At 35.8% G+C, this 72089-nt stretch overlaps 1 protein-coding gene and 1 long non-coding RNA gene across 4 annotated transcripts; both read right to left on the reverse strand.

Moving 5' to 3' along the window:
• Positions 1 to 426: 426 nt before the first annotated feature.
• Positions 427 to 25256, reverse strand: LOC138691578 (zinc finger protein OZF-like). Of its 3 annotated transcripts, none has more exons than XM_069813682.1 (5): positions 25125 to 25256; positions 19225 to 19325; positions 13561 to 13683; positions 11049 to 11119; positions 427 to 3651 (listed from the first exon to the last, which is right to left on the reverse strand). In XM_069813682.1, the coding sequence occupies exons 2-5, from the start codon at positions 19318 to 19320 to the stop codon at positions 2730 to 2732; spliced, it is 1212 nt and encodes a 403-aa protein (XP_069669783.1). In that variant the 5' UTR covers positions 19321 to 19325; positions 25125 to 25256; the 3' UTR covers positions 427 to 2729. The 3 variants fall into 3 exon arrangements, with proteins under 3 accessions (XP_069669783.1, XP_069669782.1, XP_069669784.1); XM_069813681.1 differs by lacking the exon at positions 25125 to 25256 and adding an exon at positions 24622 to 25047; XM_069813683.1 differs by lacking the exon at positions 25125 to 25256 and adding an exon at positions 24618 to 25047.
• A 3792-nt stretch (positions 25257 to 29048) lies between these two features.
• Positions 29049 to 31263, reverse strand: LOC138716513 (uncharacterized). Its single transcript, XR_011336677.1, has 3 exons — positions 31224 to 31263; positions 29633 to 29754; positions 29049 to 29482 (listed from the first exon to the last, which is right to left on the reverse strand). It is a non-coding gene; the product is annotated as an uncharacterized lncRNA (long non-coding RNA).
• Positions 31264 to 72089: the final 40826 nt, after the last annotated feature.

Consider the following 72089-nt stretch of genomic DNA (forward strand, 5'->3'; position numbering starts at 1 on the left):
ACATCAGCTTTCAATGAAGGAAATGTTTCAAATGAAAAAACTAATATTAACTTCAATGTTTACATCATGCTCTTCACTTTCTCATCAAGTCTATTCCGGTAATGCTTGGTAAGTAAAACAAACCATAAAACTTACTTACATTTCATCTGAGAAGCGGACAAAGCAATGTCGCCACTTTCAAAACAGCTTTGCTTGTAATATGAGAGTTTTGACATTTACATTTCGTTATACCAAACGGCCGCCATGATTGCAAGTTGATTTTACTGAATTCAGAGTTGCCAACCTTGATAACTATGTTGAAATATTACAAACTGCTCTAGAGTTGTAATGAAAACTAATGCCTTCTATGTATGCTATAATGTATGTAAAACTCATATCCAAAAGACTGTATTAATTAATATACATTATACAAAACAAATCATTGCATTTGAAATGTACTGAACTTTATTTAAACACGTCAAACTTCACTGAACAAAAAGAAATGGAAATTATTCCAACTGAACACGAAATTTTACAAGTAACTGAATGATTTTTACTCCTTCATATTCCTAGATTGTGAACTAAATCACTTTCAGCATTTAGCGTATTTACGTTGGCCAGACTGCTAACATCTATCAGTAGTTTATAGTGCAATGTACGTACTGTATATTAAGATTTGAAAACATTTTCAAAATATACTATTACGCAAAAAGTACTGTACAATACACATTTCGATCGTCCAGTTCAAAAGTGCAACAACTCAAAAATTGCCATTTTTTAGTTATTTATACCGAATCAATATTGAGATAAGCCATATTTACAACCAAAAAGAAAAAAAAATTAATAAACTGCTTCAGAAGTAATTATAACTATGGACTTAATTAATTATTACTACATTTCGAAATGTATTAATAATGAACTCGAAGATTGTGATAAACTCGTCGTGAATACTGACTCATTTCTAATTGTCGTGGGTATGAACCAAAACTCTGTTCCTTTCTAGGTGATTTATTTGAAACCTTCAACTGAAGATATCTCAAAACTTGTTTTTTTGAGTTGTCGCACTTTTGAACCAGACGATCGATTTGTGAAGCGCATTACAAAATCTCCGAAACTGAAAAATTCGCTATGCTCGTTTTTCAAACTTTATCTCGATTTTGTAAAAAGCAGTTCCCAACCTTGGATTGTAATATAGGCCTACTATTGTAGCATTAAACTTAAAACTAGGGCAGTAGAGTGACGTAAAACTCTCTTATATTCAGTTTAACAAATTCACAGAATGACTTTTCTTTTCTGACTGCAAAAATTATATATTTATATATTTAAATGTCTGTAAGGATAAAAAATGCAAATAATAATAACCCTACAGAGCAAGGGTCGATTTCACAAAATTGAGTTAAATCACACTTAGCTAGTTCTTCATGAAATATAGGTCATCTTTTAAATAGTTACGCGTTTCACCATGCCGAATTAAGTGTCATTTTGGTAATGACGACTTATTATTACACTATAGTCAGTAGAACACATTTTGAGGAAGAATCAAGCAGTTTTCACGTTCACAAAAACGTACTACCATTGTTACTGATTAAAATATGAGTGCAAAAAAGGAAAGAGGATATGGGGATCAATTTCTTTTGAGGTCGATAAAATACTGCTTAAATTAGTGATAAAAAAAAGACAGTACAAAATAAGAAAACGGATGTGAGAAACGGCCTAATTTCTAGAAAAGAGATAAAATGTACTAATTGATGTGATTTACAACCAGTAGACAGCATTTTAGTGAATAACTTAATAGCATATCAAGTTTGAATTGTTTAGAATTACTTCGCTGAATATATCTAAGACAAAGCGTATTAGCCCGTAACAAAGCAGCAGACTAGTTTCCATTGAGATAAGATTTTACTATACAAAAGTTAGATTAATGAACGTACCGAAAACTTTACATTCTACAGCATTATATACGGCAATTAACTTTGCGCATTGTAATCAGTGTCAAATTGTATATAAATAATTCATACACCTAAATGTTAAAATATATACCAAAACATGGAAAATTTATTCATTTTTACTCTCGGTCTGCAGTCTATGTCGAATATTCCTCAGAATTTCACGATCTCAAGTTCTACCAAGGCGAAAACGGAGAATAAATTATTTGTCGTGAAGTTCTGTATAGAAGCAATTTCGTTTTATTTATAATACATTTTTGTTTTTATTTTGCACGGGGAAGTCATAACTATCCAGTCCTTGCCATAAAATACATGATTCATTTACTAGTTTCACCACCATTTTCAGAGACTTAAATTAGCTAAGCGGTCAAAATCGGGTTCTTAAATCTAAGCCTTGCTTACAGCGCTAAACTGTCCTTAAATGTGTGATGAAATGCAACTTCGGCTGAACGAAGATTCTACGAAAACTTAAATTTAAGTATGGATGATGAAATCGGCCCTAAGTCTAAAGTTGAACGTGACAAAAATGGGGGGAAAAAAAATATATATATATATATTCTTCCTATTTTTGTCACGTGAAGTGAAATGTGGCAACATGTAATATCCAAAAGCAATCAGATTATGAAAGTGTTATGATAAAAATTTCAAGAATTAAGTAGTTCTCAGCAGTGGGTATATTAAAAAAAAATTAATACCATTCTGAGGAACATAACCAATAACTACTCAGATTCCAATTCTTGCTCGGCTGTAGGTCTTAAACGTGTGAAGAAAATTCCTAGAACTCGCACTGAATAGCTTTTAGCATTATGTGTGCAAACGTACATGGCTATTGAAACGGGTTCTCCTTGAAAATGTTTTCCCACAAACATCGCATTTGAATGGTTTCTCATTAGAATGTGTACGCAGATGCATTGCGAGAGCAGTCGAATGTGCAAAACATTTACCACAAACATCGCATTTAACTGGCTTAACGCCAGAATGAGTTCGCGCATGCGTTCTGAGATGACTCGACTGTGCAAAACATCTCCCACAAACTTCACATTTGAATGGTTTCTGGCCGGAATGCGTCCGTGCATGTTCCTTGAGATGACCCGAGCGTAGAAAACATTTCCCACAATCATCGCATTTGAATGGCCTCTCGCCAGAATGCATACGTGTATGCACTGTAAGATCACCCATCTGTACGAAACATTTCCCACAAACCTGACATTTGAATGACCTCTCGCCAGAGTGCGTACGTGCGTGCATCGTGAGATGACCCAACTGTACGAAACATTTTCCACAAACGTGGCATTTGAATGGCTTCTCGCCGGAGTGAGTTCGAGAATGCACTGATAGAGCACTGGAGTGTATATAGCATTTTCCACAGACACTGCATTTGAATGGCTTCTCGCCTGTGTGCGTTCGGATATGTAATTTGAGATGTTCTAAACGTAGATAATTCTTCCCACAGATATCACATTCAAATCTCCTTTCTGTGTTGTGGGTGCTCAAATGCATTTTCTGGCTTTGCAGGGTCTGTAATAATTTGCCGCAAATATTACACTCAAATGAACTTCCCTCTGTGCGACTGTCTGCTGATGACTCCACGCTATTTTTTCTTCTAAAGACTTGATCATAAGGCCGGAGTTCAGGTGAACTATCTATGACAGGATTCTCTGAAAGATAATTTTCAATTCTTGTGGGGTTCACCTGTAGCAGTCTATTTCCCTCAGTGATCAAAGAGCTGTAATCAAAACATCCCTTCAGTGGAAGTTACGACCATCACTACAACGAAATCTAACAACATCGTCACTAAAGTGAAATGTAAAATGTTAAACCATGAAAAAATGTAAGGAATGTGCAAAGAAGATCAGGATAGGAAAGTTAGACAGGTGTGATGTTAGAAGTCACATCGGCAGATTAAAGCAAAATAAAGCCGTGGAAGTAATTGGATAGGCCATTTCATAAGCGGAGTTAAGGGGGGGTCATGGGGAGGCCCCGCCCCCACCCTCAAACTTGTCTGAACTCTTTTTCTATTAACGTTAGAAAACAAAAATTCAAAAGATATTTTTTGCTTTTATTTATGATTAAGTTTCTGTGCTTAAATTGATGAGTCTTCAGCTCACGTGACTGGACTATAGCATTTATTTTTCATTTCTGAATATATAAGAATTTCTATACCTCATTTGGGGAATGAAAGCACTGAACTGTCTCTTTTGTAACAGCCTGTATTCATGCGTTAAAAGTCTGCAGATATTCAGGCGTCACTTGGAGATGTATGAATAACGCAGGCTATTGCACAATAATGCAGAAAAAAGAAAAGTGATTCTGGTGTAATGTGTAAACTTAAAGATGTGATTATAATAAAGTAATTAGAGTTTAGATTTCAAATGATATCTTCAGGAAGAGAAATTTTACATAAAAAGTTTCTGTTAGCACTGTACGTAGTTTTATGCTCGACCATGACGAAATGTAGTAATTATACACCTGGTAGCAGCCCTTTAATGGACCTCATTAAAGTACACCTATAAAGTTCAAGTGTTCCACCAATCAGAAAATAGCATTGTAGCAATATGAAAGCGCAAGTATCGATTATTCTCGGATATGTAATCGACAGACAACTAGCGAAACGTCACGGAGGCTGGAAATCCAATACTGTCGCAGAAGGTTTATGTTGAAGAATCGATCCAAAATAAAACTGAAATCTCAAATACAATATTAAACTCAGTCGAAAAAAACAACAAACAAATTAACATCAATTCACCGTCATCTTCCAGTCTTTCACAAGCACATTCCCGCAAATTCATTTCACCAATTGCACAATAAATCACCTACAATTGAAATAAAGCCAGTTCTGTTAGTGTAATAATTAGCGTTAATTGTAAATAATATTAAAATAAATTCAATTTTTCATCTCGTTTTTCAATGTCTAATTTAATTTCAATGATATTTCAAGATTAATGTTTATTTTACTCTCTAGATTATATCAAGGTAATGTGGACATTTGTTTCTCGGAAAAAATCAATGCTTTCGCGTCTGCGCACATCTCACAATTTACGAGCTATTGCACTAGGTCAGTTCCGCTCCTCAGTCAGATAAGAATAAAATGAATACTTCTGAATAATTTTAAGTTAGAAATATGGTCGAGCATAAAAAGTCGTATGAATCTTGACTATAATGGTAATTAAGACGCTCGTATGAAAATTATGAAACTCGCTAGCGCTAGTTTCATAAACATACTCGCGTCTTAATTACTACCATTATAGGCTCGTTGCATAATGTACTATTATTGATGTATGCATGTGTTTCTGTACGAGAGAGAAAAAGAAGAAGATTGTTTTAAGTTATGCCCTACAATTTGTAGTAGATCAACAGTTCAAGCCCTATACACCTCAGTCCGAAACATCGCGGTTGTGGATGTAACTTTGTAAGAAACATGCCCTCGAAAATACCTTTGTTAAATAATCATATTCCGATATACTGTACCACAGTCAAGCTATAATGGGGGAAGGAGTTAAATGATGTCCCCCACAACTCCATTATAGGGGGATTGTATGGCTTTGCTTTGCCCCCCCCCCTCCAAGAAAACTTGTTCCCTCTCTGCCTGTGGGCTACATAAACACATGAATCTTACGAAGCTAAAAAATTTGTGAAGCAAGTCATGAAAATTACACTTAAGACTACAACGAACAAATTGGCTATGACTAAATAAAAGCTAGTGATTTGGGACCACAGTGCATAGTTCGTTTAAAGACTAGATGGGAGGCTTTCCATGCTGGTAACCTCGGTTGGAATACTGGTGAGACCAAGTAGACAAGGACTATGTTAGGTGCTATCAATGTTCCAAGTTACTCATTTAATGGGAGTAAACTCTTATCTTTAAGGCCTCAAAACAGGTACTAAATATCTTAAAAGTAGAACATGAAAAAAGTTCTGAAATCTGAAAATCGGAAGAAACAAGTCCATGTAACATTACCAAAACAGATATGAAACACAAAACACATAATAAGCCTATAATGAGAACTAAATGAAGGTAGCTGTACAGGATAAATAACTAATTGAATAAATAATATCGAACATTCTACAACAGTGACAAAAATAAGCGTTCTATATTTTTCTAAATAAAACAATGACAATGATTTGGACAGACTATATGAATGGAGTATTGACAATTTTCTGCTGTTAAATCCTAATAAATGTTATTCTAAAAATAAGACATTTGCTTAAAATTCGTATGAAATTAATGATGTGAAATTATTTAGAGGAGAATCATTTAAGTATTTGGGTATTTATTTTACACATAACTTATATTTTAAAATGTACTTAAATCACGTTGTAATTGATGCATATAGAAAATTAGGATTTATAATTAGAACTACAAAAGAATTAAAAAATTTAATACTATTGATAATCTATATAAAATTATAGTTAGAAGTAAGCTAGATTTTGCGTCTATAATATGGTCACCTCAGTTCCAGTCCCATCAGATCCAAATAGAAAGGATACAGAAAAGATTTTTACGTTATTTATATTTTAAAAAAACATCACGTGTGTCTTATGAAAAGCATATTTCATACAATCAGTTACTTTTTTAATTTAATTATAAAACTTAAAAATCTAGACGATTAATAAATAGCCAAATTTTACTCTATAAGATTGTTAGCGGTATACTGAATTAACTGTGACTTTCTTGAATTCCTTCAGTTCAATGTAAAAAGAACAGAATTATGTAATAGGCAACCTTTTGTTATTCCAATTCCTAGAACTGTTTTCTTCAAGAACTTTCCATTGTTTGTTATGTGTAATACTTACAACTCTCTGTCTTTAAACCGTGATTCTCAATTATATTTCAGTTTAACAGTTAAAAAATTTCATACAATATTAAAAAGAATTATATTTCCTTATTATATTTAAATTATGAATAAGTGCATTATAATATTTTTTACTCTAGTTTTGAAATAATTTTGCATTATTATATTGACATTTGGCACTATATTAACTGCAATATTATATTCTACCATCTATTATGTATCTTTCTTTCATCAATTTGTGTTGTTTTGTTTTTCTTATTATTTATTTTGAATATGCATCAATGAAAGCCACCTATAATTGGAAGCTTCCCTCTGTTGGTGGTGGAGTTTAAAATAAAATAAATAAACAAACCCCACAAGCGGCATTACAATAAATCTTTAACATATTTTCAACATTGCAACTCTCAAATTTCTGCTGAATGTTCGACAAGACAAGTTTGTATGCCAAAGAAGGTCATTCAGCATCAACAGAGCTCAATGGGGCTTTCTTCAAAGAATCCTATTTCAGGTACAATATATTTGTTTGAAAGCTCACCATCATTTCCACTTAATATATTATACATTCACACGATAGACTGAAAGCCAGAGGTCCACACCTGTGGAGTAACGGCTAGCGCGTCTGGCCGCGAAACCAGGTGGCCCGGGTTCGATTCCCGATCGGGGCAAGTTACCTGGTTGAGGTTTTTTCCGGGGTTTTTCCTCAATCCAATATGAGCAAATGCTGGGTAACTTTCAGTGCTGGATCCCGGACTCATTTCATCGGCATTATCACCTTCATCTCAATCAGACACTAAATAACCTAAGCTGTTGATAAAGCGTCGTAAAATAACCCAATAAAATAAAAAAAATAAAAAAAAAACCAGAGTTCCGTAACAGAACACATTTCAATTTCTCATATATCTGAGAAGTGTGCTTGCCATGAGCTTCTTCTAATTGATATTTGTAGCCACAACCGGTGGCATTGTATCATACTAGGACAGACTCCTAGCCACTGATTTTATAGCAGAATAGTGTTAGCTAAAACTTTAAAAGTTGCATCGTTACATAGCAAATTTGACAAGAATTGGTTCCCTTTTACTATAAAGAAATTGTGCTTCTTTGATAGACTGAAAATCATTCTCTTCAATGCGTTCATTATTTCTACTATCTTTCCAAATCTTTTGCGTAATATAGGCCTCCTCTCAATGCAGGCCTCCTCTTTAATGCAGATTGTGAGGGTAAGGGAGTGTCTGAAAACTTTTCTTTGATTAGACCAATTCTAGAAAGTGATTAAAAAAATTTTTGCAGACTTGAAATTAACCTTTTCTACTTCTTTTGCAACCCCATACAGGCCATGATCAAGAGAATTAGGTGCATAAGATTAGGAAGTTAGCCTACAGAAATCATGTAAGCTGCTGCATATTTTAACATGAAAAGTACCGTTAGTCTTCAACATGATTCGAATATAACATTTCTGTCCTTGAATTAGCAAAATATGCTAAACTTTCAGAATTTTTCTCAGTTTTTTCGAACACAAAACTCTTGCCATCTTTAAGTATTGACTGATATACAGGTTTAAAATAGTTATTGAGTAATGTCAACTCTGAAGATGCATTATGTTTACATTATTGGCTTTTGTATCAGATCCCAAGGAATGCCAGAGCTTGCAAAACGTGACACTTATCGTACTAAAATTTATTTTTCTTTTCCCGAAGTGGAAAGTTCCTTAAATAGTGATTGTGTGTCTGCTCGCACTTAAGATATATTTCTGGAGAGTGGTTTGTTCCCTTTTGAGATATGTGTTTTTTATTTTCTGTGGCAACCTATCAAGAAACCATAGTAAAGGTATTATACATTCCGTAATGCTAAATATATGTAAATAAAATGACAAATTGTCAGTTGTAATACCAGAATAAACAAATTTTCAGTAAGTGACAAAGATCATGGGCAAACAGAATTGTAACAAATATTACTGAAATCCAATTTCTGGGAGATTTATTTAAACAAAAGGGTTATTCATTCGTCAGTCGCAAATTTTAAAATTCTTTGCAGAACGAGAAGTTACATCTTTGTTCGGATCAAATTTCTGCACATTTAAAAGGACAAAATTTAATTCTTTCAATCATTTATTACGACTATTACACTTTTACTAAGTCATACTACTTTTTAACAATAAAACGTACGAAAGGACGTCTTTCAACCAATCATGGCTGCTTATCACACAATTTTATCGTTTCCCTAGCATTTGTTTAATTTTATCGCTTCTCTAGAATTTGTTTCTTTTATCACTACCCTAGCATTTGTTTCTTTGTTTGCCAACATTTCACACTCCAAATTCTTTACAGCAGTATAAACATGCTTTGCGATTGTAATTTGTTTCCCGCATAGGCAGTTGATTGAAAATGACGGTTCTGTTCAAACTTTTGATGAAGCTAACAATAGTGAAATAGAATTTCATTAAGTGAATTAATATTTTATTTTATTAGGGTACTTTATTTCTTCTAATCTTTATATACTTTCTTCTAATTGTGTAAAAGTCAATTAAATCCCAATCGAGTTTTGATTTCCTCTAGATAAATCAAACCCTCTAATGAGATTACTGTTAATATAATACACTGTTGATTTAAAATTTACTGAATATAGGACGGCTTTTAAGAAGTGTTACGTATGTGTGTTGTAATTGCTTTTCTATATATCTCAAATTGATGCCTGGGGCCTGGTTCTCAAAAATACTAGTTTAGTAGTTCACCAGTTACTAGTTACCAGAGTATATTTCACCAGCTCTAGTAGATTGTTTCTCAAATTATTTTACCAGTCTAGTAACTTACGACAATTTTTCACTAGTTACATGATCTCTTTCACTAGTCAGCTGATCGAGTTCATTTGTTTATAGCCATTGGTAGGTATTGTTATTTGAGGTTAGAAGGCTAAGTTGTTTGTGTTTTGATTCTTACTTCTCTCTTCTCTTGAAATTTCATCAATTGAAAGCAAATTAACTATACTCAATATGATTAATGAATCAAAGGATATATCATTCGGTGCTTTTTCAAGCATAATAACAAAAAATGATAAAGTAAACGAATGGACAAAAAAATTTGTAATATGTGAGGCTATGGAACTGATACCTCAGAACAAAGATTATTCATACGTTAGGGACACTTACTGGCCCAACATTGAGAAAGCATCTTTGACGAGTACCAATTCAAGTTCACAGTATCATAATATGAACACATTATGTAGCTAGTGGGTCTACTGGCAACATGAATGTCACTTATGACTTGAAAAATTTGCTTCTTTTTTTTTTTTTTTTTTCCAGTTTTATGTTTGATCTATTCAGTAAATTAGTGTCGTTTTGTATTTAATTTGTAGGCTAAAGTTGACAATGTCAGAAGAACGGGCAGTGGAGGAGGAAAGCCAGCAAAAATTACTGCAGTTCATGAGTTGGTATCAGATTATTAGGAAAAAAATTCTGCATGTGTTGCTGGTCTAGGGCAGAAAAACCAGATGGCATTGGAAAATAATCAACATCCCGATTTGTAGAGCAATTTGTATTTGAAGCTTTGCTCATAATGCATGACTTCTATTTGTTTGTCTTGTTATGGCAGGTCCCACTATATTTAACAACTCTCCAAGCTTTTCAGCGCTTTATTTAAACCGTTCATTATATTTAAACAATGCTCCCATAAAGGAATAATAATTGTTCCTTCTCGATATAGTTTTAGCTCTTCTAATAACAACTTCTTTACTACTTCAATCGGAACCACTAAACCACATATATTAAAAAAAAACTACAATATTTTGTTTTGATTATCTGAGAAAATTTGTCACTGGTAACTGATAATACAGAAATCACCAGTCTTTAGAGTCTTGTAGGAATATTCCTGTTGAATACTAGTATAATCAACTAGATTAGCATTTTGAGAAACAGAATCTCTTAGGAACTGGTGAAATCGACCAATATTACTAGTCTGTGAACTGGTAATTACCACTTTACCCTTGTAGTTTCTAGAAACACAGACTTGTAAAACAAACTATTATTACTACTGTACAGACTAGTATTACTAGTCTATGAGTTTTGAGAAACAGGCCCCAGGTGTTTGCTTTGCAATCGCAATGTCTAAATTACGGACTGTTTATGTGTTGTTTACATTGTGTAGACTACTTTATTTTTCTTTTGCATTTGTCTTTATGGTTACGATCAATGTATCTCTTTTGTGTAAAACTATAGCCTTAGCATACAGTTGTAAAATAAGGCTACCCCCCCCATTGGGGATACAATAATTATACATTACAAGTGTCGTGATATAAATGAAACTCTTAAGAAATGATAAAACTAGCACAATACACTCACCTCTCAGTCAATAGTTTGTCCTCCTCTATAGATATTTCCACTTTCTGTTCCCCCAGACCGAAAGAATGTTCCTAAGGAGAGTAAATAAAAACGATAACTTCAGTTGGCCAACTAGTTCATTTGTTTCCTACATTTGGTATTTCACGTTCAATCCTAAAGTGTATAATGAAATTTTTTATTAAGATTGTAAGGCCTTGCATTCAATATCAAATGGTCTTCCCAAACTGCTTTGAGTTATATCCTATATTCTTTTTCCTTAAATTCAGTTTTTGTCTGTATTAAAATGCATAAGACTCAACATTGAAAATATATGCGCCAGGTTTATAGAGATATTGAAAATTATGTAATCAGAGTTAGTTACAATATTTGAGGTAAATATACAGGTAAAGGAAATTAAAATAATTAATTCTTGTAGAGCCCCTACATATGAGTTATATTCGTTGGGGCATACCCAATAAATTTAAAAAAAAAAAAAAAATCAGTCCATACATATACAAATTGAAAGTTTTATTTTCTGAAAATGGAGGAGACTCTCTAATATGATAAATTCCTGTCAGATGAAATGTAGTAATATCAATATTATGAAAGCAGTAATACAGTAAAATCCCTTGTATCTGGCACCCAAATAACCAGCAATACCAAAACAACGGCACTTTTGGCTAGGCCAAAAAAAAAGTCATTCATGTGAAAGGGAAGAGTCGGTCGAAGATGTGACTGGTTTTCATGGATCACACATGCCATATATCGTGTTTACTCTTTACATTGTTCACGCGTGAAGACATAGACATAAAAACCGATTTATATCCCTGGAGTATATTGGGTAGCATCAGTAAGCTGTCACTTGGACCTTGCAAACAATGTGCTGAAACAATATCTTTAAATTTACCACTTGCACTCGCCCATTTTGAAGGGGTGTTGGATGAGTCTAAATAGGATAGTGTGAAATTCTCTGTTCCTACAGCGCGCAAAAATTTCATTCGAGTGATGCATAGTACCATGGCTATTACCGCTAAGCGCTGCTGTTGCATAATGTATTCCGTGAAAAGGAAGCGAAATATTTTTACGCTCAAATCATCGTGTTACTTCGTCTTCATATTTGCGACGTTGGCTACACTGCTCTTCACGTCACATGACTCACATGACCGCTATTTAAAATTGTCTTAAGGTTACGAAAGCTTTTAGTTTTTTTTTTTACACTATTATGTATTACAATAATTATGAACTGATTAATGTACATTACCGTATTCAGTACTAAAAATGAACACTGTACGTATTTCAAAGCTTTATTTTTAAATATCTATATAACAATTACTCAATTTCAACATGGAAAAAAATGTTTGTGCAGTAGTGTGTCTTTACATAACCTATAAACGTATTTTACAATTATCCAGCAAAATCAGTTATTCGGCACTGGTTTTGCCGGATATGAGGAATTCTACTATAGTATCATTGGTAGAAATAGCAGTAGTAATAGATGTAATAGTAGCAATATTAGTGACCGTATTATTAGTGGTATTAATACTAACAGTATTTGTAATAGTAGTAATAGTACAAGTAGTAGCAGTGGTAGTGGCACTGATAGCAGCATTAGTAATATTAGTAGCAGTACAGAAAATAATACAGATTTTATCATAAAGGAATGATGTTAGTTTTCACAGAAACATGTACTTAAATAATTTCATTATTGTTGCTATAAAAAGACAAATAGACAATTACTCCGGTTAATATTTCATGAATTAAAGCAGTTTTCTTTGCAGATTCAAATGAGAAAGCACTGGCTTTGATTTTACATATGCAAATTGGCTTTGTCAGTGTTTGTAAGAATCTAATTTTAGCGAAATTGAAGAGAATCAGAAATCGAAATGGACTAAGGTATGCATCCTGCAATTTGTTGTCGTCATGGAAGCTTGTGGAAAATTTGAAGAGATCAGTTCCATGCCAAATAAAAAAACCTTACGCTATATAAAGTTCATAGAAAACGATATAAACGTTAATTTTGTAAGAAGTCCAGGTAATCATAGAAAATTTGGAATACAGAACAAGCAGCGAAATGATGAGCGATGAACAGTGTGGTGTACTCTCACAATTTGGTTTGTATCTGAATAACCCATACTCATTTACAATATTATTTAATTTTTCTATAATCTTACTTCTCAGCAAAGTTAAGGGATTTGAAAACCTTTGTCAGTTTTGAACAAATCCATATATAACAGTTTGAACTGATCGCTCAAAAATAATTGCTAGACCACTGAGAGGAAGATAATGTCGTAAAATTAAAATGAAATCCTGTTCCTAAATATAACAACTATCTACCAACTTGAGATAATCCTGTGTTATCTATCGTAAATATATGTTTAACAAATATTATATTTCAAATCTAAAATCAAAGCAATTTAAAATGAAGATAATACCTAAGAAAGAGCTAATAACACATAGTATCCTAGCACTGTTAAAGGCTTGATATACTAAATACATTGCCATTCTATCTGTAATGAGTTAGTGAAACTCTCACCTCTACTTCGCACTTCACAGGCAATGGACTGTCCTCCATTTTTATCTCTGAAGTGAGATAATACCGCTGGTCCAAGCATTCTGTCTTCATGCCTGTCGCTTGCAGATCCCATAAGTTCTCATCCTACAGAATTCAATGAATAATTCAATTTACCAATTTTAAAGTTGACTTCATGTGTAATAGGTATCTCTTTGGTCCTGAGTTGCAGTCAGTGGCTGCTACTGTCAACACAGGTGGGTGTCAAGTCATTACGTCTAAGGACAGCAGGTCTAATGGACAGTAGATCTAATAAAACTTGAAGTCTAATAAAAAAAATGACCAATAATAACTCAGGTCTAAAAGAAAAATGTCTAATGTCTAAATGTGTACATAACATTTACGTCTAATGTGTAAAAGTCCAAATTAAATTTACGTTTAATGTGTAAATTTCTAAATATAATGTATGTATAAATCTCAAACAATTTTAACAATACTTACTAAAAAAATGATATTGAACATACGTTTCCTTAGTAATACAGTACCTTGTCAGTTTCAGAAAATTTTTAGTAAGATGAATACATATACTATTAATTCGCAATGGAGATTTATCCTTCGAACAGGTGGAAAAATTCAAATATCTTGGAGCAACAGTAACAAATATAAATGACACTCAGGAGGAAATTAAATGCAGAATTAATATGCGAAATGCCTGTTATTATTCGGTTGAGAAGCTTTTGTCATCTAGTCTGCTGTCAAAAAATATGAAACATATATTCCCAGTTGTTCTGTATGGTTGTGAAAATTGGACTCTCACTTGAAGAGAGGAACAGAGATTAAGGGTGTTTGAGAATAAGGTTCTTAGGAAAATATTTGGGGCTAAGAGGGATGAAGTTACAGGAGAATGGAGAAAGTTACACAACGCAGAACTGCATGCATTGTGTTCTTCACCTGACATAATTAGGAATATTAAATCCAGACGTTTGAGATGGGCAGGGCATGTAGCACATATGGGCGAATCCAGAAATGCATATAAAGTGTTAGCTGTGAGACCGGAGGGAAAAAGACCTTTGGGGAGGCTAAGACGTAGATGGGAGGATAATATTAAAATGGATTTGAGGGAGGTGGGATATGATGTTAGAGACTGGATTAATCTTGCTCAGGATAGGGATCGATGGCGGGCTTATGTGATGGCGGCAATGAACCTCCGGGTTCCTTAAAAGCCGTTTATAAGTTGTAAGTATTAATTCGCATAAAGGTAAAAATATTATTGTTCACAAGATTGAGAAGTAGAACCAGCAATAGGATCTACTAGAGATGTTCACTCAGAGACGCTTACAAAGCTACTTGTGTCACTAATGAGGACTTGGATAACATTCAAGTCTACAAAATGTGGAATGTGTTTTATCTTGTATTAAATAGATTCCAAAAAACTATAGTGTTGAAGGATGGCACTCGAAATTCCAAAAAAATTATTATATCTCATCATGCATCCATATGGAAGTTTTTAGAATATATAGTGTTCTGGCAGGACATGGATGAGTTCAGCATCCCGTAAAGAAATCGTACGAAATTAATCAAAGACAAGTTGAGAGAATGGTAACAAGTTACCAGAAGATAAAGATCGCGGAGAAATTGATTTGTACTTGAGAACTTTAAGGTACAGGCAAATTCCATGCTGTACCGGAAAATGAAAATGAACATTAATCTATATTTCCATTGCTCAACTATTTCAACAATAGGCCTACTGTATTTTACTCCTGAGTTGTAACTTGTATGTAATAAACAATATACAGGTAAGAGATGTATTATTGTTATAATTTAGACATAATAGTATTAGAAGTCATTGCAAGTTAGACTATGTATTGTCGGACCATTGGATCTGTGCCCCGGTAAGATATGCGAACTGAACCCTAATTCCTATCTCAGCCTCAGTAATTCATTTCTTTCCCTGCATTCCTCTCTCTCTCTCTCTTTCTCTCTCCACTACTCACAATTTTGAGCCTTCTTGCGGGATAGTTTATTAGCACTTGCAGTCCAGTGTTGTCAATTCAACATGAACACTGTAGCAAGGAGTGGTGAAAGAAATATTATTAAGCAAGTACGTAATAGCATTTTGCGATGAAGAGAAACAAACAGGTCAATATTTCTTTCCTATAAATAAGGCAAAGAAAAGAGCAGCTGCGATCGCTGGTGAGGCTTATTTTATTTCAATTGATTACGTATTAAAATTACTTACTTATTTAATACCAATACAACATGTTATGTAATTTATTTAGGCAGGTTAGAGCGCCTAATAAAGAAAATGAGGAGAGACGGAGTCTGTGCAGGAGATGAAAAGCTAGAATCACCAGGGAAGAACAGATCAAGGGAACCTTTAATTCTTGTAGATGATATGAACCGATGTATATTTTAAGAAGAAAGATACAAAAATTTTATACCGTGCAGAAAGAAGTTCCGACATTGAAGAAATTACTGAAGGTTGCGAGAGAACCAATAATTTCCACGGTTGGAGAGAAACGCTACGGAAAGTGATTCGAGACATGGGATTTAGGTTTAAAATATGTAGAAATACAAGATGTATTTTGACTGAAAGAAATTATATTGTAGCATGGAGGACCAGTTATTTATGACACCGTTTGATGAAAGTTTGGCAACATCCCTATTCGGTAAGGTTCGTGGCCTGCTGTTTAACGTGGTGGGAGGAAAGTGGATGGAATGGAGTGAGTACAGGTGTTAACTTTTCCAAGAACGACGACAGCGCTGAAGGGGCATAGATCCGATGGTCCGACAATGGTATTAGACATTTTTGTAAATTGGACTAGGTTGTATTAGACTTGGTTTCATAGACAAAATATCATTATACTCAGTGCTGCACTTGGAAACAAATTTTAGGGGGTACTGTTGAAATCTCATTGGTCAGATTAGACTATGTATGGACTCGTACTGCACTTCTTTTCCAAGGTCATTTCCTCGCCAAGCAGTCTCCTCTGCAGACCTCCTTTCAGGTCTCAGCCACAATTTTATTGCATATAAGGCAAGAAATTAAAGGCTGACATTGGTGGCCTAATACTTTTTAGGAAGAAGAGCCTTAAGAATCCTTTCACTGGAAGAATATTCCTTTTCTTAGTGCAGATATCATTCACTACAGTAATGCTCATTCACATTCACATTCTTTCGTTGAAATTCGAATATGTAACTGGACTCAAGATTCATGAACAAACGAAAAGTAACAATATTTCTCTCCTCTAGCAAACAGCTAGCAGTACGTCTGAGCGAGTTTTAAAAATTAGTAAATCAGTGCAGCGGAATTCTTGAGGTGCCACACCATAAAATTAATGTTATGCGAAGGCATCTACGCAAGTTTTGAAAGTAGTGAATCGGGTGTAGCAGATTTCTTGAGGTGCCATGCCATGAAGTTAGTGTTAATTACTTCTAGAAATAAGATGGCGGTATGCAAGCTTGAAATTAACAAATCACAACTACTCCTGAAGTGACAGACCATGGTTTTCGATAAAACAACGAATGAACAAGCGTTTAAGCATTGGATATGAGATGCCAGTCGCTACTTTTATGCCAAAATCAAAATGTTTTTCAAATAGCTAACATCCTCCATTTAAAGATTATTTAAACATAATGAATATATTTTCGAGTCTATATTTTTTTCCAGTACGGTAACAGCGAGTTTTAATTTCAGACGGTATGGTGTACTGGCTCAACTACAGCACTGATTAGACATACAAAATTAGATCTGTCATTAGACCTAAAATCCTTAGACCTACTGATCTCTAACCGCAGGTGACAAATTACACAAAAGAATTGAAGGTAACCTAGCAAACTAGCCCTTAAAAGCTACAATAAATCACTGATAATAGGCCAGGCATTCCACCTTAAACAATTTTCATACTTTAATATGTGTAAAAGAGTGAGATTTATATTATACACAGTGAGTTTAAATTTATTTTCGAATTGCGTAATTTATTATGTACTTAGAACAAGACCAAAGTGGAACTATTAATCATATTTCAAAAGAAAAACTGCAAACATCCAACCACATAGTTGTTTGACGTAATTATAGTCTCCAGTGGTCTTCGCTTTCATAAAATTCCTGTGGACCTCTGAAAAAAAGAACTAAGGAAGACACTAGCATAGTGCTTTGTGTGGAATGTGGCATTTTATGAGACAGAAACACGGACATTACGATGAAGTTCATAGAAACAAGTAGAACTATTTCAAATGTGGGTGTTTTTAGTCGTTTATTTTACGTCACTTTATCAACTACAATGATTATCTAGCATCTCGATGATATGAAGATAATAATGCCAGCACAATGACTCCAGAGTCCACCGCCGAAAGTCACCCAGCATTTGCTCTTTTCCTTTTTAGTTGGTTATTTAACGACACATATCAACTACTAGGTTATTTAGCATCGATGAGATTGGTGATGGCAAGATGGTACTTGCCGAGGTGAAACCAAGGATTCGTCATATATTACCTGGCATTCACCTTATGGTTGAGGAAAACCTCGGAAAAACCCCAACCAAGTAATCACCCCAAGCGAGGATCGAACTCACGCCCGAGCGCAACTTGAATCCCGCAGGCAAGTACCTTAACTGAATGAGCCACGCCAGTCGCTCATTTGCTCTTAATGGGTTGAGGGAAAACTCTGGGAAAAACCTCAATCAGGTCACTTGTCACAACCAGGATTTGAACCCGGATCTGCTCATTTAACGGTCACTCATTCTCATCGTTACTCCACAGTGATGTACGAAATGGGGTATGGACAAGAATGGACAGAAAAAATTAGAAACCAAGTAGATTTAGAAAGAGTGGCTGAAGAAATAATAATACTGAAACTGATTTTTTTTATTGGGTTATTTTACGACGCTGTATCAACATCTAGGTTATTTAGTGTCTGAATGATATGAAGGTGATAATGCCGGTGAAATGAGTCCGGGGTCCAGCACCTAAAGTTACCCAGCATTTGCTCGTATTGGGTTGAGGGAAAACCCCGGAAAAAACCTCAACCAGGTAACTTGCCCCGACCGGGAATCGAACCCGGGCCACCTGGTTTCGCAGCCAGACGCGCTGACCGTTACTCCACAGGTGTGGACCACTGAAACTGATCAGGAAGAGATAAAGAAATTGGCTGGGCCATTGGATAAGAAGTTACTGCATGCTGAACGATGCATTGCAAGGAATGGTGAATGGATGAAAATTTCATGGCTAAGAAGAAGTTAGATGATAGACAACATTTTTAAGATATATGGATCATATGCGGAGATTAAGAGGAAGGCAGAAAATGTGGAAGATTAGAGAATGCTGGGTTCGCATTGAAAGACCTGGCCATAGGTAGGAAAATATGACTCAATGAAGGAATGAATGAATGAATGAATGAATGAATGAATGAATGAATGAATGAATGAATGAATGAATGAATGAATGAATGAATGAATGAATGAATGAATGAATGAATGAATGAATGAATGAATGAATGAATGAATGGGGACTATAACCAATGAGCATGTCTTAACACAGGTTCAAATCATGGCACCTTGTTTGACATACTGTAGTTATGGCGTGGAACTCTGAATTTATTCTACTGAGTAAACAGGATGAAATGTTTGTTTTTCTGGCACTCTTAGACAAACAAATAAACAAAATGCATAGTAAGGATTTTCAAATTACCTCTGTTAAAACCGTATTGTCCTCCATTTTGTATGTGTTATCATTTGGCTTTAAGTCCAATGGGTCAACTTCAGGTTCCATCTTGATCAAATCCATCACAGCTGAAAGAAGTTCTGTAATTAACAGTGAGTTGTGGAGAAACACTTACTACAAGTACTTAAGCTGTACTTTATCTTCAATTTCTAAGCACGTCCGAAACTAATAATGACAAAAGAAAAAAAATAAAGGGAATCTATTTACTACAGTGTACCTTATCTCAGCCACCAGTGTTTTTGTGAAAACTGGAAATTTGGGTAGGAAGAAAGTTTCCTTATCACTCATTTCTTTATGTATCTCACAGAAAAAGGGAGATATGGGCTGGACAAACGAGGTTATAATGTAAAACTTAGATAATATCTATATCACGAAAGCAATTATATATATATATATATATATATATATATATACACACATACACATATATATATATATATATACATACACATATATATATACATACACACATATATATATACATACACATATATATATATATATATATATATCTTAAATTCAAACTCATGTCATGCATTTCAGAAATTCCTAGTTTTACATACATATCCATCAAAAGCTTCATGGGTGGAAGGAAACTGACAAAACTATCATAGTTTAGTAATAAGCAAATAAGATATCCTCGTTTTCAGAAACTGAAAACAATAATTAAACACTGCGATGTAAATCCGACATTACTGAAAGTAACAGATGTGCATTAAATAAATTATTTACATTTCCCTAAATAAACATATATTTATCTTAGTTCGAGCCTGTCTATGGATTGCTTAGCTACATTCTCAGTTAAACTATTATGCTTATAAAAATATATTTTTCGTGTTCTTGTACAGCAAGGATAAATATAAACTCTGTTATACCTTTGTGTCTATAAAGAGTTAATTTTTCTTAAACGTTTATTAATATTGTAACTTAAAACTGATCTCCTTAATTCTTTCCCAAAATGCTTCATTTGTATTTTCATACACATATGAAGCTAAACATTCATTGTTAAAGAAACCAAGTCAGTATATATGGAAATGAAAAAGTCGTTCTTTACAGAAGCTGAAAACAACAGTTTTGCATTGCGATATAAATCCGAAATAATCAAATACATCTTTCAAATGACAACTAAAATTGACATTCGTCCAGTACAGTATCGTTATTTATACTTTAAAACCACTATGAGTGTACCATATTTGATACCTACTAGTGGCAGAGTCTGATTGTGGAATCAGAGGGTTAGCAACAAGAATAACTTAAGTGTAAAAGATGGAAGGTGTATCTTAAACGTGGTGTATGTATTTCATGAATAATGTTTTATTTTGATTTACGACATTATTCAGGAAAATATTTGTATGGATCCTCTTAGTTACATTTGTGAATATGACGTTCTTGAAGCAAACATACTCCGTGGTTATTAGGGTTTCCATAAGAAATTCGGTGAAACGAGCGTTGAGCGGATTCCGCCGATTTTGGAATAGACACCGACGTACTTGAACTGCCAACATAGAAAACAAAAAATCACACTCAATCGCTTTCACCTTCATCTTGACGGGATAATAAAAGCCTAAACTAACCTAACCTAACCTAACCTACGTGCGGCGGTGTCTATTCCAAAATCGGCGGAATCCGCTCAACGCTCGTTTAACCAGAAATTCTATAGGAGGACATGGAATTTAAAATAAGAGAACTTTGCTGAAAAAAGGAGGACTTTTTAAAAATTGGTATAAACAAAATTCAAGATAAAAACAATGGTTCACCTTAGTCAGTTTTCTCACTAGTTGTTGGATCAGTATTACATTTGTACCCTACTTAACGGTGGAGCTCACTTTGTGCACAAGAGCCTGAAGAGACAAGCTTCTATTCTGTAACAAATAACTATGGAACTGTTCACAGGACATGCCTTAAAATTATATTTCACCATGATGATACCTCTGACTGTCTTCGTTAGCATGTGATTTCGTTCTTTTGTCCATTGAGCAGATATTAGGGAAAATACTCTCTCAACACTTCCAATTTGACTTGGAATAAATAAATAGAATTGACAGAAGTATTTATAAGAGTTCTGAGAAAGTTTCAGTGGTCTCAGAACTATTAGAAATGAATTTGCACCATTGTTTATCTAAACTTAAATCTTTGTCCAAATTAGCTTTATTGGCATATCTTTGTACATTGCAGAATAAAATTGATAAATTAGCTTAGAATCATGTATAGTGACGTTTTTAGAGTGTAAAAATTCAATGCATGTCAGTAGGTCATATGTTTTCTTATGTGATCCAGATCCAACCATTGAAAGCAATTAAATTCTTTCATAGATTTTCACCATTTGTTTAGATATTCTATGCATAATATCGCACATTATTCAATATTCATATTAATTCTAGTTTAAATTCGAAATACCGGACAATTCAAACTTTTTTAAAATGCTTGCCGGACAGGATACTATGATTAAAAAAGAGGACATGTCCTCCTTTTGCCAGACGAATGGTAATCCTAATAGTTATTGCACCATTTCCTGTTATGTCGGTATTAAAAATAACATTAGCTTATTTATGGTCCATCTATGATTTATTAAGAGAAGAGAAAAATGGACGTAGGGAAATGTCTGCTGCAACAGTAGAATTTTATGATCTACAGGCTGTGATGCAGCTGCATAAAAGTGGATGTGTTGTTATTAATAAATGACCAGAATCTTTCATTCTGCGTGTATCCCTTAAGGAAAATGGTCAATCTTATTTCCTGATAGCGTATGGCATATAAGAGGACAGCGAACACGAATTTACTTTTTGCTCGTTGGCATAATTGTGTGAATTAAGGACGATGACTGCATTCTGCTTTAATCCCGATATCTTTTTAAAATACTGGAGTACACAGCAACCTAACGCATTGACACATCTATGATCATTTCCCTTATCCCTTACAAAAGATTCGCGTGTATTCAGTTTCACATCATTGACTGTAAAGTTAGAAACATTTAGCTTAGATTTGTGTGAACGAAGTTTGTTATGAAGATTTCTATGACTTAAGCACATTGCAAATAACATTGGTGCTCTGCGCATGACTAACATCAGTTTTTTTATAAATATTCATAAGCTGGGGATTTCAAGGAAACAACAATCATTAAGAAAAAGAGAAGGTGAAGATATCAGCAATAAATTCAAGCCAGCCTCCTATCTCAGGCTAGGGATTACAGAAATGATGGAAGATCTTCTAGACTTGGATCACAAGTAAATCACAAATAAAATTTTACAAATCGTTTTACGAAAATCTGTAATGATGACGGATTAATAAAACTGAACTTAAAAAGGCTGATAATTTGCACAAATAATTACCGGTAGGCTAATTTCATTCCAAGCATTTGTAACATGTTTTCATTTTTGGTCACTTAAACCGCACTTCAGTTTAAAATAAAATTTTGTCTTGATAGTTTGAACCATATCCCCAAAATCTAGGTTTTTTTTTTTAAGTTGATAGGAACAGAAAATTGTAACACAACTTAAAACCATTGAAAAGAAAATCACTAAGAACGTTTATTCTAACAAGATTGTCACTTTTCTAAAATATGACGTATTTCGATAGCAGTTATTGTAACAAGAATGTCAAAATCCTGAATGGTGATTGTTTTCTGGTTATAGTTTATTCCATCATACTAACTAATCCTGATATAAGACGTATTCCATATTGTTATATACAGTTCTTTCCCATAATTATACTCATTACGTATTTTTAAGTGATGGTAACAGGAAGTGAGAAATTGAAAGTTTAAAATGTGTGTGCGTGTATGTACGCATGTATGTTGTACGTACGTACGTACGTACGTACGTATGTATGTATTTATTTTTATTTATTTAAGTTGGTTATGTAACGACGCTATATCAACTACTAAGTTATATAGCGTCGATGAGATTGGTGATAGCGTGATGAGGTCGAGGACTCGCCATAGATTTACCTGGCATTCACCTTACGGTTAGGGAAAACCTCGGAAAAACCCAACTAGGTAATCAGCCCAAGAGGGGATCGAACTCGCGCCCGAACGCAACTTCAGATCGGCAGGCAAACGCATTAACCGACTGAGCCATGCCGGTGGCCTGTATGTATGTATGTATGTATGTATGTATGTATGTATGTATGTATCCCATGCATACCCACTTCACTTTACGTGATTCGGGTTCCGCATATTGCGGATAGATGGTAGGACTGTGACCCATTTTCTAGTGACCACTTCGGCGAGTCACACCATACATGATGTGTATCTGTGGAGAGTTATGTCGTGTACTAGGGTCAGTGTATGTGTAAGTATTCGTGTAGTGTAGTGTCTGGAATGAGTGCTGATGATGATGATGAGGAAGGGGAAACCAAGTGCCGGCACGTAGCCATCTCCTGTCGAATAGCACCAAGGGGGCCATAAGGCTTAACGTCTCCGTCTGACGGACGAATCACTATCAACAGTAACATATGCCTTCTTTTCATATGCACTGCGGAGAGATTTGGGATTTAACCCAGGCATATTGGTGTACAATCTAGTGATTAGAAGTTGCGCAACGCTATCTCTCCTAGTCCCGAGATAGAAACTTTACATGAAAATTTCTGACTCCGCCAGGAATCGAGCCCGGGCCGTCTAGTCTGGAGGCAGACATTCTACCACAGAGGTAACTCGGTTGCTTCTGAAAAAATGATAGTTTTCGAGATATGTGCAAATGAGCGAGACACACCAAAGCACGGACACTAGTCAGACTTGAGATGCAGTAAGAGAATAGAAATTTCAAGAGATTCCGTCGTCAATAAAGTAAATTGTTTTAAGAAAGAAAATGATTGTTTCAGATATTTCCCGGGATTCTTTTATTATAGGATATCGCTTAATTTTCGTCAAGTTTGACAAACGATGACGTCAGAACACTGACGTCACAACATGGCCGACGTAAACCAACACGAGTAAATAAAACTCACGGAGATATCACCTCAACTAACCCACTAACATTCTCACATACGTCGACCTCATGTCACTGAAATATCACCTCAACTAACCCACTAACCTTGTTCAATACTTTTCCTGAAGACATTAAGAATCATAGCCAAAACCCTGCATTATTTAAGACGAAACTAAAAAATTACTTAATATCTCACACTTTCTATTCTGTAGATGAATTCTTGACATTTCACAGTACTGTGTAAATATTATAATAATATTAAATGGTAAACATATTACATTGTATAAAATATTGTTATTAAGGTATTAATTCTGTATATATTTCATATTTGCATCTTATATGTATTGCATTTTATTGTTAAACGTAAGAATTGGACATTTCTTTATTCTATGCTGTAAAGCAAATGTAAGAATATTATGCTACCTACCTACCTACCTACCTACCACATACGTCGACCTCATGTCACTGAAGTATCACCTCAACTAACCCACTAACCTTCTCACATACGTCGACCTCATGTCATTGAAATATCACCTCAACTAACCCACTAACCTTCTCACATACGTTGACCTCATGTCACTGAGATATCACCTCAACTAACCCACTAACCTTCTCGCACACGTCGACCTCATGTCACTGAAATAACCTCAACTAACCCACTAACCTTCTCACATACGTCGACCACATGACATCACCCCATTCTCCAATCTAGCCAACATATATTCTCATAAAACACTATCGACATCCTATAGTCATATAGACCCGACATGTTCCCTAATATATAGAATATACATGTTAATTTTTTATCTGTCTTTCACGGATCCCTGCAGTCCATTCCAGGACCTCGAACATAGTGGGGTCCATGTTTAAGAACCCTTTTACTAGGAGTTTAGCGACTGAGTGGCCGCTACTAAAATCGTCGCCTGCCCAGTACTTGCTCACCTCGCCCAAAGCACGCCCGATTCCTGCTCGTCTATGCTCTATGCAGTATCAAAATCAATAAGCATCACAATTTAATTAGAGATAACCTCAATGTGCAGTTCACAATGTGAAATACACGGTTCCACGAGTTCAACAGATTCTACGACGATCGAGTAAGCCGTGACTAAGAAAACTGTCGACTGCTGTATCGACTTAAAAAAATTAATAACAGCAAAATTAAATTAAAATATAAATGACAATAGAATTATAAAATCCAGATTTTTTCATCAATACACCTAAGAATTGTTAAATAGAACTTCCTTCGTTCTAATATTTTCGTCATTAGGAAATGACTAATTTTTTATTTCGAATTTTGAACTTTACTGTATAATTAACACTCCTGACATAAAATGTTCAACCCCTAACGGTACTACAACCCGTTATTCTTTTTTTTCTTATACCATGCAGGCGCGTTGCCGAAGGGGGCTTAGAGGACTTCAGCCCCTCCCCCCCCCCGCCAGTGGACTACAGCATAGATTACATAAAATGCCAATTCAACACTTTAAAATAAAAATACTTTGTATTTACTTTCATAGTTTACAGTATGTCAGTAAATGGCCAATACATTACCCAAAAACATTTACCTACAATACTATCCAACTTCTTTAAATTCATTAAATAGGTACTGTTAGAAGATGTGTAATTGGTCTGTGACCCAAGCCCACACCCATTAATATTTTATTCAGAACCATTGAAAATGTTAAAAAATGGCCTTTTATATTTGCCAGATCAGTATTGCTTATTTGAAGTTGTTGAGTTCTTGAAAATATATGGATCAAAAGATAGCAGAGCAGTTAATGTTTTAATTGATAAGGGTAAGACAGCAATAATCGAGGCAAACAGAGAAAGATAGATTCCAATAATGAAAATAACACTGTTCTCTTCCCAGCATTTATTCACCACTAAGAAGCCATCAAGACAACGAGCCATTCAATGTTATTAGCTCAGTCGAGCCACTTCTATCAGGTACTCAGAGCTTTTTTCGAGGTCTTCTAGTGTTTATAATAGATGCAGGAAATAAAAATGTACAGAATTAATTTGAGACAGCAAGCTTCAATTGTACTATGAAAAGCCCTACTACAAAATGAATTAATTTTATCTATAGGGATGTTACTCGCAAGATCATAATCAAAGACATTAATGATGCGAAATATTTTTCACTTTTATGTGATGAAACCAGAGATGTCAGAAGAACAGAGCAGATGATATTGAATGAGATATGTGAATATGACGACCTTTGTTATGAGACAAGAATACAATGTCAGTGACCTCGACAAAATGTAGAAATGAAATAATTTTGAGGAATTTATTGAAGATCTTGAGTCTAAACTACAATTATGTTCGTGAACAAAGATATGATGAAAGTTTGAATATGTCAGGGAAGTTTGATGGCTTGCAGACTATCATCTTAAAAGATCAACCACTATCCCCCTGCACACATTCTTTTAATTCTTCATTCAACCTGTGCATTTCTAAACCTGCAATGTGCCATATATAAACAAGATGGGTTCAGTTTCTATATTTTCATCTGCATCGCCCAAGAGAGTGATTGTACTTAACACAATTTATTTCTAAAGCTGATACACTCTCTCCATCGAAAGAGACAACTAAACTTATTGTATGCTACAAATTGGGTTGACAGTCACGAATCTTTCATTCATTACTAAGGTCAGCGCTTGGTCACCGAGTGAAGAAAACAGGTTAGCTGTAATATACGGCAGTGTTTCCCAATTCGTGGTCTGCAGACCCCTGGGAGTCCGTGGTACAAATTTTAGGAGGTCCATGGCGTTATTTATATCCTATAATAGCCTATATAACACACAAAATTTTGCAAAGAATTGCAGCAAAATTTTTCCTCTGGATAATCAATGCACTTCTGTATGCAAAAGTGATGATGTACGACTATTTCTGAATGATACTAAATGTCCATGTGATCAGTTGAATAACTTCTCTTGGTTGTCTATTGCAGCCTAGATATTTTTGTATACATGAACACACTCAGTATGAGTCTTCAAGGTTAGTGGTATGAATATTTTTGATGTTGGAGACATGATTGAGGCAGAAATTATAATAATATGGCTATGGGCAAGCCGAGTGGTATCTCAGCACTTTCTCATTTCTGAAGTCCACTGATGAATTGCCACAAGTTCAACATGTCATTTTTGAGCATCTGAATGGTTTTTCAACTAGCTTCAGAGATTACTTCCCTCCTTCAGATTCTGAAAATTCATGGTTAAGAAATCCTTTCGTGTATGGTGTGGTACAATTAAGAGCTCTGTCTGAGGAAGAGCAAGATGAACTTGTTGATGTTACTTATAATGGCTCATTAAAAATATTTTTCAAAGAATGTACACTTGATCAGTTATGGGTGAAGATATTTTCTGAGTATAAGAAAATAATTGAAAAGCATTGAAACACCTAGCTCGATTTTGTAGCACATATCTTTGTCAACAAACATTTTCAATACTCTGTTTCCTGAAAAACAAACACAGAAATTGCCTCGAAGTAGAACCTGATTAAGGCTAAAAGCAGGGAATATTAACCAAACGTGAAAGAATTGTCCGAAACAGAAAGAGGTGTGATTTTTCCCATGATATCTAGTTTCAGGTATACAGATTGTTAAAAAAAAAGTGTCCAATATTTAGGAGGTGCTAGTATGCATCAAAACAAGAAAATATTGTCTAATAAACATGGGTCCTACAACACATACTTTCTGAGATCTGAACACTTGTTCTTAGGAGGTGCTCAATGTGACGTCCATTCATGGCAATGCATTTCTCTGCCCTTCGATGTAAGGAATCACGGACTCTTTGAAATTTGTTTTAATACGTTAATAAGAAAGGATCCCTAGTTAATCTCTGTTGTAACATGTATGGCCCTATTAATTTATCACCAAGAACACTTGCCCATAAGTTGATTGAGAATCGGTCTGATGCCTTGTTTCTTCAACTGTATGAGAATTTTCATCGCCTACATATGCTGATTACGAAAATTCACAACATCATCTCCGCTGAACCCCGCTCATATCCGCAACCAGACTTTTGTTTTCAATATTTCTTGCAACTTATCATTATTACATGCCAGGGGTGTCAACTACGGTATGATTATCTGATAGCCTGCTGTATTGTTAGGGCAGAGGAATGCATTGCCATGAATGGACGTCACACTGAGCATCTCCTATGAACAAGTGTTCATATCTCAGAAAGTATGTGTTGTAGGACCCATGTTTATTAGACATTATTTTATTGTTTTTATGCATACTATCACCTACTAAAATATTGGATACTTTTTAAACACCTTGTATACTGTATGTTCAATTTAGTTGTTGTTAAAATTAATACCTACCAATATCTCTCAACTACTACTTCTACGCAGATGACAAAATTTAAAGATGTGGGGGTCCGTAGCTTGCCTTAAAAAAAAAAGGGGGAGTCCACAACTCTGATGTGATTGGGAATCACTGTTATAGGGTATAGATGATGCCACACGCATATGGGATGTTCGGTATAGTCAGCGCAGAAGGTAGGAGTATAAAAGTATCGATGGTAACATTGATAGGTATCGATTTCCACATCATAAAGACACAACCCTCGCCTGACTCGATTACAAATTAGTAAAAGTTTGCATGTTTTGGTGGATGAGGATCATGCACACATTTTATAGATGCTCCTGTAACTTCTTGTGAAGTTCAAAGAATGTTTCCAAAAGTACTATCATTGCTTATCCTAAAGAAAGAGAAAATTTTCGTTTGAAGATTTAAAAATGTATGTACATAGTCATTCATTCTAGGTTTAATGTTTTTAGAAAGGGCTGCTGAATATCTCAGTCATACAGATTATTGTCTTTATGTTTTAACAGAGATTGTAGCTTTTAATTGTTGTGAAAGTTCTACAATAACAATTATAATTTATTATATAGGTCACTTTCTTTTTCAAAATCATGAACAATCATATGTTTTCTTATAATATAAACAATAATCCTTTCTGCAAGCAGTTTTTTTATATGAATACACTAACTTCTTTCGTGAGCTGACTGAACAAGTTTATACATGTACCACTAGTTGGGTTCTTGTCACATCGTTCATTGCACAAAACAGTGCAGGTGTAGACATGTTCACTAACTTATAGTTCAGTGTGATCAAACACTGAGGTGTAGTCATTATATTTTTCAGGAACTGTTTCCTTATATTGTGACTATTCTTGTAGAACTAGAGCATGACCATGGTGCTGATACTGCAAGCATAGCTGCATGTTTCAGTTCTGTGATCACACGAGATGATTTTGGTTGCATTAGAACTTGTTCACTGCTTCTCCAACCCACTGCAAATAAGGAAGAATCTACAAAGCCCAAGTCAAAACTAAAGCCCTTAACTATGCTAGATTTAAAAAGTCAGTGAAACATATTTTACTTTTCCACATGCCTTTTACTGTCAATGAGTATCTTAGTTTAGCACTCCAAATTTAGCTTACAGTAGTTAGTATCTCCTTTTGTGTTTACTGCTCTTCTTTTCTATCTGATTCATGTCTGGGGTGAGACTGCCCAAGAAGATAAAGAAACCAAGAACCTTGTACAAGTAATGGTCTGAAGAAAACTGTGGAGAATTGACTTCATTACTGAATGTGTTGATTGTATATTATTTGTATATTATTGTAGACATCTTGTATGTCGGAATAACATGTATGTAACCGCATATTTATTATGTATTCACTCTGACGATGCCATGAAATCATTGTATTTCCTAAGGCTAATAAATATCTAGCTATCTATCTATGTCAAGATCTTTGAGCTGCTATTTCAAAATGTTGAAACATTAATAAATATTTGGGATTCTTTTATTATAGGATATAGCTTAATTTTCGTCAAGTTTGACAAACGGTGACATCACAACAAGGCGGTAGTTCCATCACAACGCAGTGACGTCACAACATGGCCAACGTAAACCAACACGACGAGTAAATAAAACTATCTAAAAAGAATAATCACACAAATTGACGATATCCCATTCTGGAACAGAGCCCATCCGCTCTTATCCAAAATAGGATATCAGCAAAACAATTTCACAACATTCCATTCTGGAATAGAACCCATCCGCTCTTATTCAAAATAGGATATCATAAACACGATCCCATTATCTAAAAAGCAATAATCACACAAATTGACGATATCCCATTCTGGAACAGAGCCCATCCGCTCTTATCCAAAATAGGATATCAGCAAAACAATTTCACAACAGCGCTGGCCTTCTATGTCCAAGGTTGCGGGTTCGATCCCGGGCCAGGTCGATGGCATTTAAGTGTGCTTAAATGCGACAGGCTCATGTCAGTAGATTTACTGGCATGTAAAAGAACTCCTGCGGGACAAAATTCCGGCACATCCGGTGACGCTGATATAACCTATGCAGTTGCGAGCGTCGTTAAATAAAACATAACATTAACATTAACAATTTCACATAATCCCATTCTGGAATACAACCCATCCGCTCATACAAAATAGGATATCAGCAAAACAATTTCACAACATCCCATTCTGGAATACAACCCATCTGCTCTTATTCAAAATAGGATATCATCAACACGATCCCATAGGTGAAATTTCGGCAATTCGACACTATACACGGCAGAGAAAACGCACTTATATCATTGAATTCACGGTATTCGACCTCATGTCACTGAGATATCACCTCAACTAACCCACTAACCTTCTCACATACGTCGACCTCATGTTACTGAGATATCACCTCAACTAACCCACTAACCTTCTCACATACGTCGACCTCATGTCACTGAGATATCACCTCAACTAACCCTCTAACCTTCTCACATACGTAGATCTCATGCCACTGAGATATCACCTCAACTAACCCTCTAACCTTCTCACATACGTTGACCTCAGTCACTGAGATATCACCTCAACTAACCCACTAACCTTTTCACATACGTCGACCATATGACATCACCCCATTCTCCAATCTAGCCAACGTATATTCTCATAAACACACTACCGACATCATATAGTCATATGCTTCCCAATAAGCCGCTTCTGTATCAACTTATACCATACCTACTAAAAAGATGCAGCCAGCAAACTATTTGAGTGAATGTCACAATAAATAACCCTCAGGATTGGTTTAGGCTGGTAGTATTTTATTGATCAAATTGTCATAGAACTGAAATGCAGGTTAATTTTCTGAAGCATTGTCACTTGTACTAAATCCGTCTAAATTGGATAAACATGACCTTGTGAATAAAAGATTCACGACTATCAAACCACTTCGTAGCATGCAATGATTTCAGTTACCTTTTTCGGTGGGGAGAGAATGTCAGCTTTAGAAATAAGTGTTAAGTACAATCACTGTCCTGAGCGATGTTGACAAAAATATAGAAACTCAACCCAGTATTCCCATCATGTTGTTTATATATGGCGCATTGAAAGGATTAGAAATGCACAGGTTGAATGAGGGATTAAAACAATGTGTGTAGGAGGACAGTGGCCAATCTTTTAAGATGAAAGTGTCCAAGCCATCAAACTTCCCCGACATATTCGACCTTCCATCATATTCTTGTTCACGAACATCATTGTAGTTTAGACCCAAAATCTTCAATAAATTCCTACACAATTCTCTCATTTATACATAATGTCGATGTCATCGACATGGTAATTGAAAAAAAACTTGTTCTTGTCTCATAACAGAGGTCGTCCTATTCACATATCTAATTCAATAACATCTGCTCTGTTGTGCCGACGTCTCTGGTTTAATCACATAAAACTGAAAAAATATTTTGCATATTAATGTCTTTGATTATGACTGTGAGAGTAACATCCCTATACATAAAATTAATTCATTTGTATAGTCGGGCTTATCATGAAACAATTGAGGCTTGCTCTCTCAAAGTGATTCTGTACATCTTTATTTCCTGCGTCTATTATAAATTTACGAGACCTTGAAAATCGTCCTGAGCAGCTGATAGAAGGTAGGCTGATAACATTGAATGGATCATTGTCACGATGGCCTAAAATGAAGCTAAAATGAAACCTAAGAGTAAAAAACCAAGGCGCTAAAACCACGGAGGGCGCTAAAATGAAGCCTAAGAATAAAAAACGAAGGCGCTAAAGTCACGGAGGGCGCTAAAATGAAGCCTAAGAGTAAAAAACGAAGGCACTAAAACCACGAAAGGCTCTAAAATGATGCCTAAGAATAAAAGACAATAGAGTACGGGTGTACAAGACTCAATTTTTATTTACGCGCTTTATAATATTAAAAGGTATTGCAGTCCACGCATCTTATGAAATTAAGTTATTACATTTCTGGATTTAGAGCATTTGTTCTATAAAAACAACGTAAATATGTTAAATGCAGTGCATTATATTCTTCTAGGAAGATACGCATATTTGGGAATTGTTTTTCGATTGTTCGTAGGATTGTTTCATTGGAACCTGTAAGCAATGGCAATATCGATTGTGTCTCGGTTGGTATCGATTGCATGCTATTGTAATTGTAGACGTAGCAAGAATATACGAAAGTATGGCGGGTATTTTGGATGTCACTAAGTACAGATCACTAGTAAGATATTTTTCGGGAGAAGACAGAGATGTTATAATTGATTTACAGGGGAGTGGGTTATTGAAAGAGTGTGGAAGATGTAGCCGTTGTAGGAGGAAATGCATTTTGAGAAGAAATAGTCGTTACAAGGGTCATTATTGTTCTTACTGTGCAAGGTGCAAAATTTCTAGATCCCTTTCGATTGGAACGTTTTTTGAAAATTCACATATTAGTTTGGAAAGTGAATTTGAAATTATTTATTTATGGTCGAATGGTATTTCCGTAAAACAAGCTACGAATTTAACTACCTTGTCAAAAAAAGTGTCATTCAATACTATTCATATTGTAGAGAAATTACATCTTGGAAAATAATTTCAGATCAAGGAAGATTTCGTTTTGGTGGTCCTGGGTGCGTTGCACAAATTGATGAGAGCTGTCTAAGGAAAAGGAAATTCAATAGAGGGAGAATTGTGAGAGGAGAGTGGGTCGTTGGAATTTATGATACTAACTATGTTGTTAGGAGAAACAGAGAAAATATATTTCCTGTAATTCAAAATTTTATTCCTGGGACAACAATTTGGAGAGACGAGTGGAGAACGTATACTGGGTTAAATCAGATTGGTTATGTACACAATACAGTGAATCATTCGAGGAATTTCGTTGATCCGGTAACCGGAGTTTGCACAAATAGTGTAGAGGCGTAATGGTCTCGTCTAAAGAAGTTCTTGAGGCAGGTCAACGTGTTATGGAGCAAGCTGGTAGCAGAACACGTAGATGAATTTATGTGGCGAGAAACATACTGCAGAGGCGCTGTCGCTTTTAATGTGTTTTTTCCATCAAGTTCGTGAGGGGTATCCCTTGTGAAGTACCGTTACTCCTATTAGGCCTACTTGCAGGTGTGTACTAATCATCATCATAACTATAGTGGGGTTTGGTAATCCTTGTTTCTATTTCGCGTTGCTTTATTTTCTCCATCTCATTCAGGCAAGAGAGGAGGATATTGACAAGATTAGAGTGAGTTTGATGAGAACATAGATAAGCAACAGGAGACGACTGTGACAGGAGTAGAATGGGCTAGATAAAGGGATAGATAAGTGGCAGGAGACGAGAATTGTGACAAGGTTAGAGTGGGTTAGTTGAGGTGATAGATAAGTGACAGGAGACGAGAACTCTGACAAGGTTAAAGTGGGTTAATTGAGGGGATAGATAAGTGACAGGAGACCGAGAACTGTGACAAGGTTAGAGTGGGTTAGTTGAGGGGATAGATTAGTTGCAGGAGACGAGGACTGTGACAAGGTTAGAGTGGGTTAGTTGAGGGGATAGATAATTGACAGGAGACCGAGAACTGTGACAAGGTTAGAGTGGGTTAGTTGAGGGGTTAGATTAGTTGCAGGGGACGAGGACTGTGACAAGGTTAGAGTGGGTTAGTTGAGGGGATAGATTAGTTGCAGGGGACGAGGACTGTGACAAGGTTAGAGTGGGTTAGTTGAGGGGATAGATAAGTGACAGGAGACCAAGAACTGTGACAAGGTTAGAGTGGGTTAGTTGAGGGGATAGATTAGTTGCAGGAGACGAGGACTGTGACAAGGTTAGAGTGGATTAGTTGAGGGGATAGATTAGTTGCAGGAGACGAGGACTGTGACAAGGTTAGAGTGGGTTCGTTGAGGGGATAGATAACTGACAGGAGACCAAGAACTGTGACAAGGTTAGAGTGGGTTACTTGAGGGGATAGATAAGTGACAGGAGACCGAGAACTGTGACAAGGTTAGAGTGGGTTAGTTGAGGGGATAGATTAGTTGCAGGAGACGAGGACTGTGACAAGGTTAGAGTGGGTTAGTTGAGGGGATAGATAAGTGACAGGAGACCAAGAACTGTGACAAGGTTAGAGTGGGTTAGTTGAGGGGATAGATAGTGACAGGAGACCGAGAACTGTGACAAGGTTAGAGTAGGTTAGTTGAGGGGATAGATAAGTGACAGGAGACTGAGAACTGTGACAAGGTTAGAGTGGGTTAGTTGAGGGGATAGATAAGTGGCAGGAGACGAGGACTGTGACAAGGTTAAAGTGGGTTAGTTGAGGGGATAGATAAGTGACAGGAGACCGAGAACTGTGACAAGTTTAGAGTGGGTTAGTTGAGGGGATAGATAAGTGACAGGAGACCGAGAACTGTGATAAGGTTAGAGTGGGTTAGTTGGCGTGATAGATAAGTGACAGGAGAAGAGAACTGTGACAAGGTTAGAGTGGGTTATTTGAGGGGATAGATAAGTGACAGGAGACCAAGAACTGTGACAAGGTTAGAGTGGGTTAGTTGACGTGATGGATAAGTGACAGGAGACGAGAACTTACAAGGTTAGAATGGGTCAGTTGAGGGGATAGATAAGTGACAGGAGACGAGAACTGTGACAAGGTTAGAGTGGGTTAGTTGAGGGGATAGATAAGTGACAGGGGACGAGAACTGTGACAAGGTTAGAGTGGGTTAGTTGAGGGGATAGATAAGTGACAGGAGACCGAGAACTGTGACAAGGTTGGTGTGGGTTAGTTGAGGGAATAGATTAGTTGCAGGAGACGAGGACTGTGACAAGGTTAGAGTGGGTTAGTTGAGGGTATAAATAAGTGACAGTAACCGAGAACTGTGACAAGGTTAGAGTGGGTTAGTTGAGGGGATAGATTAGTTGCAGGAGACCGAGAACTGTGACAAGGTTAGAGTGGGTTAGTTGAGGGGATAGATAAGTGACAGGAGACCGAGAACTGTGACAAGGTTAGAGTGGGTTAGTTGAGGGGATAGATTAGTTGCAGGAGACGAGGACTGTGACAAGGTTAGAGTGGGTTAGTTGAGGGGATAGATTAGTTGCAGGAGACGAGGACTGTGACAAGTTTAGAGTGGGTTAGTTGAGGGGATAGATTTAGTTGCAGGAGACGAGGACTGTGACAAGGTTAGAGTGGGTTAGTTGAGGGGATAGATTAGTTGCAGGAGACGAGGACTGTGACAAGGTTAGAGTGGGTTAGTTGAGGGGATAGATTAGTTGCAGGAGACGAGGACTGTGACAAGGTTAGAGTGGGTTAGTTGAGGGGATAGATTAGTTGCAGGAGACGAGGACTGTGACAAGGTTAGAGTGGGTTAGTTGAGGGGATAGATTAGATGCAGGAGACGAGGACTGTGACAAGGTTAGAGTGGGTTAGTTGAGGGGATAGATTAGTTGCAGGAGACGAGGACTGTGACAAGGTTAGAGTGGGTTAGTTGAGGGGATAGATTAGTTGCAGGAGATGAGGACTGTGACAAGGTTAGAGTGGGTTAGGTGAGGTGATAGCTGAGTAAACTTCATTTTTACAAAAAAAATCTTAATATAATGCAGTAATTAAAGTAGTATAATTTTGGAAATAATGGTGTTTCACAGTAGGGTCGTTTATCTTTGTGCTGCCTTCAACTTTTATCGTGTTATACATTTTCTGCCTCTTATTTAGAAAAAAAGAATTGCACGGTATTGGACAAACAACACAGAATTAACTTCTATACCAGATAATATTTCGTGTCGGCCGGGAAGTACTTCGAATCGAACGAAATTTCTGTTCACAGTGTATTTGAATGGTAGATAGGACGAAGCGGCACATCGGATGGGGCAGAACAGAATTCAGGAGCTATAGAATGTTTATTTACGCTACTGTCGAGCAAAATTTCTTGTTTCGGGTATGATCGTAAGTCCTCGTGAAAAAACAAATGAACGAGATCGATTCGTAATTAGTTTACTATTGCTAAAATAGTACGTATATCAAAAATCACAATGTAATATGAACAAAGACAAATTAATAAATCTTGTACTGAATTATTCTCTTTGTATGACAAAATACAAAACTAGTCTTCGGTTCGATTTCATTATTGTGAGCAGCAGTAGACTCTTCGTTTCGATTCGATTCAGTCTATGAGTGGGATCGGGACTTAAAGTCGTTTCATATGCGCACGGCCGACTTGATGTGCTCGCTTCGCTTCTCCTTTACCGGCCTTGACAATTCATTTTGATCCCTGTGTTAAAGCTGTAATCGAGAAAATATGAAATTCCCGCCAGATGGCACTAACTCCCAAGGTTCACTGAGGAATGCGTGTATTGTTTCTTGTACGTTTATAATTAGTAATATTGCGCTTTTTCTACTGGTATGTGAGTTTATTGTGATATGATTCAAAATGACGTATTGTTGTGTACTATTGTGTACTTCGAATAGAAAAAAAGAGTGAAGGAGCAATATCATTCCACAAATTTCCGAGTGACAGGGAAAGATGATTATATTTCGTGACCATAATATTGTACAAAATGGAAATATAAAAATTGGAGTTGTATCCTTCGAAGAGGTGGAAAAATTCAAATATTTTGTTTTACTTTAGTAAGTTATTTTACGACGCTTTATCAACATCTTAGGCTATTTAGCGTCTGAATGAGATGAAGGTGATAATGCCGGTGCAGTGAGTCCAAGGTCCAACACCGAAAGTTACCCAGCATTTGCTCATATTGGGTTGAGGGAAAACCCCGGAAAATACCTCAACCAGGTAACTTGCCCCGACCGGGAATCGAACCCGGGCCACCTGGTTTCGCGGATAGACGCGCTAACCGTTACTCCACAGGTGTGGACAAAAATTCAAATATCTTGGAGCAACAGGGACAAATATAAATGACACTCGGGAGAAAATTAAACGCACAATAAATATGGGAATGCCTCTTATTATTCGGTTGAGAAGCTTTTGTCATCTAGTCTGCTGTCAAAAAATCTGAAAGTTAGAATGTATAAAAACAGTTATATTACCGGTTGTCCTGTATGGTTGTGAAACTTGGACTCTCATTTTGAGAGAGGAACAGACATTACGGGTGTTTCAGAATAAGGTTCTTAGAAAAATATTTGGGGCTAAGAGCGATGGAATTAGAGGAGAATGGAGGAAGTTACATAACGCAGAACTGCACGCGTTGTATTCTTCACCTGACATAACTAGGAACATTAAATCCAGACGTTTGAGATGGACAGGGCATGTAGTATGTATGGGCGAATTCAGATATGCACATAGAGTGTTAGTTGGGAGGCCAGAGGAAATAAGACCTTTGGGGAGGCCGAGATGGGAGGATAATATTAAAATGGATTTGAGGGCGGTGGGATATGATGATAGGGACTGGATTAATCTTGCACAGGATAGGGACCAATAGCGGGCTTATGTGAGGGCGGCAATGAACCTCCGTGTTCCTTAAAAAGCCATAAGTAAGTAAGGGAAATATGCGAAAATGGCTTAAAGTGATTTCACGCCTAGACGTTGTTTCTAAAGCAACTCTCCATCTTCAGTCGTTTGTAGTTTACATTTCAGGGAAGATCATTCTAATAATGGGAAATTTAGAATAGTAAAACCAAATGCTGTATCAACAATATTCCCTCATTATCCTAGGTATAAGTGACAGATAACAGAAGACCATGACGGACAGTTACTAAAACTGATATCCCTCCACCCAAGAAACGCAAATATTTTAGTAATATTGGTTTTTCACTGTTCGAACAAGATGTTCCGAGTGGCTCAGCATCAGTTAATGACATTCCCTTCTTGCCAGTTGAAAATGACCATAAAGCGACGCAAACAGACGTTGTTAACTTCGTGGAGCTAAAAAAAAAAATAATTAACAGATTGCATGTGAAAATTACATAACTTAATCAGGTGTTACAAGAGAAGCAAGATGGGATAACGAAAACAACCGAAAAACTCCAATTGAAAGAGATCCGTTGCATAAAGAACAAGAAAATGTATGGAAAGAGGCCGATGAAGGCAATATTCATGCAAAATTGATTCTAGATCAGCTGCTTAATCATCGAAAAAGAATACTAAACAAGAATATATGAGAAAATTTGTGTTCAGAAATTGAGCCGTTACTGTGTAGATGCCCTCTCTTGCAATGCCAATTTGTGATGAAGACGGCCAAAACGGACTTGCTAATATCATTACTGTGAAATTTGTAAGGCTTCTTTAGATAACATTGTAGCAGCTTTAACTGAAAAGCTTGTTCCTTCGAAGAATGCGGCTTATAATCCACTGAGTCGCAAAATCTTGAAACTATGATTCTTGAATCTGCAATATGAAGTGGAATGCATCAGTGCAGTGAGTGAAAGTATAAAATTCAGTACAAGTTATGGTAAATATTTACCCAAGTGATTACTTTGAAACATCGCAGTTTAGCCTATGGGTGCTACTCAGCGAATGAACTACAAAATTACGCCGCTGTCATCATGTTACTTAAACTGAAAATGTTACTATGTGGTACCTTCCCTGCTTTTAAACTCACGCTTTTACCATAATTAACAGAAGTAAACAATAATACTCATTATTTTCTTATTTATTATTTATAATTGTTATTATTACTCTTTAATCATTTATTTTAGTTCATATTGAGTATTTCTTCTGTGGACACCAGAGCTTGGCAGACAGCGCCTCGTGGTGGAATTGAGAAATTTTCCAATTTCAAGAAAATATTACTATTGTCAAGGCCGTATACAAAAAAGCGAAGGGAACATCAAGTCGGCCGTGATATGCGACTAATAATGTCTCTAGTAAACGCAAGGTGGCAGGTTTGTCACTTTATTATTAAGTCTTGTCACCAGAAGATGGCAGTGTTTCTAGTGGAAGCATGAGCTACTATCGTTGCTTACGAGATTACACAAGCTGGGGCATAGAGCTTGAAAAACGAGTCTGAAGTGGTTCCCTCGTAATGCCAATTCCGCCGCTCGGAGCGCTGTTCTGCCCTATATATTCATAGCAGAACACTTAAAAGACATTGACATTTGGGACATTTAAAGGACTCACCATTGCTTATTAAATGCTTCGTACAATATTTTATGGACAATAGACGTAATTTCCAAACTTCTACTCCTCAATTATATTACAATAAAAGGCTGTCATTCTTGATATTAAAACATATTACATATAAACTGAGGGACTGTCTGCTCTGTACTTCAGTTCATACACCAAACATTTCCGGAAATAAATTAACTTGACATCTTACATATACGCACTATAGCCTACCCTTTTCACCTAATATTATTAATATTGTTATTAAATAAGATATTGCAACTAATTAAGGTACTGCATTATCTTTAATTTCCTTGAATTCATAATTAAGCATTTGCAAGAAGGCGTAACTTTTCCCTCTCTTTTAAAAAAAATACGGTCACAATAATTGAGAAGTATAATTATTACAAGATTTTTTCTTGCAGTGGTGAAAACATTTCTATAGGCCTACTGATTAATCTATTGAGCATAGTAATAGTAAACGCTGTAGTATTCTTTTCTGAAGCCAAGATTTTCGCAACAACTGAAGTGCGACACATGTAAAGATGAGGAAATGTCCCTTTTTCTTTTGGGAAAACTTGTGAAGCACTACTGGACAATATTGCCAAAGTTATTTCCAGTAAATACGAAGTGATTAGGAAACTTAATCAGAAACCCCTAAATAGAAAAGTGCTGAAAGTGCAATAAACTGGGCCATTTCTTAATTACATATAGAACACTGGAACTGACTATCTACAAGGACCCTCGTGTTATAAATATTATGATTATTTCAGATTGTGATACAGTTATAAGCGTACATTCCTAAAATTTAAAAGTAACAATGAGGATGCCCTATGTTATAGGAAAGTTTTAAACGTGTACATTTAACTTTTTTTATGAATGATTTCCTGATCAAGATTTTCATTAACTATGTGCCAAACTTTTGAAGTGAAGAGTGCAGTAAGAAACTGTTGGACATCTGATCAGTATTTTAATCATGTGCTGGTTACAGTACATTAGATGTCTTCTTGAATATACCTGATGAGGTATGTATATGAAGTTTGTATCGTCAGTATTCAAGTAGCCTACTTATGTATGTAATTGTTATTATCTGTACAGAAAAAATTTAGCTTATGTGATAGTATGAAGTAATCTCTCACGAAATAACAAGGAAGAGAAAGGTGCTTAAATTTAAATATTGAAAACAGGATGATAATAATAATAATAATAATAATAATAATAATAATAATAATGATTTATTTTAGCTGGCAGAGTTAAGGCCGTAAGGCCTTCTCTTCCACTCAACCAGCAAAAAGTGTATATACATATGCATGAACTTACAAAGAATCCAACAATTTGATTGAGATGAGAGTTACATGTATACAAAAGTTATTTACAAATTAAACAACAAAATACTATGAACTATTAATTAAACACTGAAATAAACTGTGTAGCAGAATTAAACTAAAATACATAGAATGTTAATATATTTCAAATAATATTAGATAATAGAAAGATATTATTACGAGACAATTAAAATACAGCACAATCAGGATGATGTCTAAAGAAAAAAGTAACAATGTAGTCAGTGATAGTTTAAATCAGTATGATTGGAGTGAAATGCTAATAAGGTTATCTTTTAAGCTGTTCTTAAAGGTGTTTATTGTCTTGCAGCCCCTAATACTTTGTGACAAGGAATTCCATTGACGCGAGGTGGATATTGTAAAAGATGATGAATAACAAGATGTTCTATGAAGAGGTATACTTAGCGTGCCACAGATAAGTGATCTGGTATTTACGTCGTGGTTAGAGTATAGATAAGAGAAACGAGACGAAAGGTAATTTGGTGTTGAAGTGTGCAGAATTCGAAAGAGTAAAGACAAAGAGTGTAAAGTTCTACGTTCTTTAAGTCGGAGCCACGAGAGACTTGCGAAGGACGGTGATATGTGATCATACCGTCGGATGTTGCACACGTATCTGACGCACATATTCTGAGCTCGCTGTAACTTGACTGACAATTCAGAACTTAGGTCACTTAACAAAACGTCACAATAATCGAAGTGCGGCGTTACTAGGGTTTGCACTAGGGTAAGTTTTAGTTGCTGGGGCAAGAAGTTTCTCAAGCGACTCAAACAGTGAATGGAGGAACAGATTTTTTTTATCGTTTCTTTAACTTGAAAATTCCAACTTAGATTATTATCAAAAAAGAAGCCAAGATTTTTTACGACAGATGAATAAGGGATTAGCGTGTTGTTAAGAGTAACAACTGAAAGATTACTGTTATTAAGGGAGTTAACTAAACGCTTATGTCCAATAATTATGGCTTGAGTCTTACTTGGATTAAGTGCGAGTCCGAAATTGGCCGCCCAAGTGGAGACAGTGGCTAGGTCACAATTTAACTTGTCAATCGATTCATTGATCGTATTGGGTCTGGAATGTATGTAAAGTTGTAGGTCGTCGGCATAGAGGTGATATCGGCAATACTGTAAGTTCTTTAATACGTCATTAATGTAGATAGAGAAAAGTAGTGGACCTAATACGGAGCCCTGCGGCACTCCCGCCTTTGTGCATCTCCATTGGGAGAATTGATTATCAAGTGAAACACACTGTTGGCGGTCACGTAGGTAGGAGTCCATCCAGCTCAAGGTATTGTCTGACAGGTGCAAAGCCTTCATCTTTGCAAGAAGCAACTCGATATCAACAGAACCAAAGGCATTGCTGAAATCGAGAAGAGTTAGTGCCGTTACTTCACCCCTATCCATAGCTTCACGGATGTCCTCAGTCACTTTAAGTAGGGCTGTAGAAGTGCTGTGTCCATGTCTAAAACCCGATTGATAGTCATCAAGGAGTTTGTGTTCGTCGAGATAGTTCATAAGTTGTCCATGTACAATATGTTCTAATGCTTTTGAAAGAGTGGGAAGAATTGATATCGGTCTGTATTGGTTTACTGTAGAAGGTGTGTTAGATTTAGGTAAAGGTTTCACTAATGCCATTTTCCAGAGTGAGGGGTAGGACCCAGTCATAATAGATGCATTGAATATATGTGTGATGGTCGACAGGATCACATCTATTATTTTATACAGGAGAGTGATATTTATATTGTCTATACCTTGGGCTTTAGATTTCATACGTCGCAGCGTCTTCATTACGTCAGTCGGGTTAATGTATTTAAAGAAGAATTTATCCCACACAGGTTGGGGGTAAGATCTGAGAAATTCAAGAGTCTCTTGCTTATGTAATGGTTCAGGTGGAGCAGTGACAAAATGTTCATTTAGACTATTGAGTGACAAGTTGATGTTATCTACCCGAGGCTTTGCTTTTGTTAGACCCAGGTTATTAAGGTTACGCCACAATTCTTTCGCACTGACCGAAGGTAGAATAAGGGAATGTGCATGGCGTAATTTAGCATTTCTTACTGCTTGATTACATTTATTTCTTAAAACTTTGTAAGTATTAAAATCTAATTCGTCCTTGCTCCGTCTGTATTTACGATAAGCAGTGTCTCTGTCTGTCATGAGTAATTTTATGGCATCGCACATCCAAGGCGCAGGGTGTCTACCAACTCGTCTGGTTTTCAAAGGTGCGTGTTTATCGTATAACTGAATTACTAGGTCGTTAAATTTTTCGATTTTGTCGTCAATGTCTGGTAAATTCCACACTTCAGTCCAAGGCAGGCTAAGAGCGTCATTGATTAATTCCTCATGCTCAATATGCTTTAAGTCCCGGTATGATGTGATGCGAGGTTTATATTTTGGACAATACAAGGAATATTCTAAAAAGATTATGTCGTGTGCTGAGATACCCGGCGCTGGTAGTTGTCCATTCGTTAATACTAGCTGAGGATTAGTCGTGGCAATAATGTCAAGAAGTGTCTCCGATTCCTGGGTGTGGTGGGTAGCTGCGGAAGGAAGGATGGATATATTGTAAGACTCAAACATGTTCTTAAGTTGAACTGTAGCGTAATTACTTGAATTTAATAAGTTTGTATTGAAATCGCCTAAAATAACAGTATGGTCATAGTGAGGCACAAGATTAAGCAAAGGTGTTTCAAGGTCACTTAAGAATCCTGATTTAGGGGGTTTGTATACAACTCCAAGGAGGCACTTTTTGTTGCTTGCACTGACTTCGATGAATAGATATTCAGGATGTTCTAAGACTTCATTCGAAGACTGGTAGACAATTTTAAACGGTAAGTCCGATCGCACATACATCGCAACACCACCTCCGCGTTTACCGATTCGGTCATTTCTACAGAGGGTGTAATTATCTAAACTTACAAGAGAAGATGATAGGGAAGGCTTCAACCACGTTTCAGAGATAAGAATAGCGTGAAGAGACAAAGGAGAGAAAATAGATTGAACTTCATTGAAATGACAGAGAAGGCTTTGAGAATTTATGTGGGCTACTTTTAAAGTGTTAGGATGCGAGCTGAAAGACGATTTTAACAGGGCACTGGTCGAAAGAGCAGGTAGTGGGTTAGGGGTGGCTGGGGTGGGTGGGGGTGAGGCTGTGGAAGGGAATTCAGAAAAGTGAAAGTCGTTTGTGTGAGGGGCTGCAGACAGCAAGTCATTCACCTCGAAGCAGTCGATACTGACAACTTACAGAAACTAAATTAGTATAAACTAATAGTAATGCAATAATGACAGAGATTAATAATAATATTGATATGATAACAGTAATAGTGAATATTACAAGCCTACCACTAAAAATTGAATTACTAAGAAAATGTGGTAGTGTATGATATTATGACCTAGTGCTTGCATATTAACTACGGCAGATCAGAAGCTTTTAAAATTTTGTTTTACATTCCCAATTTTAACAAAAATAATGCCGTCTGTGGTCCAGACATTAGTCAGTCCATATCTCATGATGCAGTCTTACAATAGTGCATGCCGGGATTGCGTTAAGTCCTCTCTCAACGTCACACCTGAGTTTTTTAACAATTTTTTATTAGTAAACACTTCTCTTCTTTTTCGGTAACTTACGAATTTTACGATCACCGGCCGAGGTCGGTCTCCTTGCCTCCCAACCCGGTGACTCCTATCGATGTCGCTCACCACCAGGTTGACCCCGACTTTTGCCGCGACTTCGATGGCGATCTGGTCTGTGTCCTCGTTGTTGTTTTCCGGGATCCCAAATATACGGAGACTCTGCCGGCGCTGATATTGTTCAAGAGCGTCCTGTTTGTCTTCAAGCTTCCTTTCTAGGCTGGCGATTCTCTCATCTTTCTCACGAAGGGATGCCTCCAGCTTTTCGATCACCTCCGTGTTGCGCGCGAGAGCAGACTTCAGCTCCGACACTATAGAGTCCTTGATGAGGTTGGCGAGACCCGCCAATATGGTGGGATCGCGCCAAGACTCCTCGAACACACGCTTCACACAATCTTCAATGCTTTCCTCCTGTTGCCTGTTTTTTCCACGAACCATGATAGCAGAAATTATCAAACAACACTGGTAGAACAAAGAATACAAAAAATAATAGACGAAATACGGGTACACCTCCAGAAAAAATATGCGAATGCACGAGCTCAAATCCTAACATAAGTAGAGTTGCCACCATAGATGTAACACCTCCGTAACACCTGAAATGAATATAAAATAAATTAATGTATTGGTAATGATACAAGAATAAAAAGAAATTAGGATGATAAGAAGAAAATAATTTTTACTTCCTTTCAATTATTAATGAAACCTGGCCAATCACCATTCGCAGTTGATTTCTATGGTTACGGGTCTATTCTTCATATTCTGTAGCTTTCAAATAATTTCTAAAATAAATATTACGCCTACTTAGCTTTTGTAAAACGAAATTTTCACTTTCACTTTCAACGGAACACTCACTTATATTCAGTTCTTGTATCTTGCAGTAAATTATCCATTTGTGATCATCTTTCCAATATAACCTCCCATTGAAACGACCACTTAAAATCATGAGCTAGAATTTATTATTTTAAAAACATTTCCACGTACATACCGTTATAATTGTTATGAACCACAATACAAAAGACAACACTGTGAAATTGGATTAATTTACCAAGATCAACATCAATACCGGTAGTATAAAATCACATATAGGCCTAGGCTATATTATTTCATTACTTAATGGTCTTAATTAGAAGAATTAATTTTGAAGAATTTACAAATATGCTGAAATAATTTATGACACCTCTTATAGAAATGTAAAAATATGTATGTACATTTTGAAACAATGGGTATAGCACCACTTGAAAATGTTGAGCACTTTAACAGTAACTTGTAAATTGTTCCATCACGTTGTCTATAGTGTTCATTTAATGTAGCACTTTTAGAATGAACGTGGTTCACATACATAAGAAGAAATGACGATGGAATGAGTCGAAGACATACAGTTTTCTTTAATTTTTAGCAAATGATGAAGTTGAATATATACTGTTACTTCATATCCTAACATAAGTAGAGTTGCCACCATAGATGTAACACCTCCGTAACACCTGAAATGAATATAAAATAAATTAATGTATTGGTAATGATACAAGAATAAAAAGAAATTAGGCTAGACATAACCTCACAAAATTACAAACACATGCTAAAACAAAAAAAAAAACTTTACGTATCCGTATATAATAAAACTAGATATTCTAGATATAATTTGATTCACACGATAACCACCTCAGCCTATTTCGCAGCAGCCATTAGTTACCAGTTTGAGGTGCATTACCTAATCTCATACTAACCTTGTTAAGTTCTCTTACCTAATTCACTGATAATTACGTAACAATACACAGGTCTAAAATACAGACAAATACACATTAATTACCTAATAAGTACAGCATGAAGGTAATTCATTACTTTTGTCGGTATTTTCTAAAAGAGAAAGGGAAAACAGTAACAACATTATCTTCAATGTTTACATCACGTCGTTCACATTTTCATTAGGCCTATATCAGTAATGCTTGGTAAGTGAAACAATGCATGAAATTATTTTACATTTCGGGTCACATCATTCGAGAGTCGGAAAATGCAATTCGCCACTTTTAACATAGCATTGCTTGTTATATGAGAGAACTTTGACATTTACCTTAACCTATAAATATACGACCTGTTGGTACAGAGTTCTTCACATAGCAAAACACAGACAATTTTCAAATATAACTTAGCTGAACAAACTTCAAATAACACTGTAATATGCTTGGCATATTTGTAATATTCGTACTCAATGAGTAATGCACAATTAATCGAACTATTTTCACGATGCACAATGCTTTGTAATGGTACTATTCATCATTTCATAGGGCAGAGAGGCGAACCTAGCGGCAGAAATTGTCATGACTCACAGAGACCTACTCTCGATCGTGCTATGCGCCAGCTTGTGTAATCACGTAAGCAACGGCTACTATATAATCTTTCACTGAGCGGTATTTCAATTTTATATTGTTGGCTGCAATGGCTGCTGCGAATTTAATTCTGTGTTACTGGATATAGTTCCTTCATTTCTTCCTAATTATTGTGGAAATAATTTCATTTCACGTTTTTGCCCAGGGCTACAATTATTCGCACTGATATTTTGTACAAAATTTTATATTTCATTATAGATTTCAGTCTGTAAATAAAAATTGATATAAGTTCACCCCAACCGCCTAAGAATAAAAAACCAAGGCGCTAAAGCCACGGAGGGCGCTAAAATGAAGCCTAAGAGTAAAAAACGAAGGCACTAAAACCACGGAGGGCACTATAATGATGCCTAAGAATAAAAGACAATGGCACTAAAACCCCGGATAACGCTAAAATGAAGCCTAAGTATAAAAGACGAGGGCGATAAAAATGAAGCCTAAGAAGAAAAGACGTCTGAGTTAAAACTCCGGAAGGCGCTAAAATGAAGCCTAAGAGTAAAAATCGAAGGCGCTAAAACCACGCAGGGCGCTAAAATGATTGGGTTACCGCAGTTCGTTTTTACGCTACGTTTACGGTTAGGTTACCGCATTTCGTTTTTACTTCAATTTTTGTTTAGGTTACCGCATTATCCTTTTACGCATATTTTACGCTTATTTTACCCTTAGGTTAGCGCATTTCCTTTTTACGCCAATTTTACGTTTCGTCTACGCTTAGGTTACAGCATTTCCTTTTATGCAAATTTTACGCTTCTGCATGTAGTTTTTACGCCAATTTTACGCTTCGTTTACACTTAGCTTACCGCATTTCGTTTATACGCCAATGTTACGCTTAGGTTACCGCATTTCGCTTTTACTTCAATTTTTGCTTAGGTTACCGCATTATCTTTTTACACATATTTTACGCTTAGGTTAGCGCATTTCCTTTTTACGCAAATTTTACGCTTCAGTTACGCTTAGGTTACTGCATGTAGTTTTTACGCCAATTTTACGCTTCATTTACGCTTAGGTTACCGCATTTCGTTTTTACGCCAATTTTACGCTTCGTTTACTCTTACTTTACCGCATTTCGATTTTACGCCCATATTATGCTTCGTTTACGCTTAGGTTACCGCATTTCGCTTTTACACCAATTGAAATTTTTTTGAAAATTTTGAAGCTTTTTTATAATTTTTAAAATTCTGGAATTTTGATTAATTTTAAAATTCAAAATTTTTTAAAATTTTTATTTTTTCTTGAATTTTGAAAGATTCTGAAAATTTTTTCAATTTTGATAAATTTTGAAAGATTTTGAGAATTTTTAAAATATAAAAAAAATTGAAAATATTGGAAAATTTTGAGATATCTTGAATTTTTTAAAAAAATTGAAAATTTTTGGAATTCGGAAATATTCTGAAAATTTACTTTTTTGAATTTTGAAAATGTTTATAATTTTTGAAAATTTTGAAATTTTTTAAAAATTCTGGAAATATTGAAAATTTTTTTAATTATGAATATTTTGAAAGATTTTGAAAATTTGAAAGTTTTGGAAATTTTTGGAATTTTGAGAAATTTTGAAAATTTTTTAAAATTTTGAATTTTTTTTTAATTTTGAGAAAATTTGAAAAATTTTGGAATTTTGAAGATTTTAAAAAAATTTTGAGTTTTTCATTCTGAAGAATTTTGGAAATATTTGGAATTTTGAAAAAATTTTGAAAATTTATGGAATTTTGAATAATTTTGCGCTTATGTTACCGCATTCCCTTTATAGCCCCATTTACGCTTCGTTTACAATTAGGTTACCGCATTTTCTTTTTACGCCAATTTTACGCTTAGGTTACGGCATTTGGTTTTCACGCCGATTTTACGCTTCGTTAAGGTTTAGGTTACCGCATTTCGTTTTTACGCCAATTTTATGCTTCGTTTACGCTTGGGTTACCGCAGTTCGTTTTTACGCCAATTTTACGCTTAGGTTACCGCATTTCGTTTTTACTCCAATTTTACGCTTAATTTACCATATTATCCTTTTACGCCTATTCTACGCTTATTTTACCCTTAGGTTACCGCATTTCCTTTTTACACCAATTTTACGTTTCGTCTACGCTTAGGTTACAGCATTTCCTTTTTACGCAAATTTTACGCTTCGTGTACGCTTAGGTTACCGCATTTCTATTTTACTCCAGTTTCACGTTTAGGTTACCGCATTATCCTTTTACGCCTATTTACGCTTCCTTTACCCTTAGGTTCACGGTAGAAAACATTTCAAAAATTTTCAAAATTCCAAACATTTTTAGAATTTTAAAAAATTTTCAAAATTTTACACAATTCAAAGAAATTTCAAAATTTCCAAAATTTTCAAAAATTTTTCCAAATTCCAAAAATTTTCAAAAATTTTCAGAATTAAAAAAAATAAAAATTTTCTAAAATTACAATTTTCAAAATTCAAAAAAATATCAAGTTTCAAAAATTATAAAAATTTTCAAAATGAAATAAATTTTAAATTTTCAAAATTTTTTCAAAATTTTTCAGAATAAAAAAACTCAGAATTTTCTAAATTTTTCAAGATTCCAAAAATTTTCAAAAATTCAAAAAAATTAAAATTTTTCAAAAATTTTTCTAAAATTACAATTTTCAAAATTAAAAAAAATTCAACTTTCAAAAATTATAAAAATTTTCAAAATGAAAAAATTGTTAAATTTTCAAAAATTTTTCAAAAGTTTTCAGAATAAAAAAACTCAGAATTTTCTAAATTTTTCAAGATTCCAAAAATTTTCAAATTTTCTCCAAATTAAAAAAAATTCAAAATTTTCAAAATTTCTCAAAATCCCAAAAATTTTCAAAAATTTCAAAATCTTCAATATCTTTCAAAAGTTCTCAAAATTGCAAAAAAAATTAGACTTTCAAAATTGAAGAATCAAAATTTTCAATTTTCAACAATTTATCAAAATAAAAAAAAAATAAAAATTATAAAAACTTAAAAATTTTCAAAAAATTGTCATTTGGCGTAAAAGTGAAATGCGGTAAGCTAAGCGTAAAGTTAGGGTAAAAGCGAAATGCGGTAACCTAAGCGTAAACGAATCGTAATATTGGCGTAAAACTAAAATGCGGTAACCTAAGCGTAAACGAAGCATAATATTGGCGTAAAAACGAAATGCGGTAAAGTAAGAGTAAACGAAGCGTAAAATTGGCGTAAAAACGAAATGCGGTAACCTAAGAGTAACATTGGCGTATAAACGAAATGCGGTAACCTAAGCGTAAACGAAGAGTAAAATTGGCGTAAAAACTACATGCTGTAACCTAAGCGTAAACGAAGCGTAAAATTGGCGTAAAAAGGAAATGCTGTAACCTAAGCGTAGACGAAACGTAAAATTGGCGCAAAAAGGAAATGCGCTTACCTAAGGGTAAAAGAAGTGTAAAATAGGCGTAAAAGGATAATGCGGTAACCTAAGCGTAAAATTGAAGTAAAATAGAAATGCGGTAACCTAGCGTAAACGAAGCGTAAAATTGGAGTGAAAACTACATGCTGTAACATAAGCGATCAGAGTCTGAGGTTAGTAACTTTGCAGTAATTCATAATAAAATCAGCCTACGTACCTATAAATTTAACGTAGATTACAAATGTAAATGATAATAAAATTATGTAGGATACCTTACTACGCATCAGCCAGACATCCATCTTCCCACAACAAAGATCCAGGGCAATCTACTTTACCGTTAGAGTTTGAACAGGCTGATAATATGTGAATCATAAGAAAACGTTGAACATTTATGTTACGCAATACGCCGTTGACTTCATATGTATATGTATATGTATATGTATATATTTGATGATGTAGGCCCGCAGGTTCATTGCCGTCCTCACAAAGCCCGCCACCAGTCCATATACTGAGCAAGATTAATCCAGTCTCTATCATCATATCCCACCTCCCTCAAATCCATTTTAATATTATCCTCCCACTTAAGTATCGGCCTCCCCAAAAATGTTTCCCTCCAGCCTCCCAAATAACACTCTGTATGCATTTCTGGATTCACCCATACGTGCTACATGCCTTGCCCATTTGAAACTTCTGGATTTAATGTTCCAAAATGTGTCGGGTGAAGAATAAAATGCGTACAGTTCTGCTTTGTGTAACTTTCTCCATTTTCCTGTAACTTCATCCCTCTTAGTCCCAAACATTTTCCTAAGCACCTTATTCTCAAACACCTTTAACCTCTGTTCCTCTCTCAAAGTGAGAGTCCAAGTTTCACAACCATACAAAACAACCGGTAATATAACTGTAAACAAATATAAATTCTAACTTTCAACTTTTTCTAGAGCTGACTGGAAGCCGAAAGCTTCTCAACCGAATACTAAAAGGCATTTCTCATATTTCTTCTGCGTTTAATTTCCTCCCGAGTGTCATTTATATTGTTACTGTTGCTTCAAAATATTTGAATTTTTCCATCTCTTCAAAGGATAAATTTTCATTTTTATATTTCCATTTCGTACAATATTCTGGTCACGAGACATAATCATATACTTTGTCTTTTCGGGATTTACTTCCAAACCTATCGCTGTACTTGCCTCAAATAAAATTCCCGTGTTTTCTCTAATCGTCTGTGGATTTTCTCCTAACATATTCACGTCATCCGCATAGACAAGAAGCTGATGTAACCCTTTCAATTACAAACGCTGTTCCTAATGGCATATTCTAAAGCAAAGTTAAAAAGTAAAGGTGATATTGCATCTCCTTGCTTTAGCCCGCAGTGAATTGGAAAAGCATCCGACAGAAACTGACCTATACGGACTCTGCTGTACGTTTCACTGAGACACATCTTAATTAATCAAACTAGTTTCTTGGGAATACCAAATTCAATGAGCATATCATATAAAACTTGTGTCTTAACAGAGTCATATGCCTTTTTGAAATCTATGAATAACTGATGTGTTGTATCTTTATACTCCCATTTTTTTCTCCAATATCTGTCGAATATAAAAATCTGATCAATAGTCGATCTATTACGCCTAAAACCACACTGATGAATCCCAACAATTTCATCTAAGTTATATGAAGTTAATCTTTTCAAAAGAATATTGGACAATAGTGATATTTCTCGAAAGTTACCAAATACTCTCCAATGATAATACTGGAAAGTTCACGGTAAAAGTGGCGAATGACTCACCAGTGCTATCTAGCGGCAGGGATTGTAGGCAGCGAGGATGACGTGACGATTAGCGCGATGAACTGTGATATGAGTTTTGCTCTTCAACAAACACGTGATGTCATACGGAATATTGTCATTATAGTTGCACACAATGTCAGTTAAATGTGGAATTGTTTGTTTTAGAAACTATTGCCCAGTTGCAGAAACGTTAATCATTTATGATCGGACTTTGATCGACGTTTAATCGGAGTTTGACCGGCAATCAGTTACTTTCTTGTTGCAGAAACAGCAATCAGTATTTGATCGGCGATCAAACTGTCGTCAGATTTGATCAGCAATTTTCTGCTGGTCAAATAGTGATTCTCCGATCAAGTTTGTGTCGTATGTTGCATTTACAGGTTAATTCTATATTATTTTCGAAAATATTGTGCTATGGATTCTTCAGATGAAGAAATTTTTGAAAGGTATGAGGAAGAAATATTGTTAAGGCAACGAAATATACAAAGACGAGACGAGTTATATTTTATGTTTCAAGAGGAGTTTGAAAAACGATTTAGGTTAAGTAAAGAATCTTGTTGTATGGTACTTTCGAAAATCGAAAGAAATATATGTAGACAGACTAACAGAAACTATCCTCTGTCTCCAATGAACCAGCTTTTAATTACGTTAAGGTATTATGCAACTGGTACCTTTCAGATAGTCTTGGGTGATATTGTAGGGGTGCATAAATCTACTATCAGCAGAGTGGTAAGAGAAGTTACCCATGAACTAGCTTTATTAGCACAGACTTATATAAAGCCTCCAAATTCTGCGAGGGAACGTCTTGAGATTCAAAGAGAATTTTCAGCAATATCTGAATTCCCACGAGTAATTGGTTGTATAGATTGCACCCATATCCCTATCATATCACCTGGTGGGAATAATGCTGAACTCTATCGGAACAGAAAAGGTTTCTTTTCGATAAATGTGCAGGCTGTGTGCACATCTTCATTATTGTTTTGGAATGTAGTGGCACGTTGGCAAGGTTCCACACATGACAGCACGATATTCCTCATGAGCAGGTTACGTGCTCAGTTTGTGAATGGAGAAATGGGAAATGGAATCCTGTTAGGCGATGGCGGCTATTCCTGCTCTAATTTTCTGCTGACACCTCTCTCTAACCCAAGGACTGAACCAGAGGAACTCTACAACACAACTCACATACAAACACGAAATTGTATAGAAAGAGCATTTGGAGTTGTTAAAAGAAGATTTCCATGCTTATCAATGGGTCTCCGGTTCAAGCTGAGAAGGCAGCAATCAACAACACTTGAGTGTATTATGGCATGCTTTGTCCTACATAACCTACTGTTAGAGCATGGAGAAACTGAACCCCCACCTCCAGACGAAGACTTGGTACGAAGATTCTACCCCGAAGCTGAAAGAGAACAAGCATTATTCAGAGGAAGAAGAAGAGGAAATGGAGGACATGTTGTCAGGACTGCTTTAATAAATACACACTTCACAGAAATGGCAGAAAGGTAAGTAAAACAATACAAGGTTATTTTCAAAGAAGCAACTTAATTTTTAAATTCATTAGCCAAAATAGCTTTTTTTATTTCTAATTCCACTCTCGCAACCTCAAGGTTTGTTCTCAATATTTTCATCTCCATGCTGTGTTTCTCCAACAGAATGCGGCACCTTAAATCATTAAAGTCCACTTTACTACTTGTGTAGTCTTCCATCCTGTTTCTCTTGTGTTTTCGTGCAGTAGGCCTACTTGTTGTAATCTGCATCTGTTGTTGAAGGCCTGCTGTTGGAATTGCTTCTGGTATATTTACAGACGGAGACTGCGAAGGTGATAGAACAGTCTCATGAGCTACCATCTCTTCATGAGATTCCGTCTGTACCTCTTCAACACTCATGACAGGCAGAGGACCATCAAAATACGTTTCCACTGATTCAATATAGGAAACAGGATCAGCGGCTACGTCTTCAATGACCTGGTACTGGCCATCGCTGTCGCACGGATTACAAAGAGGTGTGAAGTTGTGATGGAGTTTGGCTATAAGCCGCTCCCCATCTACATCTAACTTCCTCTTGAATGATCCCCCGCCTGTTTTGTGCAACTCAGCCTGAAAATAGAATAAACACATATATGTTTACCATAAAATAAAAACTTTTTAATAAATAGTAGTAATATTGTAATGAAATCCCTGTAGTGAAATTTATTTTTAAAATGTATCTGGAAATAGGTTGTAATTGTTTAAGTACTGAGGTTTAATAAATTATGAAGAGATTGGTTTGTTGATTTAAAATACAGTATTTTTTTCAACCATCCCCCACTGCTATTATTAATTAAACTGGCTTGAACTAATTATGGCTGAAATTATGTATTCTGATGGACCTATGTAATCTGCAGTAAACTATAAAGGAAATATATAAATAAATACAAATACACCATTCCCATATCCTTTCACCAAAGTAGAGCACTGATTAGGCCCACAATAATTTTTGTTTTACATCTGTATAACTAGAGCACAGCCAACAATAGCAGAAATTACAGTTAGTCAGTACAACCCTTTTTATCAAACTATAAATAGACATACGTACCTTATCATCTGCTGCTGCCTTTTTATTCTTCTTTTGTAATTCTCGTATGCAGTTTTTAACTGGGTAGCAGTTCTTTCGCCCTCAGACGAACACCTATTAAAATCGACAGCAATGTCTGCCCACGCCTTTTCTTTTTCTTTTGACCAAACTGCATCCGTTTTTTTGTTTTCAATTATGTTCATATGTCCCTCCACTATATTTAATAGCAGAGCTCTGTCAATGGAGCTAAAATTTGGGCCCCTTGGTTTTTTTTTATTGGAATCGCTCATTGACATCTTGATTTTCTAACCTCAAAGCGTATAATAAACAAACGTTCATTTACCGCTGTTAAACAGCTGAAGGTTGTATTGCGAGCTGGTATGGCGCTGTTGCCATAGGTATTTCTCAGTCAAATCGACAATCTGTTGACCACATCCATCTGATCGTATATTAACTTTCCTGCAACTCGATCTGTCAGTCAAGTAAACAAGACATCAAGTAATCTCCGATCACAACCTGATTTGATTTGCGTTTCTGCAACCGGGCCTAAGCTTAGCTTCTAGACCTTTAATCAGATTTCCAAAACATAGAGATAGGATGTAGTCATGTAAGCACCAGTAGAATGTTACTTTTCTATTACAAGATTATTATTAGTATTATTATTATTATTATTATTATTATTAGTATTATTATTATTATTGCTTCTACTACTACAGTTATTTGCATTTGTCTTTTAGGTGTGCCATGCCTATATAGGTAAATAAATGCAAAGGACAAAGACTGAAGTCCTAGACGTTAGTTAGTGAGGTTTAATAGGGCGCGTCAGCTACTATCGCTATTTCCGGTCTTATCTAAAATTCTTTAAAAAACAAAACACAAACAATATCATAAGCAATATGCTAACACTAATTAAAAACATTGTCAACAGTTCTAGACGAAACGTTTAGATTAGAGGGACAGAATATTTATACAAAAATCACCAGAATATATTATTCAGATCACTTTAGATTATCGGACTTCAATAACTAATACTTTGGAACATCAGGGATAAGTAAAAATAAAGTGTAATAAATTGGAAAAGTATACTGAAGTTTCAAATCAGTCGTAGGACAGTTAATTTTTAATATTTTGTTTTTAATAACAGACTAAATGTAACAATTATTCATTCACTAAATTTAACAGCTCCTTCTTCCGAAAACATGGGTCAAAATCAAAACACAATGAAAGAACCGCGAAGGCCCCAGAGAAACGTATTAGATCTTGCATCGAGGAGGCTGTGGGTTCTCTCATATCAGACAGAAACGACGGACGATACGTCTCTACCATGTAATTATACAATACATTAGCAATTACATAATATTCTCTATGCTCACTGAATCAGTTACTAAACTGCATAAATCTACTTTACTTTGTTCATACAGAACACAATTTCTTTATAGTTTCTCCGTACACAAAAATTGAAAGTCTTGACTTCTTTTTTAACCAAACAGTGTGCGTTGGGATGCGTAACATAAAAATGTGAATTGTTGATTTTGTGAAGAAAGTGGACTCATGTTTTTTTCACAATAAGTGATTCAGGTAGTTATTCGGACAAAATAATTTGCCTAGCCCTATACTTTAAAGACATTGTATTAATATTTCACTAATTTTTTTAGTAGGTTATTTTATGACGCTTTATCAACATCTTAGGTTATTTAGCGTCTGAATGAGATGAAGGTGATAATGCCGGTGAAATGAGTCCGGGGTCCAGCACCGAAAGTTACCCAGCATTTGCTCATATTGGGTTGAGGGAAAACCCTGGAAAAAACCTCAACCAGGTAACTTGCCCCGACCGGGATTCGAACCCGGGCCACCTGGTTTCGCGGCCAGGCGCGCTGACCGTTACTCCACAGGTGTGGACTATATTTCACTAAATAAAGTTCATTTTTTTTACAATGCAAGAATCCCTAAAAGATGAAAAATTTCTCAAGTGTAAATGACAGCTTCGAACACAGCAAATTCAAACGCTGATTTAATTAAAATTGTTTCAGATGGCGAATTCATTAGTCTCAAATTCGCTTAAAAAGAAGGAAATGTGGAGACGGTATTCCAGTTACGACAAACTTTTTGCCGCAACATTCCATTATTGCTCACCTCAAGACTAAAGATTTTTAAGAAGAAAATTATGTTTATCAACAGTTAGATCTCTCCAAAATTGACCTCATGAATCTGGTTTAGTCCCCGGTATAAATCCCACCATTTTACAATCCACTATTAAAAATAAAATCGGATATTCTATTATTGAATGAAAAGGTCCTAACTGTTATTGTTCTAGATGAAATGTCTTTGAAGGAAAATATAACTTATAACGCTAAAGCACACACTTCGAGGGATTCATTGAATTAGGTAAAATGGACCTAATCAACAAACTTCAACTGGCGTAAAAATTTCCGAAGTACCTCTTGCAATGGTTTTCATTATTCGAGGACTGTGCAAAAATTTAAAGGAAACCAGAGGTTATTTTCTATCAAAAGGTACCATGCCTGCAGAGATTTTAAAATCACATCTGCTTGACGTAATAGATAGCATGCAAGATACATGCTTTATCCCTAAAGCAGCAACTGTGCCAGTATCTTCACTGACAATATTTCAATGTACTAATAAATTGTTGCATCAAAAATAAAATGGGTTAGCCATTAGCTAAGAAACGAAACAGGCGAAGTGTGAAAGCTTCTAAAGTCATGCACAACTAAATCGTAATTACATTTGAAAATTCGAGAATTGTGTCATTTCATTTCTATTCCAATAACTTTGTAACTTCTTATTAATTAAAAATGTTGTTAATACTGTGACTCTAAATAATGCTATTGCTTTAAATTTTCTTATTGACATCACATGCACACCTCTCCGCTTTTCCTCACGTAACCCAGCACGCCGCACGGAGTGTATCAACAATCCAAGCCGCTAGATAGCAGCACAGTCACTTTTCGCTGCCGCTTGCAATGCTAAACAGGGAAGCTTTCCAGTATTATTGTTAGAGAGTATTTGAAGTTACTACAGTTAGACATACATAATTGCCATGTAAATAATATGAATTATGATTTTTTGCCTGTTTCAGAGAGAAATCACAACATGAACGCCATGCCCACTTTTCGGAATCAGGAAAAAGTTTCGACTGTTACAGCAATTAGTGAATCTTCGATTCCGCAACACACAATATACGGAAGAAAATAAGATCTAATTTAAATAATTTAAATAACGTCACAATTGTAGCACAGCAGTCTAAGCACAAGTTATGATCACTGTGAAAGCTATAAACCCACCCATCACGCCCCACGTTAGTTTCTTATACGTAACCCGATCGATGATTTCTCGGATAGTTTCAAACTAAATCATCACATATCTCTTTGGGCCACCATTACGCTGTTCTACGCGGGAAAGTATTCCATTCTTCGGTCAATTTTAAATTTATTTTATGACGCTTTATCTACTGCGATTATTATCTAGTGTTTGGGTGAAATTGAAGTGATATTGTCGGCGAAATCAGTCCAAGGTACAGAGCCGAAAGTTACCCAGCATTTGCTCTTAATGGATTGAGAAAAAACCGGAAATCTTCCATAATATCGATGGCTAAGAAGTGATACTTCGTAATAGTAATTCAGTTTAACTGCAATATTATTTAGATTAACGACATTGTTATTATGTTCACACGAATGGACAGTTATCTGATATTTGGTCCTCGAGTAGAAGATCTTGCGAAGCACAAACATAATGTATGAAACGTTAGTCTATTTGAGAAAAAAAATAATTTTTAAAACAATTATTCCATTTATCTGAAATTTTACAGATACGAAGTATAATATCCCCGGTGCATAGAGAATTACAAGTATGGACACTTCGCGTCGGTACCTTTGATGTAACAGGACTGATTTCAATGACCTTAAAACCAGCTTGAACGTGAGATTCTGCTTTTTCCCTATAGTTGGCGCTGACATCGCACCAGGTAGCAGTCAACACAGCGGAATGTAACAGACATGTAATTAATACATCTAGCTTCATTATGTACTCAAAATAAATTGGACAGATGAAATAATAAATCCGTCATGATCTGTAACGTCTACTCTAGGGGCCGTATTCATAGACATTTTCAGCGCGGGCTTCCGGTGGATGATCAGCGTTTTTCGTATTCATAAACCAGTGTTACCGATAGCCGGGGCTAGCTTAGTACGCTCGTAGCGCGTGCTGCGAAATGTCTATGAATAACACCCTAGAGTTCCTTTATAATGAGAGTTGAGACGTTGACCCAACAACAATGAAAATATGTCGCTCATTAAATACAACAACGTCATATCTCAAAAATCACCATTTTCGAGTTATTCACATGGTTCAGTTTGTTTTATTCTAGTCTTTTAACTGTGAGAACGTCACATCTAAATTTTGATTACTTCGCCGCCAGAGAACAGTAGTGTCATTCTTGTGTCATGGCAGTTCCGTTTCTTTGTTAGCAGCAATATTGTATTATTTCAGTTGTGCGAGTGATGCTGCGCAAGAATGATGTTGTCTTGAAATTCAAAAGTGTCTTATTGTGTTGTGTGACGGTGCTTAAAAGAAGTAAGTATGATTATTTATACATGAATAACGCATTATTAAGACTTATGGCACTGCTCAGCAAATACACTAACCCAATTCGCGATGGTATTATTCTGAAATATGACATTCTTGATCTGAAAAATCAGTTTTCTAAGTGTACTATTTCATCTTATGACGTTACTTACTTACAAATGGTTTTAAGGAACCCGAAGGTTCACTGCCGCCCTCACATAAGCCCGCCATTGGTCCCTATCCTGTGCAAGATTAATCCAGTCTCTATCATCATATCCCACCTCCCTCAAATCCATTTTAATATTATCCTCCCATCTACGTCTCGGCCTCCCCAAAGGTCTTTTTCCCTCCGGTCTCCCAACTAACACTCTCTATGCATTTCTGGATTCGCCCATACGTGCTACATGCCCTGCCCATCTCAAACGTCTGGATTTAATGTTCCTAATTATGTGAGGTAACGAATAGAATGCGTGCAGTTCTGCGTTGTGTAACTTTCTCCATTCTCCTGTAACTTCATCCTGCTTAGCCCCAAATATTTTCCTAAGCACCTTATTCTCAAACACCCTGAACCTATGTTTCTCTCTCAGAGTGAGAGTCCAAGTTTCACAACCATACAGAACAACCGGTAATATAACTGTTTATAAATTCTAACTTTCAGATTTTTTGACAGCAGACTAGATGATAAAAGCTTCTCAACCGAATAATAACACACAATAACATCTTATGACGTTATTGTCATTAAACCTCCTTGCGTACCTGGACTATCCATGATGTATTAAATGGAAATGTGTCAGTATTATTGTGAAGGGTAGTTCGAAAATGTAAAAGTACCTTGATTTATTTGTAGTTATGTCACTGTTGTCAGAAAAGTATTATCATAATTTTTATATAAGTTACTTTTCTTCACACAGTCCCCATTGATTTTATTTTGTAGGTTATGATATTTTCTCGAGGGAAAATGTTACTTTCATTAGTTATGACAGAAAACGAGCGAAATGTTGACAATAGATCTCATAGTCCGAATCAATCCTTGGTTGAAGAACAGCAATCAGTTGTCGTGGCCTGCTAAGCAAATGCAGCCTGAGGGATTTGGTTTGCAAATTTTTTAGTATTAAAATTATTATGGTTTTTCAAAGTCAAGTTTATTAGAAAATGTTGTTGGATCCAGACTTTGGTTATAATAATGTTTTAAGATAATATTACCACTAATCAAAACAAACCAGCCCTTAGTCATGCTGAACATTGGGTAGCGGGAATGGGAATTGAAGTTGGGGTGATTGAATATCAGTGGAATCATAATTCGACAATTCTATTTTTTATTTTTCCTACAGATAATCTGGTTTCCAATATTCCACCTCCTGTGGCTACTTTAAACAATTCTTGTTCACAAATGTCCAGTTCTTCATCCTGCATGAGTTCATAGTCTGATTCTTCGTCATCATTTGACGATACAGCTTCTGAAGTCTTTGGCGATTCTTTGGATGATGTTACTTACGAACCAAAAAGTGACGAAGAAGTAGGAAGTAGTAGTAGCAGTGAGGATAACAGTCGTACTCGAATGCAGGAAAAAAAACTATTCCTACGTTGTTAAACAGTTCTATGTACTCGAATTCAGTACCATGAACAGTTAAAAAAAAGTACCCAAGATGTTCCATTATAGTAAGACCCGTGAGAAAAGGCATAAAACGCAAAAGGAACGTTGACCAAAGGAAATTGAATATTCTGAAAAAATTCAGAAATAGTGGACAAGCATATGAAACGCATTCAAAAATAAAATTATAAGAGAACAAAGAAAGATTAAACCACTATGTACACAGACTGCAAACTTAAGTGTTCAAACGTGTTTATAGATGAAGAGAAACTTCAGTTATTTTCAAAATATTGGCCTCTAGGGGACATCAACAAGCAAATGGAAATACATTAACAATTTAATGGAAGCTATTGTTCCACGATATCGTTATACCCGGGTTGGGGTCACGAGGAGTGAACGACAACACAATACTTTCTAGTTCAGAAAAAATAATCATAAAATCAGAGTCTGTACGGTATATTAATCACCGTCCAATTCGGGCAGTTCAAAAAAACGGAATAAGGTAGCCTGCACAGTAATTGAACTGAACCTTAGAGGGAAACATGAGAAACATCGAACTCTCGAGCCAGCTATACATGAAGGGATTCGAAAGCACATAGAATCGATTCCAAAAATAAAGAGCCATTAAAGTGAAAAAGAATTCTCCATGTTCCATATTCTATAAATTATCATACAAGGATGACTTCGAAGAAGTAACTGTAATAAAAAAGAATATTCCTGACAATCTTACCTTCAAACCTGTATTCTACATTAAACCAGGATTAGCTTCAAAGAAGAAAGAGGATCTTATGAAATTATTGGAAAAGAATTAAATTTTTAAATTCTATTCCAAATTCTATACGAACATGTAACGGGCCCGTAACTTAATCAGACAAAACTTTTCGAGATAGTGATAATAGTTATGTCTGGGTTTTAGTTTCTTGCTTATTCCTCGAAATTTACGAGATGGACTTTAAGAGAATTTAACCATTGATGTTATGAATGAAAAGTATGTTAAAACAAAGGAAATACTTCAGTTTTTCATTATACATAGTTCTGATTACTTTTCAGTAGCATTTAAATGTTTAATTCAGTCCTGTATACTACTGTCAGGATCTCACTTTGTTTATGTACTTATCCTTCCATTTTCTTACTGTACAGTTGTCAAAAGAAAAAGTGGCCGCCCTCTAGACACAAAGTTCCCTTCGGGTATCTCCGCTACAATTCGGAGACAGGTAATGTTACATGTTGTTGGGCCACGTGGCCTGATATCTTCAGTCAGAATGAAAGTTTTTGTGTGGTAGTCTGTAGCGTAATGGTAGCGTTGCGGGCAAGTGTTCGTAAGGTCGTGCATTCGAACACAACCTAATGCTTTTCATTTTTTTAAGGAGAGAGAGAAAATATAATTGTTTCCGTTTCTTTTATAACTGTTTTAGTAATTAACACCAGGTTCATGAATGTATTATGCCATGATTGTGTCATTATTTATTATGACATTATGGCTGCAAATGGAAAAAAAGATCATATTCTCAACAAAATATCTTTCTTGGCATAAACAAAACAAACTTACAGGCGTCTGCCTTAAAAAATTAAAACAATTAAAAGTTAAAAAAAAAAAAACAAAAAATAAAAAAAAAGCCACGTTTCAATATTTAGTCCATCTTCCTCCCATCTCGATCACATCTTACAGTCGAGTGGGCATGGAATCGACTAGTGTTTTCAAATACAGACTGTTCTCAGTCACGGCATCCCAGGGACCATGGACGAGCTTGCACAAATCATCAGGGCGTCTTGGAGGGGGATTGGGCCAATTTTTCCGCATATGCTTCTTTACTTGTGCCCACATATTCTCTAAAGGGTTCAAGTCCGGAGAGCGACGAGGCCAGTCTATCAATTCAATATCCTGTCTCCTCACAAACCAGTCCCGAATCAATTGAGGTGTGTGGACTGGATGATTATGCTGCTGAAATTGGAGAATTCAAACACGACACAGATACTCTACCACTGCGGGCACGCATGGCAGCGTATCTGTGGTTAAATCGGGTACCAGGAGGACGATATACAAGAGTGGGTCCTTCCTTTGTAATAGAAAAGGTGACTTCATCAGAAAAGATTACTCTTTTCCAATCCCGATCACCATTTCCCACTGCAAAGACTAAACGCTCCTCTATATGCTCTTCCTTATGAACTTCCTTAGGACTGGCACGTCGAGATCTCAAATTAGCGGCTCTTAAACGATTTCTCACGGTCTGGTCGTGGCCAGGGAAATTAACAACTGCCTTCAAAGTAGCAGCGGTATGAAAGGGATTCCTTTCAACCTCTGCCACTAATCTGGCGCCCTGTTGTGCTGTTGAAATTTTCCTTCTACCACTCCCAGCTTTTCGGCCAAAAATTGCCGAGCGTTGATAATTTTGCACCCATCTCCGGAGTGTCCTTTCTGAAACGTTGAAACGCCTACCTGCCTCGGATGCCGAAAAACCAAGATGAACCACAGCCCGTATTATACTTTCATTCGTTTCTGCACCTCTTTGTGGAGCCATGTCAGTCAAAGTCGCAGGCAGAAATAGCGTCGTGGTTTCCTCAGAGAATTAGCCTCTACCTAGGTCTTAAAACAACAGCAAAACATTCATTATACTAAAAATATATATTCTTCAATTAGGAAATAATAATATAAATATACTTGTTAGAGTCTTATTAATAACTAATCATTTTCAAACATAAAGTCCACAGAGTTAAGAAGAATATAATTATTTTATAATCTCGACCTCAGTGTCGTAATTTGTTTTCGAAAAATCTGTATTGAACTGTATCCACGCAATACGTCCTTAATCATTGCTGCTGTTAACACTGCTGCTGTTGCAGTTTGTATTACAACTACAAACATTATTGTCATAAACGTAACCTTTTTATATCATTATTAAATATTCAGAATTTGAAATGAATGTTCAGTTGTAGTGTTTCTGACAATGCGCTGAATTACGTTAACATATTGTTAAGTGTATGACATAGCTCAGTCGGAAGAACGTAGGAACGTCGGACGTCGCGAAATTCGGAATTGAAATGTCAACGTATCAGACTCAAATACTCGTGACATCTTTTCAAATTATTATGTTACAGGATAGTATAATGTAATAATATAACAGTATAAGAAGAAAAAACTAACATTCGTATTAGGCAGCTGTATTGTTCTAAACCTAACATTAAATTTATATTACTTATATCGCTAACGAACGATAACAGAATACAAATGATAATTTGAATATTATTTACGTCGCTAAAGAACGATAACAGAATATAACAAATTATAACTTGAATATTATATATATATATATATATATATATATATATATATATATATATCGCTAAAGGAACGATAAAATATAAATAACTTGAATATTATTCATATCGATAAAGAACGATAACAGAATATAAATGATAATTTGAATAATGCAGTATTTATATCGCTAAAGAACGATTAAAAAATAGAATGAAAAGTTGAACAAGGCCCGAACTCACGACCTTCAAATCATTAAGCGAGCTCTCTACCGGTAGTCTACGAGGCGCAGATATGGAATGATTCCATAGTTCCGGAACTGCTACTAAAAGCACATGCATCGTGTAACATCGCCGTGACTCGAAGTGGACTTAGAAAATATTCGCTGTTCAAGAGTGCGGCCACTTTTTTTTGACAACTGTACCAGTATTTTTAAGTAGATCATTCCGTTATGACGCAAACATATTATTGTTGAACGCAGTTTTCTTCAGTGTTAAGAATGGCGTATTTTCCGTTATGACGCAAACTTAACTGTTAAGTGTATTATTTTTACTGACGACAATGTCACATTTTGAGTTATGTCACTGTACGAAGATAATTTTTGTACTAGCAAGAATGTCACAAGTTGTAATGTTAGTAAATAAATAGCTCTAAAAATACGCACATTGTTTTTTTAAATTAATTCTATGTCCCTATATTAAAAACAATACGTTTCTTCACCCAAATATATCCCTGCCATATTTTAAAAGCATTTCTTACTATAGTTACAGAGAAATAAAATCTTTAAATTCATCTCCTGAAAAATCGTTATTTTTTAGAAATGGCGTTGTATTTAATGAGCGATGTAATGATTTGATAGCGCTGAAAATGGAAAAACAAAACTTCTATGAGAAGTAAAACCATATGCCTATATTTGTACACAAATATTAAACGAATTTGATACATAATTTTATAATGCATTATCTATTTTATAATATAACTTATATATAAAACATGAAATATTATTATTAAAACTAGTTTATCACTGAGAAATAAGGAGAAACTGTTAACTTGAATTTATTTGAAGCAAAGCGTTACTGGATTATGCAATAAGGTACGCGATGTTTGGATCCTATGTTTCAACTCTTATATTCAACTATTATCTTAGCGTGTGCTCGATTACACTAACATCTAGCGCTTGAAAGTGGAACTAAACGCAAGCGCACAGAGAAACAAAACAGGAAAATTAGCTGAATGTCCATTCTATACAATCCCCATTCGCTGGTATCACTTCCTAGCCTTCGATGTAATAGTTCTGACTGGAAATGAACAATATTAGATACAAATAAAGCTTTGGTAGCTATTATTTCAGCATTAGCAATAAAACTTACCAATGAAAACCAAAGTGTGGACCCTTTTGAAGACATCCCATAACACATTAAGCCCTCTGTAGTTTTAAACTAAACTTAACAAATCTTCTTGAGTATCAGAATTTGTTGTTGAGTCACTGTTTACAGCTGGCGAATTGTCAGGCAATTCTAAGTTTCCACAGATCATATGGGTTACAACCAAAGAGTTTGTAATACTTACTAGAGACACACCCGTGAGTGGCAGGCAAGAAAAATGTCACAAATTGAATCGGCTAGCATCCGCCATTAAAGGGAGTGTTCGCGGCGCAAAATTCGAAAACGGTACCACAATACATTGATGTAGCCTGGTGATAGACACTGTTTTAAACATCTTTTACAAATGATGAGTCGTGATGAAATAAACATGAATGGCAGAGGAGCGCTATATTTATTAAAGTATTATAATGGTTCATCTTTGGCGATATTCTAAAAAATAAATTAAATCACCCATATACACTCGGGACAATTATGTGAAATATTGAATAATGGCAATGTCAGCATTAATTTTCAGTATTACTAGTATTGTTTTAAGGACATACTAATGGATATTTACTGTAATATTTAAAATGATCTATATTTCAGTCCTTTCATGCAAAGGAAGAGGAAGGTATATGGTGCTTAGAAAATATTTAGTGGTGAAATATGAGATCATAAACATTCTGGAAACAGATTTAAAATATAATGGGAATAAATTTTATCATAAAACAATCTATTCATTGTGTAGTTGATGACCACCAAGTTAGAGGTCAGTACAGACTTTTTAATTAGTAGCGGCAATAGTAGGCCCAGGAGTAGTGGTAATAGGCCTAGTAGTAGTGGTAATAATAGACCTAGTAAAAGGTATCCCCGTAACATGCCATGAAGGCATTTGGGGGGCATGGAGGTAGAGCCCCATGCGTTCCATGACCTCGGCACTAGAATGAGGTGGTGTGGTCGGCACCACGCTCTGACCGCCTTTTACCCCCGGGAAAGACCCGGCATTCAATTTTATAGGAGGCTGAGTGAACCTCGGGGCCGTTCTGAAAGTTTGGCAACGAGAAAAAAATCCTGTCAACATCAGGGATCGAACCCCGGACCTTCCAGTCAATAATAGACCTAGTAGTAGTGGTAATAGGCCTAGTAGTAATGGTAATAGGAGGCCTAGTTTCGATAGTAACTTATTAGTAGACCTAGTAGTAGTGATAATAGGAGGCCTAGTTTCGATAGTAACTTATTAGTAGGCCTAGTAGTAGTGGTAATAGTAGGACTAGTAGTAATGGTAATAGTAGGCCTAGTAGTAGTGGTAATATTAGGTCTAGTAGTAGTGGTAATAATAGACCTAGTAGTAGTGGTAATAATAGACCTAGTAGTAGTAGTAATAGTAGGCCTAGTAGTAGTGGTAATAGTAGGCCTAGTAATAGTGGTAATAGTAGGTGTAGTAGTAGTGGTAGTAGTAGGTCTAGTTTTTATGGTAATAGTAGGTCTAGGTTTTGTGGCAATAGTAGGCCTAGTAGTAATGGCAATAGTAGGCCTATTGGTAGTAGTGGTAATAGTAGACCTAGTAGTAGTGGTAATAATAGGCCTAGTAGTAGTGGTAATAATAGGCCTAGTAGTATTGGTAATAGTAGGCCTAGTAGTAGTGGTAATAATAGGTCTAGTAGTAGTGGTAATAATAGGCCTAGTAGTACCGGTAGTGGTAATAGTAGGCCTAGTAGCAGTAGTAATAGTAGGCCTAGTAGCAGTGATAATAGTAGGCCTAGTAGTAGTGGTAATAATAGGTCTAGTAGTAGTGGTAATAATATACCTAGCAGTAGTGGTAATAATAGACCTAGTAGTAGTAGTAGTAATAGTAGGCCTAGTAGTAGTGGTAATAGTAGGCCTAGTAGTAGTGGTAATAGTAGGTGTAGTAATAGTGGTAGTAGTAGGTCTAGTTCTTGTGGTAATAATAGGTCTAGTTTTTGTGGCAATAATAGGCCTAGTAGTAATGGCAATAGTAGGCCTATTGGTAGTAGTGGTAATAGTAGACCTAGTAGTGGTGGTAATAATAGACCTAGTAGTAGTAGTAATAGTAGGCCTAGTAGTAGTGGTAATAGGCCTAGTAGTAGTGGTAATAGTAGGTGTAGTAGCAGTGGTAGTAGTAGGTCTAGTTTTTGTGGTAATAGTAGGTCTAGTTTTTGTGGCAATAGTAGGCCTAGTAGTAATGGCAATAGTAGGCCTATTGGTAGTAGTGGTAATAGTAGACCTAGTAGTAGTGGTAATAATAGGCCTAGTAGTAGTGGTAATAATAGGCCTAGTAGTAGTGGTAATAGTAGGCCTAGTAGTAGTGGTAATAATAGGTATAGTAGTAGTGGTAATAATAGGCCTAGTAGTACCGGTAGTGGTAATAGGCCTAGTAGCAGTAGTAATAGTAGGCCTAGTAGCAGTGATAATAGTAGGCCTAGTAGTAGTGGTAATAATAGGTCTAGTAGTAGTGGTAATAATATACCTAGCAGTAGTGGTAATAATAGACCTAGTAGTAGTAGTAGTAATAGTAGGCCTAGTAGTAGTGGTAATAGTAGGACTAGTAGTAGTGGTAATAGTAGGTGTAGTAATAGTGGTAGTAGTAGGTCTAGTTCTTGTGGTAATAATAGGTCTAGTTTTTGTGGCAATAGTAGGCCTAGTAGTAATGGCAATAGTAGGCCTATTGGTAGTAGTGGTAATAGTAGACCTAGTAGTGGTGGTAATAATAGACCTAGTAGTAGTAGTAATAGTAGGCCTAGTAGTAGTGGTAATAGTAGGCCTAGTAGTAGTGGTAATAGTAGGTGTAGTAGCAGTGGTAGTAGTAGGTCTAGTTTTTGTGGTAATAGTAGGTCTAGTTTTTGTGGCAATAGTAGGCCTAGTAGTAATGGCAATAGTAGGCCTATTGGTAGTAGTGGTAATAGTAGACCTAGTAGTAGTGGTAATAATAAGCCTAGTAGTAGTGGTAATAGTAGGCCTAGTAGTAGTGGTAATAATAGGTCTAGTAGTAGTGGTAATAATAGGCCTAGTAGTACCGGTAGTGGTAATAGGCCTAGTAGCAGTAGTAATAGTAGGCCTAGTAGCAGTGATAATAGTAGGCTTAGTAGTAGTGGTAATAATAGGTCTAGTAGTAGTGGTAATAATAGGCCTAGTAGTACCGGTAGTGGTAATAGTAGGCCTAGTAGCAGTAGTAATAGTAGGCCTAGTAGCAGTGATAATAGTAGGCCTAGTAGTAGTGGTAATAATAGGTCTAGTAGTAGTGGTAATAATAGACGTAGTAGTGGTAATAATAGACCTAGTAGTAGTAGTAATAGTAGGCCTAGTAGTAGTGGTAATAGTAGGCCTAGTAGTAGTGGTAATAGTAGGTGTAGTAGTAGTGGTAGTAGTAGGTCTAGTTTTTGTGGTAATAGTAGGTCTAGTTTTTGTGGCAATAGTAGGCCTAGTAGTAATGGCAATAGTAGGCCTATTGGTAGTAGTGGTAATAGTAGACCTAGTAGTAGTGGTAATAATAGGCCTAGTAGTAGTGGTAATAATAGGCCTAGTAGTAGTGGTAATAGTAGGCCTAGTAGTAGTGGTAATAATAGGTCTAGTAGTAGTGGTAATAATAGGCCTAGTAGTACCGGTAGTGGTAATAGTAGGCCTAGTAGCAGTAGTAATAGTAGGCCTAGTAGCAGTGATAATAGTAGGCCTAGTAGTAGTGGTAATAATAGGTCTAGTAGTAGTGGTAATAATAGGCCTAGTAGTACCGGTAGTGGTAATAGTAGGCCTAGTAGCAGTAGTAATAGTAGGCCTAGTAGCAGTAGTAATAGTAGGCCTAGTAGCAGTGGTAATAGTAGGTGTAGTAGTAGTGGTAGTAGTAGATCTAGTTTTTGTGGTAATAGTAGGTCTAGTTTTTGTGGCAACAGTAGGCCTAGCAGTGGTAATAGTAGACCTAGTAGTAGTGGTAATAATAGGCCTAGTAGTAGTGATAATAGTAGGCCTAGTATTAGTGGTAATAGTAGGCCTAGTTTTTGTGGTAATGGTACGCCTAGTAGTAGTGGTAATAATAGGCCTAGTAGTAGTAGTGGTAATAATAGACCTAGTAGTAGTGGTAATAGTAGGCCTAGTAGTAGTAGTCATAGTAGACCTAGTAGTAGTGGTAATAGTAGGCCTAGTAGTAGTGGTAATAGTAGGTGTAGTAGTAGTGGTAGTAATTTCTTTGCATTTCATACAACCAAAAACTAGAAGTACATACTGTACAATACGGAAATTACATGATTAATTCATTTATTGTGAAACAAAACCGTTTTAGACAGATATAGTCTGAGGATTTTCGTATGCACTCTGCTATTATAATCCACTGTAATATGATGGCACCTAAACTTACAGACAGACATTGTTGAAACCAACCTCATAAACCTGATTAATGTGTTTCTGGAAAAACTTTATCCAAGAAATATTCCGACATTCTGTAAACACATTCAAAGGAGGAACTGCATTTGGAACATTCTTTCAAATATTAAGATATTATGCATGCTTTCCTGAGCATCCTACAATAGTAGCTATGTTCGAACAATTATTTGCGACGCAGTATTTCACCATTTTCTTATTATTTCCCTTCAAGTGTACTTATATTTATTCGTACTCCTCAAGAGGCATGAACTGCTCGCACTCCCGGCGAAGCATCAACTCCCTTTAATGGCGGCAGAACAGCGGTTCAATTTTGTACGCGAAACTAGCGTCGTTGGTGTCTCTAGTTATATATTACAAACTCTTTGGTTACAACATTTGCGTCTAGCATCAGGTAGTGATGACGTGGAGTTCCAGTATTGTCAATAATGATCCACAGAAATCAATTAAATTCATATTGTCAGTATCAAAAATAGCCTGTATCCCATCAATATTTTCAGTATTAACACTGCATCAATATATTTTGGCACACATTTAATATTGGCAATATTCCAATTTTTACAGTAAACTAATGGTGATCGTCTAAACGCTGGGCAATTTAAATGTGAAATGCACACGTTTTATATCGTCGTAATTTAGTCAAGCTTGAGTACCGATTCCTTAACATTATCCGACTTCGTGGTGAAACTAGTTCTGAGTTACTTCTCGTGATTTCGGAAGTGAAAATCCGCCATTACTCTACCTCATTACTGACAATCTCAGCTTTTGTCCAGATTACATGCAAAGCATATGTAATAAAAGTCTAAACTAAACTAAACTAAACTAAACTGAACTAACCTAACCTGTCACCGATTCGTCTATGCAGGGAATAATAAAGTACTAGATACAAGCTAGATACGTCATTTCTTTAATCTGTGTCATAAATATTATAAACAGAACTATCGACTGTTTCTCAAAAATGGATGCGCCCTTGATCAGATAAACGATATATTCTGAGAATGAAGCAAAAATTGCTGCTAACCTCCCGCTGATCCATGAGCAGACTGAACATGTTAGTCTGTTTCATGTATGTATCAGTGACATAAATGTGCGTCAAAGAATAGTCTGCAATAGACCACATAAACGATACGAAAATTGTAATGCGCACTCCCGGCAGTTACAACGCTTGCGGATAAGTTGGTCTATGCTCAGCTGTTCTCGATCGATGTTAGTTATTTCATTGCCAACTAATTGGACATTAATAATATCAACCGACAATTTCTATAAGACAGAAAAAAAAAATGTTTGTTTATAACATAAATGAACGCAATGGGTAAAAGTAAAATCTAATTCAGCACAAATTCCACAACAAGACGTTATAAGTTCAGTCTTTGCAGAGAATATTTTACAAACAATAATCAGTTTCGAAAATCACATTAACATTCGTTGATTACCCATTTTGCATTGCTCACTATAGTCAACGTGAGCGACATGATGAGACAGGCAACGCCTTTAATAGACAATCTTACTTACAAATGGCTCTTAAGGAACCCGCAGGTTCATTCCCGCCCTCACATAAGTAAGCCCGCCATCCTTTAATAGACAATCATTTAGGTTAATTCTACGAAAATGTTTGAGTATATGGTTATAAAAGATGTTTTGCTATTATTCAGTACGATATTTTGAAGTCTACAAACATTTCATTATACATAATTTACATCAATGGAAAGCACTTCACGTTAATTCTACTAAAACATTAAAGATTAGGTTAGAAAACTTACATACTTCAGATAGGAAATTAATCCATGATCTTGTATACTTCTTCTTCTCACTTTGTTTATAGAGTCCCATTCAGTGTCCGAATTCTAACGTCTTCGTCAAGTCATAGTCCAGAAAATAAGTATCTTTACACAATCACAACTATAACAGTAAATTAAGGCATTTACAAATAACTTTATATCTAGTAAAAAACACACGAGATGAATAATGAGATGGATGACAAATGAACCCGCCTACACTTTACTGAAACAGACCGATGAATCAATGATCTTGTACAAACTAAATCCCGGTAACACACTCTATGACAAAACTAACTCCAATGCCAACAAAGATAACGCACTGCCTCACTACCGTCCGCCCTCACCCCGGAAGCGATACCGTAACTACTCTTTCCAGGCATTCCTTATTTGAAATCTGTTTAGTCAGAAAAAAAATAGTGAAGTCACCAACGCTTCCTATTGCTTAAAAGTGAAACTACTATAACATAGCCTACCGTCATCTGTCGTTTTTTTTTAATTGGGTTATTTTACGACGCTGTATCAACATCTAGGTTATTTAGCGTCTGAATGAAATGAAGGTGATAATGCCGGTGAAATGAGTCCGGGGT

Source organism: Periplaneta americana, chromosome 16 (assembly GCF_040183065.1).
Source record: "Periplaneta americana isolate PAMFEO1 chromosome 16, P.americana_PAMFEO1_priV1, whole genome shotgun sequence".
Lineage (NCBI taxonomy): Eukaryota > Metazoa > Arthropoda > Insecta > Blattodea > Blattidae > Periplaneta > Periplaneta americana.

Excerpts from the sequence above, each read along its gene's own strand:
- LOC138691578 (XM_069813681.1), bottom strand. The coding sequence starts at position 24,643 with ATGAGGTCGACGTATGTGGTAG. Across the intron at positions 13,684-19,224 it reads ACAATACGGTTTTAACAGAG|GATGAGAACTTATGGGATCT; the intron begins GTAATTTGAAAA and ends TGAATTCTGTAG. Across the intron at positions 11,120-13,560 it reads CTGTGAAGTGCGAAGTAGAG|GAACATTCTTTCGGTCTGGG; the intron begins GTGAGAGTTTCA and ends TACTCTCCTTAG.